Here is a 69,547-nt window from a genome sequence, read left to right on the forward strand (position 1 = left end):
GAGACACGACCACTACACTGTGCGATACTGCAACACGATGGCTGGGCACGGCTGTGGGAAGCAGGCTTGGCTGGGACTGCTGGCTGCGCCTCAAGTTCCTGTCCCTGCTGCAGTGACTCGGTCCATGATTTACTGCCCAGAAAGGGGTTCGCAGGCACCGGGAGGAGGGGTCACCAGACGGGCGCACGGGCTAGTGCTGTCCCTTTAAGCGGTGCAGACTGAGGAAGGGGGCTTGTTACCGGAGAATGGCAGGGTTCTTGTCTTCACGCAAGAAAGAATTCAGGTGCGAGACAGAGGGTAGTGGAAAGTAAAATAGCTAAGTTCATTAGGGAAGGGACGTCCATAAGAACGGACGGGCACCTCTGCAGACAGAACCTGAGAGAGTGCCCAGTCGCTCGGACTGCGGGAAGAGCGAGGTTACATGGTTGGGTGGAGAGAACACACCTGGTCAGGCAGGCAGGCGGCTCAGCGTGGAGGCAGAGGGCTGAGCGCGCAGTCCGGTTGAGGCTGGGGGGTTTCAAGGAGATGGGTCTTTGTCTTCACACATCTCCTCCTGAAACAAACGACTTTATGGGTGTAAATATGAGAAACTCCTATCTGAGTTTTCCCCCAGAAGTTATCAGGAGGAGGCCTAGCTGGCGCCACCCTGATTTTAGAGGAAGGGTGAGCAAGATCCCTGGGGGACCGGGATCTAAGCAGGGTAACGGGGGCGATGCGTAGACACGGACGGACAAGTCACAGTGACAGGAACTCAAGGGCGACACCACCATACAGCTCCACGTATTCCCCTCTCATCTCATTCCCAGCACAGGGACACTGAAGCCAACCTGGCTCCCTGATCAACCGACCCCAGCACCCCAGGTGGGGCAGTGTGGGGCACACGTTTGGTCAGCTTGAGAGCCTTTGTCTACACCAGGGTGCCTGGGTTCCAGTCCCTGGGGACAGCAGGGTGCGCCCCCACGGGGGAACACGTGACATCAAAAAGCAGGCTGTAGAGGTTTTCTCTTTAGCTGTTGCCAGTTTGTGGTGGGCTTGGAAGATGCCCCAGTGTTGGGGCTTCTGTCTCACCTGCTGTCAGGTAGGAAGTCAGAAACTGAGCCCGTGTGTCTGTGTGTGTGTGTGTGTGTGTGTGTGTGGGAGACAGGCCTGCAGCAAGAAAACCTCAGACACGCCTGAAGGGAAGCCCCCGACTCAGCCCAGTGCCAGCAAATCTGGGGAGGAATTTGCTAATTTTCTCCCAACAAACCCTTCCTCCAGGACTCTCCATTCTTTGTCCTGGAGGAGGGGGGAGGTGGGTAAACAGACCCCCTTAAAATCCTAGGGAATCCAAAGGGATGGACCCTCAGCCCTCTGCCTCTCTGCGGAGCCACCTGCCTGGCCTCATCCTCTGCACTCAACCATGTAACCTTGCTCTCCCCCAGTCTGAGTGACTGGGCGCTCTCTCTCTCGCTGTCCCTTCCCTCCTGACAGATGCCCTGTCCCCAGTAAAGCCTTATCACTCTGCTCTAGGTCTCACGCCTGAATTCTTTCTTGCGTGAAGACAAGAACCCCCAGCTTCCATGGCCTTCCCTCCGGGAACATTTCTGCCAACCACGAAGGGACTTCCACACAAGAAGGAGGGGGGAGGGGAAATGCCTGGGTCTAAGGCTGGCCTTGCAGGTTTCCCCACCTAAGCTAGAGAGACACCTTAATCCATGAACCCTTACAACCCGATGGATGGGTCTCTCTCTGCGGCTCATGGAAACTTTTCCTTCAGCCCCGCAGGAGTCTGACTGCCTCTTTGTGTTGTGATGTGCTTCCTGTCCGAAGCACTGGGCTCACACGCTGATGATCGGCCCTCTTCTGTGCTGCTGTCCCTGACTTGGCTGATGAGAGTTTTCACGTGTCTTGGAGGTTTCCTGTTTTTCTATTGCCAGTACTGAGTCTTGATTGGGAGAACTGTGTCTCAACGTTGTTTACGTTATCTGCCTATTTGTAATGTTTGAGGGATTACCTCAACTCTGATCAGATCTGGCCCACAGCCTTGGTAAAATGCTCGGGTTAAACGTACTCTTTTGGCTAAACGGTTCGACTCTTCGACAGTTTCAGTTCTAAACCGAGTCTTCTGACTTTGAGGCTTCCAGTCGGATCCCTGGACCTCTGAAAGAATGAGACTCTGATTTTGTTAAAATAACAGCTGTTTAGTCGATTCAGATTATGTCAAGTATGCTAAAAGGTTATAAATGATGTCAGGCCTGTGTTGTATTCGTGTTATCGCTTTCCAGCTAGAGTGGTCTTATAGTAAACGAGAGTAAATTCTGTGTATACAAGCCTTTATGTTGGTAACTACAGTCAGCCAATACAGATTGGTTCAAAATCCGGTTAACCCAAATGCCCTCCGGTTTGCTTGGTTCGCTCGGTTTACCCGTGTTTCTGATACGCTTTAACCGTGTTTCTTTAAAAGATGAGGGTCTTTTCAAAGTTGTGAGCATGCACTAGTGTCTCTGCTTGCTGTCCAGGAGGTGTCATCTTTATCGGGTACTTAAGAACAGGGAAATGTAATTTTGACCTCAAAAATAATGCAGATAATGGTGTGTATTCAACTTCAGTGCCTTAAATCATCTAGGCATCGTTACTAAGTTAAACTTGGGAAAATGTATTATAACACCTTAAATTCTGTAAGGGAGACTGGTGGGACTTATTAACATGTATTCTCATAGGTTGGCCATACATGACAATTCAAGACTACTTAAAAGTAACTTCGGGTGTAAGTTTCAGAAGGTCTGAGCAAGTCACAAAAAGATAAGAAAAGTTTACGATTTTAAAATCTTGTTTACAGAGTTTTCTACAAGTTGAGTGTTTTGTGTGTTTTGTGTGTGTGTGTGTTTTTTTTTTTTTTTTGACAGAGTGGACAGTGTGAGAGAGAGACAGAGAGAAAGGTCTTCCTTTTGCCGTTGGTTCACCCTCCAATGGCCACCGCGGCTGGCGTGCTGTAGCCAGCGCACCGCACTGATCCGATGGCAGGAGCCAGGTACTTCTCCTGGTCTCCCATGGGGTGCAGGGCCCAAGTACTTGGGCCATCCTCCACTGCACTCCCTGGCCACAGCAGAGAGCTGGCCTGGAAGAGGGGAAACCGGACAGAATCCGGCGCCCTGACCGGGACTAGAACCCGGTGTGCCGGCACCGCCAGGCAGAGGATTAGCCTAGTAAGCCGCGTCGCTGGCCAAAGTTGAGTGTTAATGCCAAAGTCACACGGACCTAAAATCGAAGTCCGAGCTTCTGTTAGGACAATGCGTTTTTTTAAAGTGCATATAAATATGTCAGTAAATATCTGGAAATGGTCTCAATCGTAAATCTTAAAATCTGCTGTTGTAAAAACTGCACCGTCTCCTTTTAACAGTGTCTGTTTAATTGGTTGCTCTGTGCCATTTCTAGAGTTAGGTCCTGTAAGCTCTTTTTGACTGTTAAATTGTTCCAAGTTATGTGGTGATTTCGTGTGCTAACTCTTATGTTCGAGGTTTTTATTTCTGCTTTATTCAACAAGAGACATGGAATTTGTGTTCCGTCGAAGGAATCTATTGTGTACTCTACTGTCTCTTAAGTTATGATTGATGAAAAGCATCGAGCCTTAAAAGTCTAAGTTATTTTAAATGTCACTATGATTAGATCTGGTCTAAAAGTGTTAAAATCGCCCTGACTACATGGATGGATATCACTTCACAGTGTTAAGGAATTCTGCTTTGCCCAGATACTTTAAGTTCTCTTGGCATCTTTAGCAGACTTTCTGAAAATCAAAGTTCTAAATTCTCCAGAATTTGATATTTCCAGAGGGGCTACTGCAGATGCCAAGAGATCTCTCTCATCTCGCAGAGATAATAACCAGTTGGGCTATTTGGATTAAAGGTGCTGCCAAGATGTGACATGATGCTAAACTTCAGGTAGAAGCATGTTTCTTTCTAGCTGCTCCAGCCCCTGGCTCTGAAGCCAGATCCTTTAAAGGGAGATGACGAAGTCTCCATGCAGCTGACGCTGAATAACCGGGCATTGTTAGTTCAAACGTGGATCACACGGAGGTCCAGCCCAAAGGGAGAGTGTTGCAAAAGAGACTTGGAGATGCTTGGAGATGGTTATGAGGCAGATGCTAGAGACCTGGGTTCCAGGAGCCCAAGAAAGCTCTAGTGTCCACAGGCTACACGGTGGAAACCCGGAAGCCCCAAAACTTAAACTTATGGGCTACACGGTAACACTAGTTAAACCCGGCAACCCAGGCCCATAACCCACTGGCTACACGGTAAATATCCAGAAGCCAAAGGATGGCAGTAACACACCGGTTGAACGCTGCTTAAATCTGAAGGCCCAGGGAGTCAGGCTAAGCAACCAGAGAGACCCGACTGGCTGCCTCATTTCTCCTCTCTTCTCTTCCAGAAGGGAAGCTACTACTGTTCTGCAGGACTCTCCACTGTGATGCACGGTTTGATCCCCAGACCTTATATAAGGGATGACTGACCTTTTCTGTACTAATGCCTGGCCACAGTATAGAGGACCAAACAGCATAGCCAGAAAATGAGAGGTTAAACTATGAAGTAATGTCACAGCTAGCCTGATTCTTACCTAAAAGGTCTCTTCATGGGCATGGTTATAGCTCACAGGAAAATACTAAGTGTCAGAATTTGCCCATGACCATAGTTGTCTAGCTCCCCCTGATGACATTAAAGCAATCTTCAAAAATCAGGGTTGGGTTGAGCACCCCTTGACTGACATCATAGAGGCTGCCCCTGCTTTATTAGAGACCAGAACGAGGAGCAAGCTTGCAGCAGGAGCGATGTAAGGATAGGCAACAGGCCAATCAATGGCTGTTCTGCACGGTGATCTGCCGTCAAGGAGACCCAACAAGGCCAGTCCACCCCAAACGGCACCCGTTTCCGATGTGAGGAGCCAGGGCGTTGGGCAAGCAGCCGTCGTGACAGAAACTGCCTCCTGTCAGCTCAGCCGAGAGCAAGGCCACTGGACACGGAACTGCCCTGGGGTCGAAGGACCCCTGGTTCAGAACCGCAGACCCTGTGGCTCCGAGCTTAAAGCCTTTGGCTCTGCCCAGCCTCTGCCCAGCTTCCAGCTCTAGCCACTGCTGTTGAGGGGATGGCCTAGGGTCAGTGAAACATAAGTTGCCTATTTGTACCAGCCTCCTGTTCAGCTCTCCTCCTAGTCCAGCTTCATAATGGGAGTCAACAGGGTGCCTCTCTTAAGGAGATTCTCATCTCTCTTCTCTTCTGGCACCCCACGCGTAGGTCTGGGCCTCACACACCCAGCCAGGCCTTGATGTCTATCCAAATATTCTTAACCCTGAAAGCCCTTCCTGCTGATATCAGAAATGGCCTCTCAAAATATATATCCAACTGTGGCCCCTTAAAGTTCCCCGGAAGCACCATCTGGGATGCCACGTATGTTACCGGCATTTGGGGTGCCATATGATATCAGAAATGACCCCTAAAATATATATGAAAATGTGGCTCCTTAAAGTTCCCCAGAAGGCCCATCTGGGTTTCCACATATGGTACTGAAATTTGAGGTGCCATACGATATCGCCATATGCTTGTTAATAAATCCCCAATATTAATAAGCCCGAGAGGGCTCTTGCCTAATATTTAGAGAAGAATTCTAAATACCGGCACAGATAAACGAGGCAGCATGGTACATGGTAAGCTTTACTTAGTGCGAAAGATGCATAGGAGAGTGAGAGCTTTATCTAAGAGAGAGAGGCAAATCTGGACTCATACGGAGCACCAGGAACCAGCCACGTGGAGGAGCATCTAGGCCAGGAAGCCTAGGGCGGGTGGTCTGAAGGCCACGGGCCCTGGAGGCACAGGGCTACAGCCAGCCCCCTCCTGGCTAGAGGCCAGGGAAAATAAGAGGGCCAGGACACACGGGGTCCCAGGCTTTGGTCCCAGGCTTTTAACCCACTTCCAAAGGGGAGTGGTTAATTAACCTGATTGGCCGGTGGGCACTCAGGTGTGGCCAGGTAGGGGCCTGAGGTCACACAGAGGTGTGGCAAAGGCACGGTCTTCCAGCTCACAAAGCTAATTGACTTTAACCTATACACCTGCCTACTTCACTGCCAGTTCCTAAAAACAGGGCTTTGAGTAACAGCACCTATTTGGATGGGTCCTCACCGAGGACTTAAAGGGCCTATCTCTTGAAGGGGTGCAAAGTAATCCAAAATGTAGATGGTTAAATGTAAATGATTTATTAGTCTGCTCCCCTTCCCAGCCTGAGATTCTGGTCTTATCCATCGGCTTAACTTCCTAGCAAAACGAGCTACTAGGTATCCAGAAGAAAAGGCATGACCGGTCCCTTAGAGAGTGAATTATTTAACCCTTCTCCACTCCCCTGGGGAGAGAAGACCAGCGCCAGAGAGGATATGGGCCATGCAGCAAATGCTTACTTCTGCAAACCTCAGGCAGTCCCACCTTTTCCCTAACAGGTAACCGATTCCTAGATGCAGGGAAATAGCACAGCTCCTACACCAGGCTCTCAGCAGGGAGCCAGAGCAGAGCCCCCTCCTTTGGGAAAAGCAAGCAAACAAGGCTCAGCTTTTATCCACTGAAAAGCTGCCAGGACTAGGGCTCTCACAAAGGGATTGCAAATTCAGGCCTTCAAACAGGCAGGCCCTAGACCTGCGACCTGCTGCCCGAGAAAGTGCCCCGAGCCAGGGTCAAACTAAAGGGGCAAAAGTCATGTTCATGCTTTCTTGGACGAGGCCAGACAACTCCAGGGCCAGGTCAGACAAGACTAAAATATCTGGCCTAACACCACATCTGGTCATGGAAATGCTGGTCACTGCCTCTCCTTGGCGACACAGCACCAAGCACATTCTGTGCTCGCTGCAGACTGTTGCCCCTTAACATCCTTGCGTGTCCTCTCTCTAACAGAACACAAGCCATCTGCTCCAGATGCCTCTAGGACATGGCTTCCAGCCTACTCATCGGGCGAGGTGACCCGCTCTCTGGACCAAGCAGGACCATGCTTCCCGAGGCCACTCTCAAGCACCACAGGACAGAGAGCAAGAGAAAAACACCCATATCCCCCTGGACGCCCACTTGTCAGCTTCGGAAGTAGCTAGAAGACAGAACCCCACCCATTTATCCCCATAAAAGAATTACGGGTATTCTCTCTTGAGGGGGGATATGTCAGGTAGGAAGTCAGAAATTGAGCCTGTGTGTGTGTGTGTGTGTGTGTGTGTGTATGTGAGAGAGAGAGAGAGACAGGCCTGCAGCCCAGCACCTGCTGCGGAAACCCAGGAGCCCAGACCCTGGTCACCTCCCAGGTGGTCCCAGCCCTTCCCCAGGAAAGCTCCCAGGAGAATTCTCTCTCCTCAGGACCAAGGGGTTACCTGATAACGGGGGCAAGAAAACCTTCTCAGACAGCCCACCCACGGAGCCCACCACAGAGCTCCGGGCTCCCAGCCGGCTTCCGCCATGTGGGACTCAACCCGCGGATGGAAGCTTCTGTGTGACTGTCTTTCCGGTAAGTAAACAAATCATTAAGAATAAACAGAAACCCCCTTTCTTGAGGCGTCCTTCCACTGGGATCCAGGTCCCCCCCCCCCCCAGGCATCCGCGTCCTTGGGGCGGAGGCGGCAGCAGCAGTCGGTGCGCCCCGCACGGCCTGCCCAGCGCTGGGGCCGCCCTTTTCGTCGGTCCTCGTCCTCGGGACGCTCTCCACGCTAGTTGAAGTGTGTCAGCTGCAAACGAGCTCCAGTGAAACACAAGGCCCCTCTCACAGCGGCAGTCGGTGCGGCGGCCGGTCCCCCGCGGTGCGGGTCCCGCCCCAGCCGGGAGTCACGAGTACGCGGCGGAACCGCCGGCTCTCTCCGGCCCTCGCGGGAGAACCCGGGAACTCCGTGCGGAGGCCGCGCTGCCCACAAGGCCGAGCCACGTGGCCATGTTTCCGCGGGGTGGCGCGCGGTCCCTGGGGCGGGGCGGGGCGGGTGCATGCAGATGAGGACGGCGGGGGCGTGACATGCAGATGAGTGCGGCCGCGGCGGTGGGGCGGGGGAGGAGAAGGGAGGAGGGGGGAGGGGGGCCGGTCCCGAGCGCGGGCGAGGAATCGCCCGCGTGGACGATGAGGGCGATAGGGCGGCGTGGCCTGCGGGGCGCGCGCGGGCCCGAGGAGCGGCGGGGGCGGGGCGGGGCGGGGCGGGAGTCACCGCGCGTGAAAGGTGCGCGGCGGGGGCGGGCGGCGGCGCGCGCGCAGGGGCCCGGCATCGCTTCTCGGCCTTTTGGCTAAGATCAAGTGTAGTATCTGTTCTTATCAGTTTAATATCTGATACGTCCTCTATCCGAGGACAATATATTAAATGGATTTTTGGAGCCGGGAGTTGGAATAGGAGCTTGCTCCGTCCACTCCGCGCATCGACCCGGTATTGCAGTACCTCCGGGCACGGTGTATCCCTTCGGGGAATACAACGCGGTCTCAAAGGCAGACTTCACCCAGCTCGTGGGCTTGCTTGCCCAGAAACGTCTGGGGCTTCTCCTTGCTCGTGTTTTGTGCTGTTTCCCCTGCGTGTGCAGACGAACAGCAGACCAACCACACCGGCCAGCCTAGACGTCTCGCTGTCCAGCCCCAATGGCAGTGGTCCACCTCTGGGAGCCAACCAGCCTGCACCTCCCAACAGGGGACTCTGACATACGTAGCTATTGCCTCCAAGCCCCACATGGGCGCCGGTTCTGCTCCCACCTCTTCCGTTCTAGCTCTCTGCTACGGCCCCTGCACCCGCATGCATGGGAGACCCAGGAGAACCTCCTGCCTCCTGCCTTTGCATCCCACCAGAGAACCAGAGCATGCAAGACCTCTCTCTACCTCTCTCTCTGACCCTGTCTTTCTTTCCTTTCTTTCCCCTCCCCTCCCCTCCTCTGAAATTTTCATTAAAAACAGCCAGGCCCCAGGAAGATGGGCTAGGAAAGGCCAGCAGGGGGCTCTGAGCCCTTGACCACTCCCAGAAGGAAATAGGGGTGGGAGAGGGCTCCCCTCCCCGTACACTTCCTCACTGGGTTCAGGCCTCTCCAGGCTCATGGGCCCCTAAGTTCAAAGTCTCTTTAGCTGAGGGGAGAAGGGGCAGGAAGAGACAGAAAGAGCCCCCCCCCTTCCCCTGCATTGGCTGTGGCAGGGGCAAGGGCGTTACATTCAGTCACAACGGGAGTCTCCCCCACACCTCTAAGCCACCGCACATAGGCCAGAGGGCAGTGGGAGCTGGGGGGCCGGCAGCAGCAAGACATTTTCCCCCCTGGCCCGTCACCCCCTTATTGCGTTAGAGACAACATTGTCTTTTCACAGACGCTAACACTGTGGAGACCAGGGAGCAGCAGGTGGAGGAGCCCTTCCACCCCGAAGGCAGCTTTGTCCCCCCAACACAAATAAATAAATAAATACATAAAAAGAAATATTGTGTGGGCCGGTGCCACGGCTCACTTGGCTAATCCTCCGCCTGTGGTGCTGGCACCTCGGGTTCTAGTCCAGGTTGGGGCGCCGGTTCTGTCCCTGCTGCTCCTCTTCCAGTCCAGCTCTCTGCTGTGGCCCGGGAAGGCAGTGGAGGATGGCCCAGGTCCTTGGGCCCTGCACCCGCATGGGAAACCAGGAGGAAGCACCTGGCTCCTGGCTTTGGATTGGAGCACAGCGCGCCGGCCGTGGCGGCCATTTGGGGGGTGAACCAACGGTAAAAGGAAGACTTTCTCTCTCTCTCTCACTGTCTAATTCTGCCTGTCCCCCCCAAAAAAAAATTTTTTAAATATTGTCTTAATTTGGAGCTTTTTAACAGGTTCTTTCAAATGTAAATCAAGGAAATTGGCAGATGGAAAACATCACAAGTATAGAAATGTGTGCTAGATAAGAAAGGTTAAGAAGATAAAAGGTTTTTTTGAATAAAGAAAGGACATGGTTTGTAAGAATGACTTCATCCTGATGGCTGGTTTACTCTTGACTGGAATGGAAATGATAGAACATTTCAAGTAAGTTGAAGAGGGTGTGATGAAGTCACAGAACGTTATAACAAATAAATTTTTAATCCAAATCTATTCTATTTTTTGTTAACATAGAATTATAATCTGATAATCCTCTATTAAGGAAATAAGATTTTTGCAATACATATGTTAGGAAACTTTTTTTAAAGATTTTATTTATTTATTTGACAGGTAGAGTTACAGACACTGAGAGATAGAGAGAGACAGAGGTCTTCCATCTACTGGTTCACTCCTCAAATGGCCGCAATGGCCGGAGCTGCATCGATCCGAAGCCCAAGAGCCAGGAGCTTCTTCCCAGTCTCCAACGCTGGTGCAGGGGCCCAAGGACTTGGGCCATCTCCCACTGCTTTCCCAGGCCATAGCTGAGAGCTGGATTGGAAGAGGAGCAACCGGGACTCGAACCACCGCCCATTTGGAATGCCGGCGTCACAGGGGGAGGATTAAGCTAGTGCGCCATGGCACCAGCCCCTAGCAAACAGTTTTTAATTGTCTTAGAAATCTGTTTAAAACTTGTAGCATCTCCTTTTGATCTTTTTTTTTTTATTTTTTTTATTTTTTTTTATTTTTGACAGGCAGAGTGGACAGAGAGAGAGACAGAGAGAGAAAGGTCTTCCTTTTGCCGTTGGTTCACCCTCCAATGGCCGCCGCTGCAGCCGGCGCACCATGCTGATCCGATGGCAGGAGCCAGGATCCAGGTGCTTTTCCTGGTCTCCCATGGGGTGCAGGGCCCAAGCACCTGGGCCATCCTCCACTGCACTCCCTGGCCATAGCAGAGAGCTGGCCTGGAAGAGGGGCAACCGGGACAGAATCCGGCGCCCCAACCGGGACTAGAACCCGGTGTGCCGGCGCCGCAAGGTGGAGGATTAGCCTATTGAGCCACGGCGCCGGCCTGATCGTTTTAATTGGCGACTCTGTTCAGTGTTTTAGCAAGCTCCAGTAAGCTCGTCTCTCTCCCTAGTCCTGACTCTGTTAAAACTGTTCCAAAGCATGGGATTCGACTCAATGCCCCAGCTCTTAAATTTAAGGTTTTATTTCTGAGTCTTGGAACAACCAAAGAGACACAGATTTTGTGTTATGTTAAAGTAATCTATTATGTTCTCTTGATGTCTCTGTTAAATTCTACTTGTTTAAAAACACCTGAGTTTGTGTTAAGAATTATGATTTGTTTGAATATATGCTTATCCTAAAACATTTGAGTAATCACCTTGTCACAGGGATCAAATTTGGTCTATATTATGTCATCGTGTTAAGGGATCTTATTTCAACCAGATATTTTAAGCCTTCTTGGCATCCTTGACAGGCATTCAAAAAAAAAAAAAAAAAAAGATAAGAAAGAAGAAAAAAATCAAAGGATATGTGTCTCTCATCTTGTAGAGACACCAACGAAGCAGGCTATTTGGATTATATTAGAAGTACTGTCAAGATGTGAAGTGGTGCTACCTTTTAAGTTTTGATAATATAAAATGCTACCGCTACAAATGTCTGTAAGTTAAAAAGTCTAATGACCTTGTGTTACCAGACACGATGGTTATCCTAATGAGAAAGCCCTAAAGGCCTAAAAGGGTTAAATGTTCTGTAAAATCCTGCAGGTGCTTTTGGAAATACTGTGTGAAGTAAGCGAGTGCCTCTTGTTGGTTAATGAGTTTAGAAGTTTACACGTGGCAACTTAAAGTCTTTGGCCATCCACAGTTTTATATATCAAATTTGCTGCTCATAAAACTAAAGCGTTGTTATTCTGATGGACTTTTTCCAGCCACTTCTATTGTATTCAGAACTTTGGGGTAACTCTGTAAACAGATGACGCCAATAATGTATTACAGATACCAACCGAGAGAAAGTATGGTTAACTGAGGTTACTAAGAGCAGCAAGTCATTCGAACCAACTGGTAATTTACCAAAAGGAGTTAAAGAATTTTTTTTTTTAAAGCTATTACTGAAACTGCTTTATTGTGCTATCTTGTATGTTATGTTATATGTATACACATATGGTATGTCTACACGGGAACATTTATTAAGAGCTTTATTTTCATTGGCTTATAGAGAACAGATTGCTCATAAATTTAAACTGCTAAAATTAATCAAAGATACATTTTGATTCCTGTGACCTGAATCTCTGTATCAGAAGCTTTAAATCTGTTGGTAGAAAGAAACGAAATGTTTTTATATGTTTGTGCTTGAGTTTGCTGATTCAACAAGCCACATCATGTCAGATATTTAAGAGATGTTTCCAAACACATGTATTCTTAAAACTTACAGGAGGCATCGGACCTTCTGTTAAATGTTCTCCTAAGTGGTTATCTAAAGGGTGACATCGCTTGCTAAGTCTTCATTTGCTATTGCTATTGTCAGCAAGCAGTCTGGGACTCCCTCCCTCCTCTCTCCAGTCTCTTCAAGATGGGAGACTGAGTATTCAGAAGGACGCTCCAAGAGGCACCACTTGGCTTTTGGATCTTAGAAAAGGGATGGCTAACATTTTCTGTGATAATAGCATAGGCAAAAGGAGAGCTTAAATTATAATTTCACAGCTAGGTTGACTTCGCCTTGGGCACGGTAAACAGGCAAAACCTCCCTTTCAGACCACGCAAAGGGAGAGAAAGCTTTCAAGTGAGGACACAGCTTTCCTCAGGGGCATTGTCTACCTCACAGAAGAGCCACTACCAGAACCACTACTACGCCTGTGACTGTAGACTTCTAGTGTGGGCCACAAAGGTCTGCTTTAACCAAAACCAGGAGGAAGAGAAAGCTAGGCATCAGAAGCAACGTAAAGATAGGTGGAGGCCCATTAAATGTAACTCTGCACTCTGAGCGGTGCTGGTTTTTTTTTTTTTAATTTAATTTTATAATGAAGCAAACGATGGTGCCTGTCTTAGGTTGTGGGTTCCACCTGCACATTCTTACCCGTCATCAGAATCCATCGTCATCGATGAATCCCTGTCTTAGGTTGCTATGTGCGGCAACCCATCTTACCCGTCATTGACTACCCACCGTCTTATCTTCTGAGGGACTTCCAAGGCCTAGTTAGAAAATACACGAAACACCTGCCGACAAGACGGGCTGTAAGGAGGCTTATGAGGAAGATTACAATCCCCACAAACAGTTCTTTAAGCCAGGAGAAATTTGGCAGCCAGGATGTAAGCCAATTGAATAAGCTTTTGGACCCTTTGTCTTGAGTCAAGTAAGAAGCAAGTTCTGTGCGTTTTTGGATTTCAATAGCAATACTATGAGAGTCATCAGTAAGATTAAAACAACACATATTCTTAACTTGATTGCATTTTTGTGATGTAATAAGAGAAGATAATCAATGGCTGCACTATTATCTAGAATACCCTGCCGCAATACTTGTTGTTGTTCGTTTGAGAAGGATAGGGCAGTTGAAGAATGATCGATATTTTTTTAAAGCCAGTTAAATTTAGCAGTGGGGGGTTGTATACCAACTTTAGTGACACTAATGTTGATAAGTTCTGATAACCCACTACCATCGGACCAGCCTGACATTAGGCGAGAGATGAAACATATAGCCAAATATCAACTATTTTTGATTACAAAAGGAGGTTTGGTACAAAGTTTTAAATGATGAATGTCAGTCCATACAGACTGCAGCGAGGTTAGCACAAATTGCAGAACACACGGAAAACATCCCATACAAAGTAGGAAAAGCAGTAGCGGTCCAGCCAACATTGATAACCAATGAATCCATTGAAACCCTCCAAATGAATAGTGGGTTAGTAATAAACATATGTTGCATTTTACTCTTAAGTTTATCAATAACAGACTCTATATATGGCACATTGTTCGTAATGTTAAAATAACATTCCCCTGGTACAGATTTACAGCTTATATGATCCTTTAACAGCAAATAATCGATAGCTGCTCGGTTTCAGAGTACTCCTGGATGAACTTGATCCAATTCTTCAGCTATACTGGATAGCGCAGTAGCAGTAAGATTGATTGTTTTGGTCACCAAACATGTAAGCCTTCGTAGTCCACGATTATTTCCATAAACCAATCCAGGAACTCCCACTAGCTGTATAGCCATGGTGAAAGCAGGTCTCCAATTACGATGACATCATCACCACAGTTCTCAGGGAATGAGCGTCCCTGTCCTGTCTTTGGAAATACAGATGTTAAAGCATTGGGGCCACACGGCCCAATGAGCGGTTGTGAAAATCATCAGGGGCTAACAATGTAAAAGCAAATTGGTTGCATAAAAATACCCATCCCTTAGGAGCCCGCGTCCCATACCAGTACCGGATCAGGTCCATTCGATTGATTGGTGATAGGACCCCTCCATTTCACCATTGCTCTTTTCGCAGCTGTGTGGATGCCAGTGTTGATCAGCTGCAATACGACCATCTTTATCCAATGTGAAAAAATTTAAAATGAATAAAGCATGTGAGAGCCATTTGTTAGGAGAATGGGCAAGAATCCCAAACTCCCCTTTTTTAATTTTATTAAAGCATTGCTTTAAAGTATTATGTGTACGTTTAACAATGCCTCGACCCTGAGGATTATAAGGAATGTCAGTAACATGAGATATAAAAAAGTTACACAAAGATTTTTAAAAGAGGCAGAGATATAAGCAGGTTCATTATCCATTTTAATCTGCTTTGGAGTTCCTAGGGAAGCAAAAGCTTGTAATAACACGTCTTGTGGCTTCACCTGTATGTAAGGAAGCAAATATAAATCCAGAACAAGTATCAGTAGACACACGTATATATTTTTGTTTACCAAATTCCATGAAGTGGGTGATATCCATTTGCGATAGTTGATTGGGGAATAAACCGCGAGGATTAATTCGAAGGTGAGGTACTGGTAACTGGATGGAGCAAGTAGAACAGAATGTTACAATTTGTCGAGCTTGTTCTCGAGTCATATTATGTTTTAAGCGTAACGTATGCCCATTTAAATGATGTAAAACGTGATCTCCTGTTGCTGTATCAATAGAATATATGCATAGAGCAGAATGTGCCACACGATTGCCCTCTACCAAAGGTCCAGGAAGATTGGAATGTGCTCGAATAGGACCTATAAAGAAAGGGCAGGTATGCTGCCGAATGACAGTGCAAATGCGAGAACACAAAGGAGAGGCAGCTGAGGATCCAGGAAGGAATGAACAAGTTTCCAATCGAGGCACCGACAGGAACACATATTTGCTATCGGTGTATGTGTTAACCGCTACATCCAAAGTAGACTGCAATGCAAGTGCAACAGCAGCTAATTCAACTAGCTGTAGAGATGAAAAAGAGGTGTTAATAACTGTACGGTGACCATCACAAATTACAGAAGCTTGACCAGTGTTGGCACCCTCTATAAATATCAAGCCAGCATTCTCTAAGGGTTGAAAGCTTGCATTTCGTGGAAATACACAGGAATGATGTCATAAAAATTGTATCACTTTATCTGCTGGATAGTTATTACGACCTTGTCCTGAAAAAGAAGCTAATGCAAGAGGCCAGCCTTCAGTGAAAGACAGGAGCCATATTAGCTGTTTGTTAGTATATGGTTGGTTGACATATACATGTCAGCTCTATTTCAAATATCTTTTGTACATTTTAGTCTCCCTTTAGCAATAATCTCAGCTATTGCATTATAATATGGTACAAGATTCTTTTGAAGGGTAGCCTGTAAATATATCCAAAGTAAAGGGGCCTCTTGCCACAACAGAGTGGTGGGTAAATAATCTGCAATCAAAACAATAAGAATTAAAGGTTGATTACAATCAATGCAAGAAACACAGCTCTGAGATAAGGCTTGTTGTACCTTTTGCAAGGCTAGGCATGCTGCGGGAGTAAGCACTCCTTGGGAGGTAGGGGAACTGTCTCCCTTCAGGATATCGAATAAAGGTTTAAGTGTGGGCATCCACAGGTAGTCACTCCCTTTGTTTACACTTAAACATATGGAGACTTCCCCGGCACTGACAATTGGGCTAGGGAGATTCCGGGAAGAGGCAAGAAGAACCTAAACCTTTCACAAGAAATGATACAGATAATCAGTCACACCTATAACCTGCATTTGTCACCTAAGTGTTTTATTGTACCCTTGTAATCAATAATTAAGAACCTTATTGGGAACTCTTTGTAACCTTAAGAGCCTTTTTGATATGTAAATCTTTTGTGCTCCTTCTTGTAATCAACTGGTCATGTTTAAATACTACTGGATTTATTCAATAAACAAGCCTTGATCAGGACTTGTCTTGGCTCCATTCTTTGCGTCCCTTTCTCCGCATTCCCACTCTCTGTTTCAGGAAAACCCAGTTCATCGTGCTGCAGGCCGGCACAAATGGCGCCCGAATGTGGGACCTGAGAATTAGAGAAGCAGTGAGGAACCTGGATTCATGGAGTCACGACTATAGAGGTATACAATTTGTGGTGAGTACCCGACACCAAAATTGTGGAGATTTATTTTGAGCAGGCATTATGGGACAAGCATTGGGAAAAATCCCCCAATAGTAAAGGCAGTGAAGGCATTATTGCAGACGCAAGGAATAGGGTTAAAAAAGAAAGTAATAGAGCAATTTATAGAAACCATAGAAATTGCATGTCCTTGGTTTATTGAAGAAGGCCTTGTAGATGAGATGCATCGGGAGGACATGAGAAAATTGAGGAAGCCAGAAGCTGTGATGGCGAGGATAATCAATCCTGCCGATCCTCTAGTTCTATGGAAAAGGTTACTCCCTCCGCCCCTCCCTTTAAATTATTTATAAAAAAACAATGATAAAAAATTATCCCTTTGTCAAGAAGGGGAATGTTTGCCAAATATCTTAAAAAGAATGTCACTCAAACCCTGAGAAAAGCAGCACAGCAAGGCCAGGAGGAAGCCAAAATCTTTTTTGATGCTTTTCCAGTGAAAGTACATACAGAAGATGGCCAAGAAATGCCAGTCACCATCCAGTCCCCTTTAAAATGTTAAAGGATTTAAAATCTGCTCATGATGCATATGAGCCCACTGCTCCCTATACCTATGGCCAGGAGAAAGAGAGAGGAAAAATTCCACAGGTATCTTGACCTAGAGAAAAGTCTTGATTCAATAACCCTTTCCAACCTGATAAATGTTTTTCCATCTTTGCAGCTTATGGTAGTTCCGGTATGTCTTGAAAAGCTTTTGTACGCTATTAATTATCTGTTTTAATTGAGTGGTTGCAGTAGCCCTGATTGGATCTGGCTCTGGTTTAAGATCTCAACTTGGTGGCTGTTTTAATTAGACTAGGCGCTATGGAGGTTCCCAGCACTCTTGGTGAAACGGCACACCTACCCAACCCTACAGCCAGTCCTGCTAGGCCCGGGTGTGCACAGTCTTCCCTGTAAATGGGGGACCACAGCCTTTCTCTGCACTCTATTCCAGTCAGTGTGGCCTACTGCACCCAAGCAGGCTTAGCCAGATATCTCTTGGGAAAGGGCTCCACAGGGCCGCTTTTTTAGTCTCCATTTCCAATTCACTAACCTCCTCACTAGGAGGGGGGGCAGGGGAAGTGCCTCTGGCTACTGCTGGCCTTATCTAAGGGAGCAAGAACCTTAATCCATTAACCCTTTCCAACTTGATGGGTTTTTCTCTTTACAGTTAATAAAAACTTAAGCAATGGACTCATACGCTGATAATCAGTTCTTTTCTGTGCTGCTGTAGCTAACTTATCTGATGAGAGTTTTCATGTGTCTTGAAGGTTTCGCATTTTTCTATTGCCAGTATGAGTCTTGATTGGAAAAACTACAATACGAAGCTGTTTACGTTATTTGCCTGTCTTTAATGTTTGAGTGATTACCTAACACTGATCAGATCTAGCCCACAGCCTTGGTTAAATGTACTAATTTTTGACCAAAATGGTTTGACTCACTGATAGTGTAAATTCTAAACCGAGTCTTTCAACTTTGGGGCTTCCAGTCGGATCCCTGGAACTCTCAAAGGATGAGACTCTAAATTTGTTAAAGTAACAGCTGTTTGAGTCAATTCAAATTATACAAAGTGTATTAAAATGTAGTAAATGATGTCAAATCTATGTTGTATTCATGTTTTTGCTTTTCAGCTAGAGTAGTCCTATAAAAATGAGATTAAATTCTGTGTATACAAGCCTTTATGTTGTTAACTAAAGTAAGCCAATACAGATTGGTTAAAAAAGTTGGGCTAATGCAAAAGCCCTTTGGTTCACTTGCTCAGTTTTACATGTCTTTGATATGCTTTAAACTTGTTTCTCTTAAGGATGAAGATCTTTTCAAACTTGTAACCATGCACTAGTGACTGTTGCTGCCCAAGTGGTGTTATCCTTTTGTTTGGAAAAGTAATTTTGACTTTTAATTCAGATAATGGTGTGGTATTCATTAATAACTCAGTGTCTTAAGTCATCTAGGCATCAATGCTAAGTAAAACATGAAAAATGTATTATGTGTACTTTTAACATCTTAAATTTGATAAGAGAGACTGTTTAAGTTTGTCAGCATGTATTCTCATAGGTTGTCCATACATGACAATTCAAAACTATGGAAAAGTAACTACAGGTGTAAAGGTTCAGAAGGTGTGAGCAAGTCATAAAAAGTTGTAAAAAGTTTGATTTTAAAACATTGTTTACAGAGTTTTCTATAAGTTAAATGTTAATGCAAAATTACACTAACCTTAAATTGAAGTCTGATCTTCTTTTATAACAATAGGGTTTTTTTTTTTTTTTTTTTTTTTTTTTTTTTTTTGACAGGCAGAGTGGACAGTGAGAGAGAGAGACAGAGAGAGAAAGGTCTTCCTTTGCCGTTGGTTCACCCTCCAATGGCCGCCGCTGCAGCCGGCGCACCGCGCTGATCCTGGCAGGAGCCAGGAGCCAGGTGCTTTTCCTGGTCTCCCATGGGGTGCAGGGCCCAAGCACCTGGGCCATCCTCCACTGCACTCCCTGGCCATAGCAGAGAGCTGGCCTGGAAGAGGGGCAACCGGGACAGAATCCGGCGCCCCAACCGGGACTAGAACCCGGTGTGCCGGCGCCGCAAGGTGGAGGATTAGCCTATTGAGCCACGGCGCCGGCTTTTTTTTTTAATCTGTACTAATGTTAGTAATTATCTGGAAATGGTCTCAATCGTAAATCTTAAAATCTGTTCTTGCAAAAACTATAATGTCTCTTTTTAACAGTGTCTGCTTAATCAGTTACTCTGCCATTTCTAAAGTTAGGTCGTGTAAGAGCACTGAAGTCAGATGGCCAAGCGCTAACCATAGCAGTGAGCTGTACAAATGGAACTTTCTAGTGAATCCTCCTTACAGGAACACAGCTGAAGGTTAGTCTAAACAAAGGCCTATACAGGGACACCAGCACAGTGGCTCCCAACAACAGGGTGCCTTCCCCAAGAGGTTCACACCTCCCTTAGGATGTACCCCGTGTGAAGAGATCGATAAGCTTGTTCCTCATAACGGACAGAGCCTTCAAGCCCACCGGATTATTATCAGGCCCCTTCTGTCAGTTTCTGTTTGGCTTAGACAGCACCTTTCTTAGGTCCTCTCATAATGACTCTGTCCTTTGTTCTAGACCCTGTCTAGCCCACTCCGGGCCTCATTCCTTTGAATCGTGGCCTCTGCTCTTGCATCAACGGCTCTACTCCCCCTGGCTTATCAATAATCCCTGCAAGTTTGGGACTGGCCATCTCCAGGCTTTCACCTTCCAGCCCTTGTCCTCCCACTCCTGTTCCAGTTTTACCCCAAGAACAGCTCCTTGATTGCTGATAACAAATTAGGTATCAGACCCTCTGAGGACTCTTTTGTGTTATCATGAGCAAGCCAGATAGGGAAATCAGGTCTTCTGACCTCCACTCCAGTGGGCGTCTTGTGCTTGGATTGGTGTCCACAGTTATGTTAGGTAGGAAGTCAGAAATTGAGCCCATGTGTGCCTGAGAAAGGCCTGAAGACCAGCACCCACTGTGGAAGCTCCAGAAGCCCAGCATCCTGCACTTCGAAGTCCTGCCTGGATCCTGATGACCTTCCAGGGAGTCCTGCCCCTTCTACCTGGCCTGGTAAACAGGTGGGGCGATGCCGATGCCAGCCAGGCATCTCCCTGGTAAGTTCAGGGAGAAAAAGTCAGACAGGAATTTTTCGTATTTAACCCAACAAGTGCTTTGTCCGGGAGGAGAAGGAGAAGGAGAGGGGGAGGGGAAAGGCGGGAAGGCAAGACCCATCCCCTTAGGAACCCCAGCCTGCACATGAACTACGCACTCTCTCTCGGATCCTGCCTGGAGAGGTGCCCATCCGTTCTTACGTGCGTCCCTACCCTAATAAACCTTGCTATGTTGCTTTCCCCTGCTGCCTCACGCCTGAATTCTTTCTTGCACGAAGACAAGGACCCTTTGCTTCTCTGGTAACACAACTAGACAAGAACCCTATGGATGGGGGCCGGCGCCGCGGCTCACTTGGTTAATCCTCCACCTGCGGCGCCGGCACCCCATGACGGCGCCAGGTTCTAGTCCCCTACTCCCCTAGTCCCCGTTGCTCCTCTTCCAGCCCAGCTCTCTGCTGTGGCCCGGGAGGGCAGTGGAGGATGGCCCAAGTGCCTGGGCCCCTGCACCCGCATGGGAGACCAGGAGGAAGCACCTGGCTCTGGCTTTGGATCGGCACAGCACCGGCCATGGTGGACATTGGGGGAGTGAACCAACAGAAGAAAGACCTTTCTCTCTGTGTGTCTAAAACTCTACCTGTCAAAAACAAAAACAAAAACAGAAACGATCCTACGGATGGTTCCAGGGTTGGTTTGCCAGCTTGCCATGGCTTACTACTCTACTAGTGGCACCGGCTGGCCCTGTAATTCTAACATTCCTAGCCCTGCTTCTAGGCCCGCGCATTAAAAACTGTGTTACTAGCTATGGTCCAAAAAGAATTAGCACAGTGAAGTTAGTGGCTCAGCGGGGGCTCTCTCTTGTCGGTGGTTTTAGCTTCTCCTGGACATGGAATGTCACGAGGCAGCGACAGGCCTGGACACACGGCTGTCCTGAGGAAGCCTGTTTCCCACACGCGCGCGGAGCCCTCGGCTGTCTGCGCGGGGTAACGCCACCTCGGTGCCAGGCAGCGAGCTCCCGGGCGAGCAGAGCCCCGCACGGCCTGCCCAGCGCAGGGGCCGCCCTTTTCGTCGGTCCTCGTCCTCGGGACGCTCTCCACGCTAGTTGAAGTGTGTCAGCTGCAAACGAGCTCCAGTGAAACACAAGGCCCCTCCCACAGCGGCAGTCGGTGCGGGGGCCGGTCCCCCGCGGTGCGGGTCCCGCCCCAGCCGGGAGTCTCGAGCACGCGGCGGAACCGCCGGCTCTCTCCGGCCCTCGCGGGAGAACCCGGGAACTCCGTGCGGAGGCCGCGCTGCCCACAAGGCCGAGCCACGTGGCCATGTTTCCGCGGAGCGGCGCGCGGTCCCTGGGGCGGGGCGGGGCGGGTGCATGCAGATGAGGACGGCGGGGGCGTGACATGCAGATGAGTGCGGCCGCGGCGGTGGGGCGGGGGAGGAGAAGGGAGGAGGGGGGAGGGGGGCCGGTCCCGAGCGCGGGCGAGGAATCGCCCGCGTGGACGATGAGGGCGACAGGGCGGCGTGGCCTGCGGGGCGCGCGCGGGCCCGAGGAGCGGCGGGGGCGGGGCGGGGCGGGGCGGGAGTCACCGCGCGTGAAAGGTGCGCGGCGGGGGCGGGCGGCGGCGCGCGCGCAGGGGCCCGGCATCGCTTCTCGGCCTTTTGGCTAAGATCAAGTGTAGTATCTGTTCTTATCAGTTTAATATCTGATACGTCCTCTATCCGAGGACAATATATTAAATGGATTTTTGGAGCCGGGAGTTGGAATAGGAGCTTGCTCCGTCCACTCCGCGCATCGACCCGGTATTGCAGTACCTCCGGGCACGGTGCACCCCCTCAGGGGATACAACGCGGTCTCAAAGGCAGACTTCACCCAGTTCGTGGGCTTGCTTGCCCAGAAATGCCTGGTGCTTCTCTCTGCTTGTGTTTTGTGCTGCTTCTCCTGCGTGTGCAGACGAACAGGAGGCCAACCACACCGGCTAGACTAGACGTCTCGCTGTCCAGCCACAATGGCAGTGGTTCTCCTCTGGGTGCCAAGCAGCCTGCACCTCCCAACAGCGGACTGTGACGTACATGGCCATTGCCTCCAAGCCCCGCATGGGCGCCGGTTCTGCTCCCGCCTCTTCCGTTCCAGCTCTCTGCTATGGCCTGGGAAAGCACTAGCAGATTACCCACACGCTAGGGCCACTGCACCCGCATGGGAGACCCAGGAGAACCTCCTGCCTCCTGCCTTTGCATCCCACCAGAGAACCAGAGCATGCAAGACCTCTCTCTACCTCTCTCTCTGACACTGTCTTTCAAATAACTAAACTAAAATAGATTTTATTGGGAGAAAGTGGTATTTACAGGGGCAGGTAAAGCAAAAGGGGGTCACACAAGGGTGGGAGTGAGGGAGACTGAGGAGGACAAGGCGGAGGAGGGAATAACAGGTAGAGAGAGCCCTGCCCCAACCCGAACTCCAGGAGGGTCGGGGAGCAGCCAGGCCCCAGGAAGATGGGCTAGGAAAGGCCAGCAGGGCGAAGGGGGTCTGAGCCCTTGGGCTGGGGAGCTCAGGGCTTGTAAACACTGACCACTCTCAGCAGGAAATAGGGGTGGGAGAGGGCTCCCCGTACACTTCCTCACTGGGTTCAGGCCTCTCCAGGCTCATGGGCCCCTAAGTTCAAAGTCTCTTTAGCTGAGGGGAGAAGGGGCAGGAAGAGACAGAAAGAGCCCCTCCCTTCCCCTGCATTGGCTGTGGCAGGGGCAAGGGCGTTACATTCAGTCACAACGGGAGTCTCCCCCACACCTCTAAGCCACCGCACATAGGCCAGAGGGCAGTGGGAGCTGGGGGGCCGGCAGCAGCAAGACATTTTCCCCCCTGGCCCGTCACCCCCTTATTGCGTTAGAGACAACATTGTCTTCACAGACGCTAACACTGTGGAGACCAGGGAGCAGCAGGTGGAGGAGCCCTTCCACCCCGAAGGCAGCTTTGTCCCCCCAACACAAAATAAATAAATACATACATAAAAAGAAATATTGTGTGGGCCGGTGCCATGGCTCACTTGGCTAATCCTCCGCCTGTGGTGCTGGCACCTCGGGTTCTAGTCCTGGTTGGGGCGCCGGTTCTGTCCCGGCTGCTCCTCTTCCAGTCCAGCTCTCTGCTGTGGCCCGGGAAGGCAGTGGAGGATGGCCCAGGTCCTTGGGCCCTGCACCCCCATGGGAGACCAGGAGGAAGCACCTGGCTCCTGGCTTTGGATTGGAGCACAGCGCGCCGGCCGTGGCGGCCATTTGGGGAGTGAACCAACGGGAAAAGGAAGACCTTTCTCTCTCTCTCTCACTGTCTAATTCTGCCTGTCCCCCCCTCCAAAGAAATTTTAAAATATTGTCTTAATTTGGAGCTTTTTAACAGGTTCTTTCAAATGTAAATCAAGGAAATTGGCAGATAGAAAACATCACAAGTATAGAAATGTGCGCTTGATAAGAAAGGTTAAGAAGATAAAAGGCTTTTTTGAATAAAGAAAGGACATGGTTTGTAAGAATGACTTCATCCTGATGGCTGGTTTACTCTTGACTGGAATGGAAATGATAGAACATTTCAAGTAAGTTGAAGAGGGTGTGATGAAGTCACAGAACGTTATAACAAATAAATTTTTAATCCAAATCTATTCTATTTTTTTGTTAACATAGAATTATAATCTGATAATCCTCTATTAAGGAAATAGAGGATTTTTGCAATACATATGTTAGGAAACTTTTTTTTTAAGATTTTATTTATTTATTTGACGGGTAGAGTTACAGACAGTGAGAGAGAGAGAAAGAGAGAGAGAGAGAGAGAGGGAGAAAGAGACAGAGGTCTTCCATCTACTGGTTCACTCCTCAAATGGCCGCAACGGCCGGAGCTGCATCGATCCGAAGCCCAAGAGCCAGGAGCTTCTTCCCAGTCTCCAACGCTGGTGCAGGGGCCCAAGGACTTGGGCCATCTCCCACTGCTTTCCCAGGCCATAGCTGAGAGCTGGATTGGAAGAGGAGCAACCGGGACTCGAACCACCGCCCATTTGGAATGCTGGCATCACAGGTGGAGGATTAAGCTAGTGCGCCATGGCACCAGCCCCTAGCAAACAGTTTTTAATTGTCTCAGAAATCTGTTTAAAACTTGTAGCATCTCCTTTTGATCGTTTTAATTGGTGACTCTGTTCAGTGTTTTAGCAAGCTCCAGTAAGCTCGTCTCTCTCCCTAGTCCTGACTCTGTTAAAACTGTTCCAAAGCATGGGATTCGATTCAATGCCCCAGCTCTTAAATTTAAGGTTTTATTTCTGAGTTTTGGAACAAAACAAAAAAAGTTTTTTGTGGTAACCAGGGGGAAGCGTGGACGACAACAAGTCAGCAGCGACAGGCACCCAAGGGTAACACCACCACAGAGTCCGGAACATCTCTCTTTCCCAATGCTCGGCATAAGAGGTGGAGGTGGGGCCGACATTTGGTCAGCTTGAGCAGCCTTTGTCTACACCAGGGTGCCCGGGTTCCAGGCCCTGGGGTGCAGCAGCATGTGCCATCAAGGGGGGGCACGTGACATCAAAAAGCAGGCCATAGGGTTTTTGTCTTTAGCTGTTGAGAGTTAGTGTTGGGCTTTAGAAAACGCCCAAGTGTTAGGGCTTCTCCCTCACCTCCCATCTGCGCCACCATGGCTGGAGGTCCAGGCTCCTTGCTGTAACTTGACCAAACTAGCAAACCAGGAGGTTGAACCTCTCTTGCTGTGTGCTTCAGATAATCTTATTAAATAATTTCTGTTCCCCATATTGGTGCGTCTGGGTGCAATACCCGACTCAAGCTTCCTTCCCCCTTCCCTAAGCAGGTCACCTGTGGTGGCTGAAGTCCTTGGGCCCCTGTCGTCCTTGGGAAAGACCTGGATCACCTTCTCAGCTCCCACCACACACATGGGAGGTCAGAAGAAGCTCCTGGCCCAGGCCTGGTCCTTGTGGCCATTTTGGGTGTGAACCGGGGAAACCAGGGAATGGAGGATATTTTTCGCTCGCTCTAAATTTCAGGTAACTATTAAATCTTGGGAGAAAAGAAAGGAAGTGAACTAGCCAAATTGGAAGCATCCCTCTCTGTCTCTGTCCACCCTCCATGTGGTGTGTGTGTGTGTGTGAGAGAGAGAGAGAGAGAGAGAGAGAGTGAGAGAGAGAGAGAGAGAGGGTGGGGGAAGGGAGGGAGAAAGGAAAAGGAAAGAAAGAACACTTTGAACAACAGGGGAAATTGTTTTCACTCCAAATATCTTTCTTTTTCTTTCCATATTCTGATGTACAAAAGCAAACTCGTAGTTGCAAGACCATGACTAAAGTCTTGTTCAGGAAGGTAGGAAGCAAGGAAGGATTTAAAAGAAAGGGAACCACTGGGCTTGTGACTGATCACAGTACTCAAACTGCCAGGGCTTGCTGGTGAATCAAAGAGCTGGAAGGCAGCTACAGATGAACTCGTCTGAAAGGCAGAGTGACAGAGAGAGGGGGAGAAGACAGCCGCTTGCAGCACAGCAGTATGTGGACTGCTGTGGGTGCTGTATGGACATCCCATGTGGGTGCTGGTCTGAGTCCTGGCCGCTCCACTTCCGAGCCGGCTTGACCCCCTGGTGTTTTGCGAGCCCTCTAGCGTGTGCACATGGAGGATGGCGGGCTGAGGGGGAGCGGACTGACTCACGGGAGCCCAGAAAGAGCTGGAATGCAGGGTCATTACTCTTTGATGGGACATGCTCTTTTTATACGACAGAACTTGTGGTGGAATGAGAAGGCCGTGCCAAGATGGCGCTGGCGAGCGAGCGAGCGTCAGTTACTCAGGAATGGCTTCAGAGCCCACCTGGCAAAGGAGGCTGCCTGGCAACAGGCAGTGATTGGTTAGGGCATAACCCGGCCCTTGACCTGACTGGCTGCCCCAGCTATATATAAGCTGCTGTACCAACTGAAATCAACGAGTATGCAAGTTGCTCCCCTCTAGCCCACTTTCACCTGACTCCCAGTGTCTGTGTCCTGACTCCGTGCCTCTTGCCCCCACCGCGCTCCTCCTCTCGGAACGAATCCACAGCAACATCTGGCGCCAACATGGCTGAGAGACAGCGTGACGACTTGGCGAGGTTCCCCCCTTGATTTCGGCAAGTAGGCCCCTCAGCGTTTTGTTTGCTGTTCTGTTCTGTGAGGGTGAGCACAGAACCCCCTCCTACGCCCCTTTCCTTGTCCTTGTCCTCGGTCGAAGTGACCCCAGGTTAAGCACACACCCACCGCCCAGAAGCATAACGCCGCTTCTCGGCTCCTCCTTTTACTTTTGGTTCGCCGGGGGAATTCGCAGAAGGGACCGATCATCCCGGAATTCGGAACCAGGCCATCTTCCCTCACTCGAGAGAGGTGACGCTCCGGAGACACCGTGTGGGCACACGGCCTTGACCTAACGGAACCAGGAAGTCCCCCACTAAGCGCAGGACATACGTACGATCTGATACACCACTGTCTGTTCGCCTAAGGTAGGGAACCCCCTGCAGAATGCCATCAGCCGCTGAGGTGCTAGGAATTTGTTTTGTTATGGCGGCAGTGCTGTGGGTGTCTTTCCTTCGGCTAGAGTTGGCATGGCGCGCCGCTCTTAAGTGCTCAAACATGGGAAAGATACCCCCCTCTCTGAAACCCACACAAATTACCAAACATAATGAATCTGTGAGTGATAAGAGCCTGTCACTCCAGGGCGCTGCCTCACAGGCAACAGTTGACGACTTAGGGAGAGAGAGCGTCGACAGTGAAAATGACATGACAGCAGACAACGCAGCAATGCCTAGGCAGCCACCCCCCAAGCACCCGGGGGGATGAACTTAGACGACCTTGAGGCGATAACCCATGTGAGGTCATCCCATCTGCACCCAGTGAGGATCCCCACGTTTGTGGCAGTCCCCGGGCACCCCAGGCTCTCAGGGCAGCTGCTAGACCCCATCCCACCCACATGTTTGCCATTAATGTCAGAGTGGACACAAAATTCAGGCCCTGGATTCCAACGCCCGTAAAAAGGCTTCTGCTAACCAAGGGCTAAGGATATGTTTGTGTCTTTCCAGAGAATGCGGGACAGCCCATTTGGGTACCAGCCAGAAACATGAAGCCTGCAACTGACAGTCAGCCAGGACCAGCTGAACAAGACTGAGAGACCGCCTTGTTCACGGGTGCTCCTGCTACTGATGGTCAAGCTGCTGGCCTATCATCCTGCCCTGAGGAACTGCCCATAGCCACATCCGCTACTGCTTCATACCCCACTTAGCTCTGGTCAGCCACTCGAACAGCCAACAGCCTGCGTGCAGTCATGCCATTCCTGATTACCATTGTTCCTCACTCCTACCCCCATCTGAGCAAGCACTCCTGTGGTCTCCCGTTTTGAGGGCTGGTTAGTCAACGTCAGGTAAGATCCCCTGAGGGACAACCGAAGACAGGCACAAGCCACATGAGACCACATGGAAACGGGGTCAACAATGGTATGGCCAAGGATCATGCCTCCTGTTGCTCAAAAATAAATGAAAAGGGGGACGTGTTATGGAATGAGAAGGCCGTGCCAAGATGGCGCTGGCGAGCGAGCGAGCGTCAGTTACTCAGGAATGGCTTCAGAACCCACCTGGCAAAGGAGCCCGCCTGGCAACAGGCAGTGATTGGTTAAGGCATAAACCGCCCCTTGACCCGACTGGCTGCCTCGGCTATATAAGCTGCTGTACCAACTGAAATAAACTGGCCCAGCCCCGGTGGTTGTGCCTCCTGGGAGCGAAGCGGTGGATGGAGGCGCTCGCTCTCGCTCTCGCTGTCTCGCTCTCTCTGTTTCTCTTTAGTCTCGCTCTCGCCCCCTTCCCGTAATTCTCTCAAACGCACGGAAATCTTTAAAAGTAAAGTAAAAACGCCTTATTTCCGGAGGAAGAGTGGGCGGGTGTAAGGGCGGGGTCGGTCCCCCGGGCGGGGGCAGGGGTGGGGCTTCCTGAGCCCTCGACATCCCACTGGCCTTGGAGGCTCTGTGCCCGCGTCCGTCGGGTTTGCGGGTTGAGGCCTGAGCGACCCCACAGGTCCTAACGCACACGATCCGGTGTTCCTGTCCACGGGCGATGCAGGCGCTCAGGAGTCCGGTCGCAGAGCCGCGACCCCGGCCCCCACGGGGTAGCGGCGGATAGCGCTGGCCTCCTGGGCGCCCTCTCTGCCCACGCAGCCGCTCGGCACCCCCTGACCGCAGGGGAGCGAGGGTGGGGGTCCGGGTGGCCGGCCCACACAGGAGTCGCGGCAGAGCAGGGCAGGGCTGAGACGCGCCCACCGCCCCGCAGCCCTGTCAGGAGCCCGCGCCTCTCCGCGACCTCGGGAGGGCGCCGGCGGCTCCGGGGGCGGGGCGAGCACGGCGGGGGCGGAGCACGCAGATGAGCACTGCGGGGGGGGGGGCGGGGCATGCAGATGAGGCCGGCCGCGGGCCGATACGGGGCGGGGAGAAGCCCGTCCCGAGCGCACGCGCGGATTCGCCCGCGTGGACGATGAGGGCGATAGGGCGGCGTGGCCTGCGGGGCGCGCGCGGGCCCGAGGAGCGGCGGGGGCGGGGCGGGGCGGGGCGGGAGTCACCGCGCGTGAAAGGTGCGCGGCGGGGGCGGGCGGCGGCGCGCGCGCAGGGGCCCGGCATCGCTTCTCGGCCTTTTGGCTAAGATCAAGTGTAGTATCTGTTCTTATCAGTTTAATATCTGATACGTCCTCTATCCGAGGACAATATATTAAATGGATTTTTGGAGCCGGGAGTTGGAATAGGAGCTTGCTCCGTCCACTCCGCGCATCGACCCGGTATTGCAGTACCTCCGGGCACGGTGCACCCCCTCGGGGGGGTACAAGGTCGTGCTAAGAACAGAATTGTCCTGTGTTTGGTAGTTCTGACTCAGGTTTTCATGGGAACACTTACAGGTGGCAGACAAGCTAAGGTGGGTAGACGATTCTTCCTCCTTTTTCCTTTGGCTCTGTGAGTCCATCTCGCTTCTAGGCTCGAGGTTCTGCTGTATAGTGAGGGTCCTGTAGGGAGACAGGCCCAAGGTCTCTAACGGGAAGTAGTCTTTTATTATTTGTTGACTCCGGGGGTGGTAAAGTAAAGCCCAGGTGAATTTTCATCCAAGTGCTTGCACCTCGAATAATGGAGGGGCATCATTTTCTTCTCTATGGTTTTAGCTGTTCCTTTTTCTTTTATTTATTTGAAGGCAGAGTTACAGAGAAAAGGATCTTCCCTCTGCTGGTTCACTCCCTAGATGGCCGCAACAACCTGAGCTGGGTCAATTCTGGGCCAGGAGCCAGAAGGAGCTTCTTCTGGGCCTCCCACGCGGGGCCCTAGGGGCCCAAGGACTTGGGCCGTCTTCCACTGTTTTCCCAGGCTATGGGAGAGAGCTGGATCGGAAGTGGAGCAGCTGGGACATGGCACCCGTATGGGATGTCGGCGCTGCAGGAAAGGTCATAGTGGAGGACGCTTTGGGGAGCATAGAGCACTAGGTGATTATGAATCCACGACCACCGATCGGAAATGTCCAGTTGCTGGGTGGTGCTGGATGGAGCAGGTTAAGCTGCCGACCACGATGCCGGCACCCATACAGGCCTGGGTTCTGGGGCTGCTCCACTTCCCTGCTAATGGCCTGGGAAAGCAGCAGAGGATGGCCCAGGTGCTTGGGCCCCTGCACCTATGTGGGAGACACGGATGAAGTGCCAGGCTCCTGGCCTCAGCCTGACCCAGCCCCAGCCATTGCAGCCACTTGGGGACCGACCCAGCGGATGAAAGAGTCCCCCCCCCCCCCCAGCCTGCTACTCTGCCTCTCAAATAAATACATCTTTTTAAAATAAAAGTGCGCTCGGTTCCACACCCCTGCTGCCAGGCCCTGGGATGTCCGGGGACTCAGAAAGAGGAAAGCGGGGGCACCGCGGGAGGACACCCGGAATGCCTGCACCAGGCGCTGGGCGCGCAGGGCAGCCCGGGTTTGCGTCCCAGCTCTGCTCCCCCTCCTAGCTCGCCACTGGCATGCACCCTGGAGGGAGACAGGTGATGGCTCCGAGGGCCGGGTGCCCGGCGCTCACATGGGAGATGGGGCTCGAGTTACCGCTCCCGGGGTCGACCCTGCCCGAATGAGCGGCACGGTACAGCCCGGCCGGCCAGTAGAGCGGGCCGGCGAGCCTCTGTCGGCAGCCACCCCAGACACCGCACAGCAGGCACGCGGGTGTCACCAAGGAGGCCTGGCTCTTGCAAGGTGTCCGGCGCATAACAAATCTTCCCAGGCAGACGAATCGATTAATTCACAGGCTCTTATTGGGGTTCCGCTCCCGGGCGAGGTTCGCCGGTCCCAACAGAGCAACAGAGCGGGGGGCCGGGGAAGTCGCGCGTCAGAGATTGGGAGAGCTCCTTTTATAGATTCAGGGCATGGGGGTTAAAGGTTGAGGCGGGTCTGATCCTCACTGGTTGACCTTTAGGCACCTGCGGGGACCTTGACAAGCACTCCCCCCCCCCCCCCGCAAGTACGGGTAGGAACTTTCCATTCCCGGAAGTATAGGCCCTCCCTCCATGCGGATCCCAAAGCTACCTAGCTCTGACTTTCCAATAAATAAATAAATCTTAAAAAAAAAAAAAAAATGGTCGGCCAGGATGCTATGGAAATGGTGTCCAGCGGCATCGAAAGCAGCAGACGGCCGCCGGTAGCTTTGGGATCCGCAAGGAGGGAAGGCCTATACTTCCGGGGATGGAGAGCCCCTACCCGCACTTCCCGGGAAGAAAAGTCCTTGTCAGGGTCCCCGCAGGTGCTTAAAGTGTTAGAGTCTGAAAAAGCCCACCGGCCGAGGAACGACTCCAAGAGACTTTTCTCTCATGCAACCAGCAAAGGGTTAAAGATTTATTGATTATCCAGCATGCTGGGGCTGCCTGATCACACAAAAGCAGAGCAGCCCCGACTAACCAAAGGTTAGGGTTTATAAAGGCAAAAACCGCAAAACCGGGAAGGGGGGAATACATGGTTGCTATGCACGGTTGCTATACACAGTTGCTAAAATCAAAAGAGAGTACATAAAATCAAAAGAGAGTATATGGTTACTGGGGTCAACATAACCTAAAACCTAAGTGAAATTAATATTTATCATAATCTTGACAATACCAGTTACAATATTACAATTAGCGATTAGGACTTGACATTAATGTAAGACACAGACAAATCACATCTTTATTATTAGCCCAGGTAACCCAGGTGCAACCTTTCTACTTTTAAGCTTGAGCAATCATGCTAGGGGGTTTTTGTGTGTTGCCAAGGGTGATGTAGTGCACTGTTATTGTCCGACTATTTGAGATCATAGTTTCAGACCAGAGTCTCACGGTGGGGGGGTGCTTTCTCAGAATGGAGTCTCAAGTGCTCCAAAATGGAGTCCCTAACTGTCTAGGTGCTACTTCACTCTGTCTTATTTTTACAGCTGTACCAGGAAGGTTTAAACCTGTAAGCTTAAGCTTAACTTTTTACACCCGCACATATACAATTTTAACTCTTCAAAAGGTCAACCAGTGAGGATCAGACCCGCCTCAACCTTTAACCCCCATGCCCTGAATCTATAAAGGGAGCCCTGCCAACCTCTGCCGCGCTCTGTTGGGATCGGGGAACCTCGCCCGGCAGCGGAATCCCAATAAAAGCTTGTGAATTAATTGATTCGCTGCCCTGGGAAGATTTGTTATGCACTGGACACCTTGCAGTCACCCGCCACCCGGCACAGTGTCGCCGCCCACAGCTCGCGAGGCCAGCCCGCTCGGCGCGGGGCCGAACGGGGGAAAGGCCCCGCCCGCCAAACTTCCGCCGGGTGGCCCCAACTCAAGAATCCCCCCCGGCCAGGTTGGTGGTCGGGCCGGCGCAGGGCGCAAGGGCGCCCCCTAGCGGCCCCGCAGACACGGCCGTGCGCGTGCACGTGAGCGGACGGCGCGGGCCCACCCCGCACGGGGCCGCGAGCTGCCAGGTGTGAAGCGGTGCGGGCCCCCACACCGGATCCCTGCTTCCTCGGGAGTCCGCAGGGGCCGGCACTCCCGGTCCGCTCGGTGCTCGGGATCCGTCAGTCCCGGCGGTGGGGGCGCCCGCGGTAGCCCAGCCTGCTCTGCGGGGGCGGGGCATGCAAATCAGCTGTGGCTGGTCAGCCCGGGAATGCCGGGAGAAGCGGGGCTGTGACTTTTCTCGTAGAAAAATAGGAAGAGTAGGAAGTGTGCCCAGGCGCCTAAGGAAGCCCAAGAAGACTGTCAGGGACGCGAAGGAAAAGGGGCACGCCGTGAGGGCTGGGGTGGTCGCCGCGAGCTGAAGGTGCGTGAGGGGAGGCCTGCTGGAGCGCGGGCGGCAGGGTCGGGTATCGCTTCTCGGCCTTTTGGCTAAGATCAAGTGTAGTATCTGTTCTTATCAGTTTAATATCTGATACGTCCTCTATCCGAGGACAATATATTAAATGGATTTTTGGAGCCGGGAGTTGGAATAGGAGCTTGCTCCGTCCACTCCGCGCATCGACCCGGTATTGCAGTACCTCCGGGCACGGTGCACCCTCCCTTTACTGTGGTGGCAAAAGACAGGTTGAGCTTGGGGTCCCGGTGTCTTTGGGAGCTCCCGTGTTTCTCCAGCACCGCTGGCTTTCTGCGGTTGCATGCTCTTACCGAGCCTCTTGGCAGCTGATGTGATTTCTGTAAGTCCTGCGCCATGTATCTCCCGGTCCCCAGCGGGTCTCGGGTCTCGGGCACTCACACCGTAGCAGCCCCGCCATACTATGCACTCTGTGCTACTTAACCCACGGCATCACACCCTCTACTCACGTAATCCTCTGTCCGCGCATCCCCCTCCAGTCCCTCCCCTCGTCTCAGCTTTTCCAGGTGGAATAAACAGAAGCTACCCACTCATCCGGGTGTGTTGCACCTTTCCTTCCGCATCTTACTTCCGTTGGTTCACTCCTCCAATGGCTGCTATGGCTGGTTCTGTGCTGATCCGAAGCCAGGAGCCAAGTGCTTCCTCTCCTTCTCCCATGTAGGTGCGGGGACCCAAGCACTTGGCCCATCCTCTTTGGCCCTCCCGACCAACTGTGACTAGTACCTGGCACCCCTACCGGTACTAGAACCCGGGGTGCCAGCGTCGCAGGCTGAGGATTATGCAAGTGAGCCAGGGCACTGACAGAGCCTCTTCTTGTCAAGAGGTTGGTGCGGGAGGCATTTGAGAGAATAGGAATTTATCTGGTTAGTAGGAAATTCGCCAAGCTGGGGGAAGGTGACTGTTGGAAACTGAAACCTCGTGGGACTTCTTCCCTGATCTCCAAGATGCTCTGTGCCGCTTTTTGCTATTTGGGTTGCAAGGAGACCCAGGGGTTGCATTGGCACCTAGGATCTCCACAAAAAGGAGGAAGTGGAGTAGGGATCCTGTAGACTGCAGAGACAGCTTCCTGTGACAGCGCCTCAGATTGCGTCTCGTTTATTTCATCTGGAAAAGCTGAGACAAGGGAGGGCTGGAAGGGAGGAAGCAGGGGCCAGATGTGCAGGCAGCAGGTGAGCGGAACTGTTCCGGAGTTGGACGGGGGGAGTAGTGAGTGGGGAGGCAGGAAACTAGGGTACAAGCGAGACCCCAGGAGGACCACCAAGTGGGCTGTAATAGGTGTATGGAGTGCAGGGACTCCATCCAAAGAACTCCAGCCAGCTGCTTGACCAGAGAGCCAAGACCAACTCAACCCATAGTACAACAGGCTAAATGGCACAAATTCAATCAATTAGCATACGAAACAACCAAAGCCTGAAGGGAGGGTGCACCATGCCCGGAGGTACTGCAATACCGGGTCGATGTGTGGAGTGGAGGGAGCAAGCTCCTATTCCTACTCCCGGCTCCTATAACGTATCAGATATTTTTATCTCACCCAAAAGTCTGAGAAGTGATGCCAGAACTGCCCCCTTGGCCCGGTATCATCTCTCTGACACATCTTAGCTCACTGAGGTGACCACGCATGCTCAATAGCGTGTCCTGTCCCACCTTGGCTAGGGGCCAGTCCTGGCTGCTCCTCTTCTGATCCAGCTCTCTGCTATGGCCTGAGAAAGTAGTGGAAGATGGCCTAAGCCCTTGGGCCCCTGCACCCACATGGGAGACCCAGAAGAAGCTTTGGATGAGCACGGCTCTGGCCATTTGGGGGAATGAACCAGCAGATGGAAGATCTCTCTCTCTAACTCTGCATTTCAAATAAGTGAATAAGTTTAAAAAACTAAAACCCCAGATACACATCCATCCATCCATCTCCGTCTCTGCATTCATATAAACTCACCTGCACTAGGAGTTTTCAATGAGATGAGAGCCACAGCTTGGGGGAATGCGGATGGGTGGGTCGACGCTGGACCCCAAATGGCTGGTGTGGGGAGCAACTGAGACTAGACTAAGTTACTGGAATTAAGACTTATTCTATGCATCTGCTCTCCCACAATATGGCGCTGAGGGAGCAAACAACCTCTATGCAGCTGCCTCTCACCAATTTGACTGATAAGCTGCAGGAGCTGATCCTGCTCCTGATTGGAGGAGAGCAGCGTACTCGGCGTGTGGGTAGCAGAGTTGGGATTGGTGGAAGAGGACTATAAAGGAGGAAAGAGACAACATGCACCAGGAACATCTGAGGAACATCTGAGCAGCCCCCGAGAGAGCTGGCCGGCGGTGTGCCGCTCCTCCATGGAAGCGGGGAAAGTGGCAGGGGGGGCCGCCCCTCCACGGAGGTGGAGGGGTCGGCAGCCAACCCGGGAAGGACCAGCAGCAAACCCGGGAAGGGCCAAGCAGACAAAAGAACAGCACAGGGTCCAGTGTTGTTCCTCCGCGAATGGGGGAGCGACAGCTGGGGCAGTGGTCAGCCACGGGAAAAAGGCCAGACAGGCAGTGGGGTGGGGGAGGACAAGGATGCCCCAGCCTGAGGGCGCTGCGGGCTCTCATCTGGTGGAGCAGACAAAGCCAAGGTAGGGGTTGGGGCAGGGGAACCTCAGGCCAAGCATGATCCATGCCCCACTGGCTGTTGGGGGCATCTGAGGAGTGGACAGGATGGAGGATTCCCTTTCCCTCTCTCCCCTCTCGGCTTTTCAGGTGAAATTAACCAGAACTGACTGAAACTAACCAGAACTCTCCTACAGAGAGCTGTCACCGAAGTCTTCAGGGACACATCCATGCAAAGCCTGAGGGAGACAGACTGAGAACCCAGTGCAGCACACAATCCCAGACTGGATCTCTTTGGGATCACTGACAGGATGGAAACCCAGACGGTAGATTATAGATTGGTGCTAAAGGGAAACTTGCAGGCCTTTGTAGCTTCTTAGGAAACATCCAGATGCCCGTGTGTGGGCAAGACACTGGCAGATGGTTCAGGAGAACAACAGCTGTGTTCCTATGAGTCCGTGTGTGACAGCAGGCAAGGAGCCTGCGAGGGTACAGGATTGATAAAGCACAGCCGGAGCTGAATGCCAGCATCCCATGTGGGAGCCAGTTCCAGTCCCTCAGATGGAAGACCTGCCTCTCCCTGTCTGTGCCTCTGCCTGAAATAAATAAATTAAAAAAAAAAAGTCAAAGGGGTGGTTAAGACTCACCTTGGGATATCACACCCTGGGTGGGAGTGCTGCGCTTCAATTCCCGTTAAGTATGCTTGCCCTGGGAGGCAGCAGGTGCTGGCCCAGGTCACGAGGTCTCTGCCACCCAAGTGGCAAACTGGATAGAGCTCTCAGATGCTGACTTCACCCTCTCCAGCTGCAGAGGACAAGGCACTGAGGCCAGGGGTGGGACGTGAGGGGGAAAGAGAGGGTTCTTTCTCTCAAAATAAAGGAATTTGAATTTTTAAAAAAAAAATTATCTGAAAGGTAGGGACAACCAGTGACAGGAACCCGAGTCATCTCCTGCCGCCACCCAGGGTGCACATAGAGGAAACCTGGAAATTGCAGCAGAGCTGAGACGGGAACCCAGGCAGCCCCATGCGGGGATGCAGGCGACCTAATAGCCTTTTAACCGCAGAAGCCATGGAAGCACCTGTACCAAACGCCTGCTAATTGCATTGCAAGACTACTGAAAGGAGGGAATGGAGAGGAGAGACAGAGCAGAGCAAGGTGCAACACACCCGGATGAGTGGGTAGCTTCTGTTTATTCCACCTGGAAAAGCTGAGACGAGGGGAGGGACTGGAGGGGGATGCGCGGACAGAGGATTACGTGAGTAGAGGGTGTGATGCCGTGGGTTAAGTAGCACAGAGTGCATAGTATGGCGGGGCTGCTACGGTGTGAGTGCCCGAGACCCGAGACCCGCTGGGGACCGGGAGATACATGGCGCAGGACTTACAGAAATCACATCAGCTGCCAAGAGGCTCGGTAAGAGCATGCAACCGCAGAAAGCCAGCGGTGCTGGAGAAACACGGGAGCTCCCAAAGACACCGGGACCCCAAGCTCAACCTGTCTTTTGCCACCACAGTAAAGGGAGGGTGCACCGTGCCCGGAGGTACTGCAATACCGGGTCGATGCGCGGAGTGGACGGAGCAAGCTCCTATTCCAACTCCCGGCTCCAAAAATCCATTTAATATATTGTCCTCGGATAGAGGACGTATCAGATATTAAACTGATAAGAACAGATACTACACTTGATCTTAGCCAAAAGGCCGAGAAGCGATACCCGACCCTGCCGCCCGCGCTCCAGCAGGCCTCCCCTCACGCACCTTCAGCTCGCGGCGACCACCCCAGCCCTCACGGCGTGCCCCTTTTCCTTCGCGTCCCTGACAGTCTTCTTGGGCTTCCTTAGGCGCCTGGGCACACTTCCTACTCTTCCTATTTTTCTACGAGAAAAGTCACAGCCCCGCTTCTCCCGGCATTCCCGGGCTGACCAGCCACAGCTGATTTGCATGCCCCGCCCCCGCAGAGCAGGCTGGGCTACCGCGGGCGCCCCCACCGCCGGGACTGACGGATCCCGAGCACCGAGCGGACCGGGAGTGCCGGCCCCTGCGGACTCCCGAGGAAGCAGGGATCCGGTGTGGGGGCCCGCACCGCTTCACACCTGGCAGCTCGCGGCCCCGTGCGGGGTGGGCCCGCGCCGTCCGCTCACGTGCACGCGCACGGCCGTGTCTGCGGGGCCGCTAGGGGGCGCCCTTGCGCCCTGCGCCGGCCCGACCACCAACCTGGCCGGGGGGGATTCTTGAGTTGGGGCCACCCGGCGGAAGTTTGGCGGGCGGGGCCTTTCCCCCGTTCGGCCCCGCGCCGAGCGGGCTGGCCTCGCGAGCTGTGGGCGGCGACACTGTGCCGGGTGGCGGGTGACTGCAAGGTGTCCAGTGCATAACAAATCTTCCCAGGGCAGCGAATCAATTAATTCACAAGCTTTTATTGGGATTCCGCTGCCGGGCGAGGTTCCCCGATCCCAACAGAGCGCGGCAGAGGTTGGCAGGGCTCCCTTTATAGATTCAGGGCATGGGGGTTAAAGGTTGAGGCGGGTCTGATCCTCACTGGTTGACCTTTTGAAGAGTTAAAATTGTATATGTGCGGGTGTAAAAAGTTAAGCTTAAGCTTACAGGTTTAAACCTTCCTGGTACAGCTGTAAAAATAAGACAGAGTGAAGTAGCACCTAGACAGTTAGGGACTCCATTTTGGAGCACTTGAGACTCCATTCTGAGAAAGCACCCCCCCACCGTGAGACTCTGGTCTGAAACTATGATCTCAAATAGTCGGACAATAACAGTGCACTACATCACCCTTGGCAACACACAAAAACCCCCTAGCATGATTGCTCAAGCTTAAAAGTAGAAAGGTTGCACCTGGGTTACCTGGGCTAATAATAAAGATGTGATTTGTCTGTGTCTTACATTAATGTCAAGTCCTAATCGCTAATTGTAATATTGTAACTGGTATTGTCAAGATTATGATAAATATTAATTTCACTTAGGTTTTAGGTTATGTTGACCCCAGTAACCATATACTCTCTTTTGATTTTATGTACTCTCTTTTGATTTTAGCAACTGTGTATAGCAACCGTGCATAGCAACCATGTATTCCCCCCTTCCCGGTTTTGCGGTTTTTGCCTTTATAAACCCTAACCTTTGGTTAGTCGGGGCTGCTCTGCTTTTGTGTGATCAGGCAGCCCCAGCATGCTGGATAATCAATAAATCTTTAACCCTTTGCTGGTTGCATGAGAGAAAAGTCTCTTGGAGTCGTTCCTCGGCCGGTGGGCTTTTTCAGACTCTAACACTTTAAGCACCTGCGGGGACCCTGACAAGGACTTTTCTTCCCGGGAAGTGCGGGTAGGGGCTCTCCATCCCCGGAAGTATAGGCCTTCCCTCCTTGCGGATCCCAAAGCTACCGGCGGCCGTCTGCTGCTTTCGATGCCGCTGGACACCATTTCCATAGCATCCTGGCCGACCATTTTTTTTTTTTTTTTAAGATTTATTTATTTATTGGAAAGTCAGAGCTAGGTAGCTTTGGGATCCGCATGGAGGGAGGGCCTATACTTCCGGGAATGGAAAGTTCCTACCCGTACTTGCGGGGGGGGGGGGGGAGTGCTTGTCAAGGTCCCCGCAGGTGCCTAAAGGTCAACCAGTGAGGATCAGACCCGCCTCAACCTTTAACCCCCATGCCCTGAATCTATAAAAGGAGCTCTCCCAATCTCTGACGCGCGACTTCCCCGGCCCCCCGCTCTGTTGCTCTGTTGGGACCGGCGAACCTCGCCCGGGAGCGGAACCCCAATAAGAGCCTGTGAATTAATCGATTCGTCTGCCTGGGAAGATTTGTTATGCGCCGGACACCTTGCAAGAGCCAGGCCTCCTTGGTGACACCCGCGTGCCTGCTGTGCGGTGTCTGGGGTGGCTGCCGACAGAGGCTCGCCGGCCCGCTCTACTGGCCGGCCGGGCTGTACCGTGCCGCTCATTCGGGCAGGGTCGACCCCGGGAGCGGTAACTCGAGCCCCATCTCCCATGTGAGCGCCGGGCACCCGGCCCTCGGAGCCATCACCTGTCTCCCTCCAGGGTGCATGCCAGTGGCGAGCTAGGAGGGGGAGCAGAGCTGGGACGCAAACCCGGGCTGCCCTGCGCGCCCAGCGCCTGGTGCAGGCATTCCGGGTGTCCTCCCGCGGTGCCCCCGCTTTCCTCTTTCTGAGTCCCCGGACATCCCAGGGCCTGGCAGCAGGGGTGTGGAACCGAGCGCACTTTTATTTTAAAAAGATGTATTTATTTGAGAGGCAGAGTAGCAGGCTGGGGGGGGGGGGGGACTCTTTCATCCGCTGGGTCGGTCCCCAAGTGGCTGCAATGGCTGGGGCTGGGTCAGGCTGAGGCCAGGAGCCTGGCACTTCATCCGTGTCTCCCACATAGGTGCAGGGGCCCAAGCACCTGGGCCATCCTCTGCTGCTTTCCCAGGCCATTAGCAGGGAAGTGGAGCAGCCCCAGAACCCAGGCCTGTATGGGTGCCGGCATCGTGGTCGGCAGCTTAACCTGCTCCATCCAGCACCACCCAGCAACTGGACATTTCCGATCGGTGGTCGTGGATTCATAATCACCTAGTGCTCTATGCTCCCCAAAGCGTCCTCCACTATGACCTTTCCTGCAGCGCCGACATCCCATACGGGTGCCATGTCCCAGCTGCTCCACTTCCGATCCAGCTCTCTCCCATAGCCTGGGAAAACAGTGGAAGACGGCCCAAGTCCTTGGGCCCCTAGGGCCCCGCGTGGGAGGCCCAGAAGAAGCTCCTTCTGGCTCCTGGCCCAGAATTGACCCAGCTCAGGTTGTTGCGGCCATCTAGGGAGTGAACCAGCAGAGGGAAGATCCTTTTCTCTGTAACTCTGCCTTCAAATAAATAAAAGAAAAAGGAACAGCTAAAACCATAGAGAAGAAAATGATGCCCCTCCATTATTCGAGGTGCAAGCACTTGGATGAAAATTCACCTGGGCTTTACTTTACCACCCCCGGAGTCAACAAATAATAAAAGACTACTTCCCGTTAGAGACCTTGGGCCTGTCTCCCTACAGGACCCTCACTATACAGCAGAACCTCGAGCCTAGAAGCGAGATGGACTCACAGAGCCAAAGGAAAAAGGAGGAAGAATCGTCTACCCACCTTAGCTTGTCTGCCACCTGTAAGTGTTCCCATGAAAACCTGAGTCAGAACTACCAAACACAGGACAATTCTGTTCTTAGCACGACCTTGTACCCCCCCGAGGGGGTGCACCGTGCCCGGAGGTACTGCAATACCGGGTCGATGCGCGGAGTGGACGGAGCAAGCTCCTATTCCAACTCCCGGCTCCAAAAATCCATTTAATATATTGTCCTCGGATAGAGGACGTATCAGATATTAAACTGATAAGAACAGATACTACACTTGATCTTAGCCAAAAGGCCGAGAAGCGATGCCGGGCCCCTGCGCGCGCGCCGCCGCCCGCCCCCGCCGCGCACCTTTCACGCGCGGTGACTCCCGCCCCGCCCCGCCCCGCCCCCGCCGCTCCTCGGGCCCGCGCGCGCCCCGCAGGCCACGCCGCCCTATCGCCCTCATCGTCCACGCGGGCGAATCCGCGCGTGCGCTCGGGACGGGCTTCTCCCCGCCCCGTATCGGCCCGCGGCCGGCCTCATCTGCATGCCCCGCCCCCCCCCCGCAGTGCTCATCTGCGTGCTCCGCCCCCGCCGTGCTCGCCCCGCCCCCGGAGCCGCCGGCGCCCTCCCGAGGTCGCGGAGAGGCGCGGGCTCCTGACAGGGCTGCGGGGCGGTGGGCGCGTCTCAGCCCTGCCCTGCTCTGCCGCGACTCCTGTGTGGGCCGGCCACCCGGACCCCCACCCTCGCTCCCCTGCGGTCAGGGGGTGCCGAGCGGCTGCGTGGGCAGAGAGGGCGCCCAGGAGGCCAGCGCTATCCGCCGCTACCCCGTGGGGGCCGGGGTCGCGGCTCTGCGACCGGACTCCTGAGCGCCTGCATCGCCCGTGGACAGGAACACCGGATCGTGTGCGTTAGGACCTGTGGGGTCGCTCAGGCCTCAACCCGCAAACCCGACGGACGCGGGCACAGAGCCTCCAAGGCCAGTGGGATGTCGAGGGCTCAGGAAGCCCCACCCCTGCCCCCGCCCGGGGGACCGACCCCGCCCTTACACCCGCCCACTCTTCCTCCGGAAATAAGGCGTTTTTACTTTACTTTTAAAGATTTCCGTGCGTTTGAGAGAATTACGGGAAGGGGGCGAGAGCGAGACTAAAGAGAAACAGAGAGAGCGAGACAGCGAGAGCGAGAGCGAGCGCCTCCATCCACCGCTTCGCTCCCAGGAGGCACAACCACCGGGGCTGGGCCAGTTTATTTCAGTTGGTACAGCAGCTTATATAGCCGAGGCAGCCAGTCGGGTCAAGGGGCGGTTTATGCCTTAACCAATCACTGCCTGTTGCCAGGCGGGCTCCTTTGCCAGGTGGGTTCTGAAGCCATTCCTGAGTAACTGACGCTCGCTCGCTCGCCAGCGCCATCTTGGCACGGCCTTCTCATTCCATAACACGTCCCCCTTTTCATTTATTTTTGAGCAACAGGAGGCATGATCCTTGGCCATACCATTGTTGACCCCGTTTCCATGTGGTCTCATGTGGCTTGTGCCTGTCTTCGGTTGTCCCTCAGGGGATCTTACCTGACGTTGACTAACCAGCCCTCAAAACGGGAGACCACAGGAGTGCTTGCTCAGATGGGGGTAGGAGTGAGGAACAATGGTAATCAGGAATGGCATGACTGCACGCAGGCTGTTGGCTGTTCGAGTGGCTGACCAGAGCTAAGTGGGGTATGAAGCAGTAGCGGATGTGGCTATGGGCAGTTCCTCAGGGCAGGATGATAGGCCAGCAGCTTGACCATCAGTAGCAGGAGCACCCGTGAACAAGGCGGTCTCTCAGTCTTGTTCAGCTGGTCCTGGCTGACTGTCAGTTGCAGGCTTCATGTTTCTGGCTGGTACCCAAATGGGCTGTCCCGCATTCTCTGGAAAGACACAAACATATCCTTAGCCCTTGGTTAGCAGAAGCCTTTTTACGGGCGTTGGAATCCAGGGCCTGAATTTTGTGTCCACTCTGACATTAATGGCAAACATGTGGGTGGGATGGGGTCTAGCAGCTGCCCTGAGAGCCTGGGGTGCCCGGGGACTGCCACAAACGTGGGGATCCTCACTGGGTGCAGATGGGATGACCTCACATGGGTTATCGCCTCAAGGTCGTCTAAGTTCATCCCCCCGGGTGCTTGGGGGGTGGCTGCCTAGGCATTGCTGCGTTGTCTGCTGTCATGTCATTTTCACTGTCGACGCTCTCTCTCCCTAAGTCGTCAACTGTTGCCTGTGAGGCAGCGCCCTGGAGTGACAGGCTCTTATCACTCACAGATTCATTATGTTTGGTAATTTGTGTGGGTTTCAGAGAGGGGGGTATCTTTCCCATGTTTGAGCACTTAAGAGCGGCGCGCCATGCCAACTCTAGCCGAAGGAAAGACACCCACAGCACTGCCGCCATAACAAAACAAATTCCTAGCACCTCAGCGGCTGATGGCATTCTGCAGGGGGTTCCCTACCTTAGGCGAACAGACAGTGGTGTATCAGATCGTACGTATGTCCTGCGCTTAGTGGGGGACTTCCTGGTTCCGTTAGGTCAAGGCCGTGTGCCCACACGGTGTCTCCGGAGCGTCACCTCTCTCGAGTGAGGGAAGATGGCCTGGTTCCGAATTCCGGGATGATCGGTCCCTTCTGCGAATTCCCCCGGCGAACCAAAAGTAAAAGGAGGAGCCGAGAAGCGGCGTTATGCTTCTGGGCGGTGGGTGTGTGCTTAACCTGGGGTCACTTCGACCGAGGACAAGGACAAGGAAAGGGGCGTAGGAGGGGGTTCTGTGCTCACCCTCACAGAACAGAACAGCAAACAAAACGCTGAGGGGCCTACTTGCCGAAATCAAGGGGGGAACCTCGCCAAGTCGTCACGCTGTCTCTCAGCCATGTTGGCGCCAGATGTTGCTGTGGATTCGTTCCGAGAGGAGGAGCGCGGTGGGGGCAAGAGGCACGGAGTCAGGACACAGACACTGGGAGTCAGGTGAAAGTGGGCTAGAGGGGAGCAACTTGCATACTCGTTGATTTCAGTTGGTACAGCAGCTTATATATAGCTGGGGCAGCCAGTCAGGTCAAGGGCCGGGTTATGCCCTAACCAATCACTGCCTGTTGCCAGGCAGCCTCCTTTGCCAGGTGGGCTCTGAAGCCATTCCTGAGTAACTGACGCTCGCTCGCTCGCCAGCGCCATCTTGGCACGGCCTTCTCATTCCACCACAAGTTCTGTCGTATAAAAAGAGCATGTCCCATCAAAGAGTAATGACCCTGCATTCCAGCTCTTTCTGGGCTCCCGTGAGTCAGTCCGCTCCCCCTCAGCCCGCCATCCTCCATGTGCACACGCTAGAGGGCTCGCAAAACACCAGGGGGTCAAGCCGGCTCGGAAGTGGAGCGGCCAGGACTCAGACCAGCACCCACATGGGATGTCCATACAGCACCCACAGCAGTCCACATACTGCTGTGCTGCAAGCGGCTGTCTTCTCCCCCTCTCTCTGTCACTCTGCCTTTCAGACGAGTTCATCTGTAGCTGCCTTCCAGCTCTTTGATTCACCAGCAAGCCCTGGCAGTTTGAGTACTGTGATCAGTCACAAGCCCAGTGGTTCCCTTTCTTTTAAATCCTTCCTTGCTTCCTACCTTCCTGAACAAGACTTTAGTCATGGTCTTGCAACTACGAGTTTGCTTTTGTACATCAGAATATGGAAAGAAAAAGAAAGATATTTGGAGTGAAAACAATTTCCCCTGTTGTTCAAAGTGTTCTTTCTTTCCTTTTCCTTTCTCCCTCCCTTCCCCCCCCCCCCCCCACACACACACCACGGAGGGTGGACAGAGACAGAGAGGGATGCTTCCAATTTGGCTAGTTCACTTCCTTTCTTTTCTCCCAAGATTTAATAGTTACCTGAAATTTAGAGCGAGCGAAAAATATCCTCCATTCCCTGGTTTCCCCGGTTCACACCCAAAATGGCCACTAGGACCAGGCCTGGGCCAGGAGCTTCTTCCGACCTCCCATGTGCGTGGTGGGAGCTGAGAAGGTGATCCAGGTCTTTCCCAAGGACGACAGGGGCCCAAGGACTTCAGCCACCACAGGTGACCTGCTTAGGGAAGGGGGAAGGAAGCTTGAGTCGGGTATTGCACCCAGACGCACCAATATGGGGAACAGAAATTATTTAATAAGATTATCTGAAGCACACAGCAAGAGAGGTTCAACCTCCTGGTTTGCTAGTTTGGTCAAGTTACAGCAAGGAGCCTGGACCTCCAGCCATGGTGGCGCAGATGGGAGGTGAGGGAGAAGCCCTAACACTTGGGCGTTTTCTAAAGCCCAACACTAACTCTCAACAGCTAAAGACAAAAACCCTATGGCCTGCTTTTTGATGTCACGTGCCCCCCCTTGATGGCACATGCTGCTGCACCCCAGGGCCTGGAACCCGGGCACCCTGGTGTAGACAAAGGCTGCTCAAGCTGACCAAATGTCGGCCCCACCTCCACCTCTTATGCCGAGCATTGGGAAAGAGAGATGTTCCGGACTCTGTGGTGGTGTTGCCCTTGGGCGCCTGTCGCTGCTGACTTGTTGTCGTCCACGCTTCCCCCTGGTTACCACAAAAAACTTTTTTTGTTTTGTTCCAAAACTCAGAAATAAAACCTTAAATTTAAGAGCTGGGGCATTGAATCGAATCCCATGCTTTGGAACAGTGTTAACAGAGTCAGGACTAGGGACAGAGACGAGCTTACTGGAGCTTGCTAAAACACTGAACAGAGTCACCAATTAAAACGATCAAAAGGAGATGCTACAAGTTTTAAACAGATTTCTGAGACAATTAAAAACTGTTTGCTAGGGGCTGGTGCCATGGCGCACTAGCTTAATCCTCCACCTGTGATGCCAGCATTCCAAATGGGCGGTGGTTCGAGTCCCGGTTGCTCCGCTTCCAATCCAGCTCTCAGCTATGGCCTGGGAAAGCAGTGGGAGATGGCCCAAGTCCTTGGGCCCCTGCACCAGCGTTGGAGACTGGGAAGAAGCTCCCGGCTCTTGGGCTTCGGATCGATGCAGCTCCGGCCATTGCGGCCATTTGAGGAGTGAACCAGTAGATGGAATACCTCTGTCTCTTTCTCCCTCTCTCTCTCTCTCTCTCTTTCTCTCTCTCTCACTGTCTGTAACTCTACCTGTCAAATAAATAAATAAAATCTTTAAAAAAAAGTTTCCTAACATATGTATTGCAAAAATCCTCTATTTCCTTAATAGAGGATTATCAGATTATAATTCTATGTTAACAAAAAAAATAGAATAGATTTGGATTAAAAATTTATTTTTTATAACGTTCTGTGACTTCATCACACCCTCTTCAACTTACTTGAAATGTTCTATCATTTCCATTCCAGTCAAGAGTAAACCAGCCATCAGGATGAAGTCATTCTTACAAACCATGTCCTTTCTTTATTCAAAAAAAACCTTTTATCTTCTTAACCTTTCTTATCAAGCACACATTTCTATACTTGTGATGTTTTCCATCTGCCAATTTCCTTGATTTACATTTGAAAGAACCTGTTAAAAAGCTCCAAATTAAGACAATATTTTTAAATTTCTTTGGAGGGGGGGACAGGCAGAATTAGACAGTGAGAGAGAGAGAGAGAAAGGTCTTCCTTTTCCAGTTGGTTCACTCCCCAAATGGCCGCCACGGCCGGCGCGCTGTGCTCCGATCCAAAGCCAGGAGCCAGGTGCTTCCTCCTGGTCTCCCATGCGGGTGCAGGGCCCAAGGACCTGGGCCATCCTCCACTGCCTTCCCGGGCCACAGCAGAGAGCTGGACTGGAAGAGGAGCAGCCGGGACAGAACCGGCGCCCCAACCTGGACTAGAACCCGAGGTGCCAGCACCACAGGCGGAGGATTAGCCAAGTGAGCCGTGGCACCGGCCCACACAATATTTCTTTTTATGTATGTATTTATTTATTTTGTGTTGGGGGGACAAAGCTGCCTTCGGGGTGGAAGGGCTCCTCCACCTGCTGCTCCCTGGTCTCCACAGTGTTAGCGTCTGTGAAGACAATGTTGTCTCTAACGCAATAAGGGGGTGACGGGCCAGGGGGGAAAATGTCTTGCTGCTGCCGGCCCCCCAGCTCCCACTGCCCTCTGGCCTATGTGCGGTGGCTTAGAGGTGTGGGGGAGACTCCCGTTGTGACTGAATGTAACGCCCTTGCCCCTGCCACAGCCAATGCAGGGGAAGGGGGGGGCTCTTTCTGTCTCTTCCTGCCCCTTCTCCCCTCAGCTAAAGAGACTTTGAACTTAGGGGCCCATGAGCCTGGAGAGGCCTGAACCCAGTGAGGAAGTGTACGGGGAGCCCTCTCCCACCCCTATTTCCTGCTGAGAGTGGTCAGTGTTTACAAGCCCTGAGCTCCCCAGCCCAAGGGCTCAGACCCCCTGCGCCCCGCTGGCTTTTCCTAGCCCATCTTCCTGGGGCCTGGCTGCTCCCCGACCCTCCTGGAGTTCGGGTTGGGGCAGGGATCTCTCTACCTGTTATTCCCTCGTCTGCCTTGTCCTCCTCAGTCTCCCTCACTCCCACCCTTGTGTGACCCCCTTTTGCTTTACCTGCCCCTGTAAATACCACTTTCTCCCAATAAAATCTATTTTAGTTTAGTTATTTGAAAGACAGTGTCAGAGAGAGAGGTAGAGAGAGGTCTTGCATGCTCTGGTTCTCTGGTGGGATGCAAAGGCAGGAGGCAGGAGGTTCTCCTGGGTCTCCCACGCGGGTGCAGGGGCCCTAGCGTGTGGGTAATCTGCTAGTGCTTTCCCAGGCCTTAGCAGAGAGCTGGAACGGAAGAGGCGGGAGCAGAACCGGCGCCCATGCGGGGCTTGGAGGCAATGGCCATGTACGTCACAGTCCGCTGTTGGGAGGTGCAGGTTGCTTGGCACCCAGAGGAGAACCACTGCCATTGGGGCTGGACACCGAGACGTCTAGTCTAGCCGGTGTGGTTGGCCTCCTGTTCGTCTGCACACGCAAGAAAGCAGCACAAAACACGAGCAGAGAGAAGCACCAGGCATTTCTGGGCAAGCAAGCCCACGAGCTTGGTGAAGTCTGCCTTTGAAACCGCGTTGTATCACCCGAGGGGGTGCACCGTGCCCGGAGGTACTGCAATACCGGGTCGATGCGCGGAGTGGACGGAGCAAGCTCCTATTCCAACTCCCGGCTCCAAAAATCCATTTAATATATTGTCCTCGGATAGAGGACGTATCAGATATTAAACTGATAAGAACAGATACTACACTTGATCTTAGCCAAAAGGCCGAGAAGCGATGCCGGGCCCCTGCGCGCGCGCCGCCGCCCGCCCCCGCCGCGCACCTTTCACGCGCGGTGACTCCCGCCCCGCCCCGCCCCGCCCCCGCCGCTCCTCCGGCCCGCGCGCGCCCCGCAGGCCACGCCGCCCTATCGCCCTCATCGTCCACGCGGGCGATTCCTCGCCCGCGCTCGGGACCGGTTCCCCTCCACCCCGCCCCGCCCCGCCGCTTCAGTCGCGGCCGCACTCATCTGCATGTCACGCCCCCGCCGTCCTCATCTGCATGCACCCGCCCCGCCCCGCCCCAGGGACCGCGCGCCGCTCCGCGGAAACATGGCCACGTGGCTCGGCCTTGTGGGCTGCGAGGCCTCCGCACGGAGTTCCCGGGTTCTCCCGCGAGGGCCGGAGAGAGCCGGCGGTTCCGCCGCGTACTCGTGACTCCCGGCTGGGGCGGGACCCGCACCGCGGGGGACCGGCCCCCGCACCGACTGCCGCTGTGGGAGGGGCCTTGCCTTTCACTGGAGCTCGTTTGCAGCTGACACACTTCAACTAGCGTGGAGAGCGTCCCGAGGACGAGGACCGACGAAAAGGGCGGCCCCTGCGCTGGGCAGGCCGCGCGGGGCGCACCGACTGCTGCTGCCGCCTCCGCCCCGAGGACGCGGGGGGCTGGCGGGGGAGGGGGACCTGGATCCCAGTGGAAGGACGCCTCAAGAAAGGGGGTTTCTGTTTATTCTTAATGATTTGTTTACTTACCGGAAAGACAGTCACACAGAAGCGTCCATCCGCGGGTTGAGTCCCACATGGCCGAAGCCGGCTGGGAGCCCGGAGCTCTGTGGTGGGCTCCGTGGGTGGGCTGTCTGAGAAGGTTTTCTTGCCCCCGTTATCAGGTAACCCCTTGGTCCTGAGGAGAGAGAATTCTCCTGGGAGCTTTCCTGGGGAAGGGCTGGGACCACCTGGGAGGTGACCAGGGTCTGGGCTCCTGGGTTTCCGCAGCAGGTGCTGGGCTGCAGGCCTGTCTCTCTCTCTCACACACACACACACACACACACACGCACACGGGCTCAATTTCTGACTTCCTACCTGACATATCCCCCCTCAAGAGAGAATACCCGTAATTCTTTTATGGGGATAAATGGGCGGGGTTCTGTCTTCTAGCTACTTCCGAAGCTGACAAGTGGGCGTCCAGGGGGATATGGGTGTTTTTCTCTTGCTCTCTGTCCTGTGGTGCTTGAGAGTGGCCTCGGGAAGCATGGTCCTGCTTGGTCCAGAGAGCGGGTCACCTCGCCCGATGAGTAGGCTGTCCTAGAGGCACCTGGAGCAGATGGCTTGTGTTCTGTTAGAGAGAGGACACGCAAGGATGTTAAGGGGCAACAGTCTGCAGCGAGCACAGAATGTGCTTGGTGCTGTGTCGCCAAGGAGAGGCAGTGACCAGCATTTCCATGACCAGATGTGGTGTTAGGCCAGATATTTTAGTCTTGTCTGACCTGGCCCTGGAGTTGTCTGGCCTCGTCCAAGAAAGCATGAACATGACTTTTGCCCCTTTAGTTTGACCCTGGCTCGGGGCACTTTCTCGGGCAGCAGGTCGCAGGTCTAGGGCCTGCCTGTTTGAAGGCCTGAATTTGCAATCCCTTTGTGAGAGCCCTAGTCCTGGCAGCTTTTCAGTGGATGAAAGCTGAGCCTTGTTTGCTTGCTTTTCCCAAAGGAGGGGGCTCTGCTCTGGCTTCCTGCTGAGAGCCTGGTGTAGGAGCTGTGCTATTTCCCTGCATCTAGGAATCTGTTACCTGTTAGGGAAAAGGTGGGACTGCCTGAGGTTTGCAGAAGTAAGCATTTGCTGCATGGCCCATATCCTCTCTGGCGCTGGCCTTCTCTCCCCAGGGGTGCGGAGAAGGGTTAAATAATTCACTCTCTAAGGGACCGGCCATGCCTTTTCCTCTGGATACCTAGTAGCTCGTTTTGCTAGGAAGTTAAGCCAATGGATAAGACCAGAATCTCAGGCTGGGAAGGGGAGCAGACTAATAAATCATTTACATTTAACCATCTACATTTTGGATTACTTTGCACCCCTTCAAGAGATAGGCCCTTTAAGTCCTCGGTGAGGACCCATCCAAATAGGTGCTGTTACTCAAAGCCCTGTTTTTAGGAACTGGCAGTGAAGTAGGCAGGTGTATAGGTTAAAGTCGATTAGCTTTGTGAGCTGGAAGACCGTGCCTTCGCCACACCCCTGTGTGACCTCACGCCCTGATACCTTCCCCTCGCCCCTGTGTGACCTCAGGCCCCTACCTGGCCACACCTGAGTGCCCACCAGCCAGTCAGGTTAATTAACCACTCCCCTTTGGAAGTGGGTTAAAAGCCTGGGACCCCGTGTGTCCTGGCCCTCTTATTTTCCCTGGCCTCTAGCCAGGAGGGGGCTGGCTGTAGCCCTGCGCCTCCAGGGCCCGTGGCCTTCAGACCACCCGCCCTAGGCTTCCTGGCCTAGATGCTCCTCCACGTGGCTGGTTCCTGGTGCTCCGTATGAGTCCAGATTTGCCTCTCTCTCTTAGATAAAGCTCTCACTCTCCTATGCATCTTTCGCACTAAGTAAAGCTTACCATGTACCATGCTGCCTCATTTATCTGTGCCGGTGTTTAGAATTCTTCTCTAAATATTAGGCAAGAGCCCTCTCGGGCTTATTAATATTGGGGATTTATTAATAAGCATATGGCGATATCGTATGGCACCTCAAATTTCAGTACCATATGTGGAAACCCAGATGGGCCTTCTGGGGAACTTTAAGGAGACACATTTTCATATATATTTTAGGGGTCATTTCTGATATCATATGGCACCCCAAATGCCGGTAACATACATGGCATCCCAGATGGCGCTTCCGGGGAACTTTAAGGGGCCACAGTTGGATATATATTTTGAGAGGCCGTTTCTGATATCAGCAGGAAGGGCTTTCAGGGTTAAGAATATTTGGATAGACATCAAGGCCTGGCTGGGTGTGTGAGGCCCAGACCTACGCGTGGGGTGCCAGAAGAGAAGAGAGATGAGAATCTCCTTAAGAGAGGCACCCTGTTGACTCCCATTATGAAGCTGGACTAGGAGGAGAGCTGAACAGGAGGCTGGTACAAATAGGCAACTTATGTTTCACTGACCCTAGGCCATCCCCTCAACAGCAGTGGCTAGAGCTGGAAGCTGGGCAGAGGCTGGGCAGAGCCAAAGGCTTTAAGCTCGGAGCCACAGGGTCTGCGGTTCTGAACCAGGGGTCCTTCGACCCCAGGGCAGTTCCGTGTCCAGTGGCCTTGCTCTCGGCTGAGCTGACAGAAGGCGGTTTCTGTCACGACGGCTGCTTGCCCAACGCCCTGGCTCCTCACATCGGAAACGGGTGCCGTTTGGGGTGGACTGGCCTTGTTGGGTCTCCTTGACGGCAGATCACCGTGCAGAACAGCCATTGATTGGCCTGTTGCCTATCCTTACATCGCTCCTGCTGCGAGCTTGCTCCTCGTTCTCCTGGTCTCTAATAAAGCAGACCACAGAGGCAGCCTCTATGATGTCAGTCAAGGGGTGCTCAACCCAACCCTGATTTTTGAAGATTGCTTTAATGTCATCAGGGGGAGCTAGACAACTATGGTCATGGGCAAATTCTGACACTTAGTATTTTCCTGTGAGCTATAACCATGCCCATGAAGAGACCTTTTAGGTAAGAATCAGGCTAGCTGTGACATTACTTCATAGTTTAACCTCTCATTTTCTGGCTATGCTGTTTGGTCCTCTATACTGTGGCCAGGCATTAGTACAGAAAAGGTCAGTCATCCCTTATATAAGGTCTGGGGATCAAACCGTGCATCACAGTGGAGAGTCCTGCAGAACAGTAGTAGCTTCCCTTCTGGAAGAGAAGAGAGGAGAAATGAGGCAGCCAGTCGGGTCTCTCTGGTTGCTTAGCCTGACTCCCTGGGCCTTCAGATTTAAGCAGCGTTCAACCGGTGTGTTACTGCCATCCTTTGGCTTCTGGATATTTACCGTGTAGCCAGTGGGTTATGGGCCTGGGTTGCCGGGTTTAACTAGTGTTACCGTGTAGCCCCTAAGTTTAAGTTTTGGGGCTTCCGGGTTTCCACCGTGTAGCCTGTGGACACTAGAGCTTTCTTGGGCTCCTGGAACCCAGGTCTCTAGCATCTGCCTCATAACCGTCTCCAAGCATCTCCAAGTCTCTTTTGCAACACTCTCCCTTTGGGCTGGACCTCTGTGTGATCCACGTTTGAACTAGCAATGCCCGGTTATTCAGCGTCAGCTGCATGGAGACTTCCTCATCTCCCTTTAAAGGATCTGGCTTCAGAGCCAGGGGCTGGAGCAGCTAGAAAGAAACATGCTTATACCTGAAGTTTAGCATCATGTCACATCTTGACAGCACCTTTAATCCAAATAGCCCAACTGGTTATTATCTCTGCGAGATGAGAGAGGTCTCTTGGCATCTGCAGTAGCCCCTCTGGAAATATCAAATTCTGGAGAATTTAGAACTTTGATTTTCAGAAAGTCTGCTAAAGATGCCAAGAGAACTTAAAGTATCTGGGCAAAGCAGAATTCCTTAACACTGTGAAGTGATATCCATCCATGTAGTCAGGGCGATTTTAACACTTTTAGACCAGATCTAATCATAGTGACATTTAAAATAACTTAGACTTTTAAGGCTCGATGCTTTTCATCAATCGTAACTTAAGAGACAGTAGAGTACACGATAGATTCCTTCGACGGAACACAAATTCCATGTCTCTTGTTGAATAAAGCAGAAATAAAAACCTCGAACATAAGAGTTAGCACATGAAATCACCACATAACTTGGAACAATTTAACAGTCAAGAAGAGCTTACAGGACCTAACTCTAGAAATGGCACAGAGCAACCAATTAAACAGACACTGTTAAAAGGAGACGGTGCAGTTTTTACAACAGCAGATTTTAAGATTTACGATTGAGACCATTTCCGGATATTTACTGACATATTTATATGCACTTTAAAAAAAAACGCATTGTCCTAACAGAAGCTCGGACTTCGATTTTAGGTCCGTGTGACTTTGGCATTAACACTCAACTTTGGCCGGCGACGCGGTTCACTAGGCTAATCCTCCGCCTGGCGGTGCCAGCACACCGGGTTCTAGTCCCGGTCAGGGCGCCGGATTCTGTCCCGGTTGCCCCTCTTCCAGGCCAGCTCTCTGCTGTGGCCTGGGAGTGCAGTGGAGGATGACCCAAGTACTTGGGCCCTGCACCCCATGGGAGACCAGGAGAAGTACCTGGCTCCTGCCATTGGAACAGTGCGGTGCGCCGGCTACAGCACGCCAGCCGCGGTGGCCATTGGAGGGTGAACCAACGGCAAAAGGAAGACCTTTCTCTCTGTCTCTCTCTCACACTGTCCACTCTGTCAAAACACACACACACACACACACACACAAAACACTCAACTTGTAGAAAACTCTGTAAACAAGATTTTAAAATCGTAAACTTTTCTTATCTTTTTGTGACTTGCTCAGACCTTCTGAAACTTACACCCGAAGTTACTTTTAAGTAGTCTTGAATTGTCATGTATGGCCAACCTATGAGAATACATGTTGCTAAGCCCCACCAGTCTCCCTTACAGAATTTAAGGTGTTATAATACATTTTCCCAAGTTTAACTTAGTAACGATGCCTAGATGATTTAAGGCACTGAAGTTGAATACACACCATTATCTGCATTATTTTTGAGGTCAAAATTACATTTCCCTGTTCTTAAGTACCCGATAAAGATGACACCTCCTGGACAGCAAGCAGAGACACTAGTGCATGCTCACAACTTTGAAAAGACCCTCATCTTTTAAAGAAACACGGTTAAAGCGTACCAAAAACACGGGTAAACCGAGCGAACCAAAGCAAACCGGAGGGCATTTGGGTTAACCGGATTTTGAACCAATCTGTATTGGCTGACTGTAGTTACCAACATAAAGGCTTGTATACACAGAATTTACTCTCGTTTACTATAAGACCACTCTAGCTGGAAAGCGATAACACGAATACAACACAGGCCTGACATCATTTATAACCTTTTAGCATACTTGACATAATCTGAATCGACTAAACAGCTGTTATTTTAACAAAATCAGAGTCTCATTCTTTCAGAGGTCCAGGGATCCGACTGGAAGCCTCAAAGTCAGAAGACTCGGTTTAGAACTGAAACTGTCGAAGAGTCGAACCGTTTAGCCAAAAGAGTACGTCTAACCCGAGCATTTTTACCAAGGCTGTGGGCCAGATCTGATCAGAGTTGAGGTAATCCCTCAAACATTACAAATAGGCAGATAACGTAAACAACGTTGAGACACAGTTCTCCCAATCAAGACTCAGTACTGGCAATAGAAAAACAGGAAACCTTCAAGACACGTGAAAACTCTCATCAGCCAAGTCAGGGACAGCAGCACAGAAGAGGGCCGATCATCAGCGTGTGAGCCCAGGGCTTCGGACAGGAAGCACACCACAACACAGAGAGGCAGTCAGACTCCTGCGGGGCTGAAGGAAAAGTTTCCATGAGCCGCAGAGAGACCCATCCATCGGGTTGTAAGGGTTCATGGATTAAGGTGTCTCTCTAGCTTAGGTGGGGAAACCTGCAAGGCCAGCCTTAGACCCAGGCATTTCCCCTCCCCCCTCCTTCTTGTGTGGAAGTCCCTTCGTGGTTGGCAGAAATGTTCCCGGAGGGAAGGCCATGGAAGCTGGCGGTTCTTGTCTTCACGCAAGAAAGAATTCAGGCGTGAGATGTAGAGCGGAGTAATAAGGCTTTACTGGGGACAGGGCATCCGTCAGGAGGGAAGGGACAGCGAGAGAGAGAGAGCCCAGTCGCTCAGACTGGGGGAGAGCAAGGTTACATGGTTGAGTGCAGAGGATGAGGCCAGGCAGGTGGCTCAGCAGAGAGGCAGAGGGCTGAGGGTCCATCCCTTTGGATTCCCTAGGATTTTAAGGGGGTCTGTTTACCCACCTCCCCCCTCCTCCAGGACAAAGAATGGAGAGTCCTGGAGGAAGGGTTTGTTGGGAGAAAATTAGCAAATTCCTCCCCAGATTTGCTGGCACTGGGCTGAGTCGGGGGCTTCCCTTCAGGTGTGTCTGAGGTTTTCTTGCCCCTGTTATCAGGTAACCCCTTGGTCCTGAGGAGAGAGAATTCTCCTGGGAGCTTTCCTGGGGAAGGGCTGGGACCACCTGGGAGGTGACCAGGGTCTGGGCTCCTGGGGCTTCCACAGCAGGTGCTGGGCTGCAGGCCTGTCTCCCAGACACACACACACAGACACACGGGCTCAGTTTCTGACTTCCTACCTGACAGCAGGTGAGACAGAAGCCCCAACACTGGGGCATCTTCCAAGCCCAACACAAACTGGCAACAGCTAAAGAGAAAACCTCTACAGCCTGCTTTTTGATGTCACGTGTTCCCCTGTGGGGGCGTACCCTGCTGTCCCCAGGGACTGGAACCCAGGCACCCTGGTGTAGACAAAGGCTCTCAAGCTGACCAAACGTGTGCCCCACACCGCCCCACCTGGGGTGCTGGGGTCGCTTGATCAGGGAGCCAGGTTGGCTTCAGTGTCCCTGTGCTGGGAATGAGATGAGAGGGGAATACGTGGAGCTGTATGGTGGTGTCGCCCTTGAGTTCCTGTCACTGTGACTTGTCCGTCCGTGTCTACGCATCGCCCCCGTTACCCTGCTTAGATCCCGGTCCCCCAGGGATCTTGCTCACCCTTCCTCTAAAATCAGGGTGGCGCCAGCTAGGCCTCCTCCTGATAACTTCTGGGGGAAAACTCAGATAGGAGTTTCTCATATTTACACCCATAAAGTCGTTTGTTTCAGGAGGAGATGTGTGAAGACAAAGACCCATCTCCTTGAAACCCCCCGGCCTCAACCGGACTGCGCGCTCAGCCCTCTGCCTCCACGCTGAGCCGCCCGCCTGCCTGGCCAGGTGTGTTCTCTCCACCCAACCATGTAACTTTGCTCTTCCCCCAGTCCGAGCGACTGGGCACTCTCTCTCAGGTTCTGTCTGCAGAGGTGCCCGTCTGTTCTTATGGACGTCCCTTCCCTAATGAACTTAGCTATTTTACTTTCCACTACCCTCTGTCTCGCACCTGAATTCTTTCTTGCGTGAAGACAAGAACCCTGCCATTCTCCGGTAACAAGCCCCCTTCCTCAGTCTGCACCGCTTAAAGGGGCAGCACTAGCCCATGCGCCCGTCTGGTGACCCCTCCTCCCGGTGCCTGCGAACCCCTTTCTGGGCAGTAAATCACGGACCGAGTCACTGCAGCAGGGACGGGAACTTGAGGCGCAGCCAGCAGTCCCAGCCAAGCCTGCTTCCCACAGCCGTGCCCAGCCATTGTGTTGCAGTATCGCACAGTGTAGTGGTCGTGTCTCTCCCTGAGAAAGGTTGTGCATCTCTGCACGTCCTTAACCCACCGCTTTATTCCCTGTGAACAAGCTCTTCCTGTCCTCTGTACCAGACAGCGGGGTCCCTGCCCTTGGTGCTGAGTCATGTAACTAAGGCGGGGCCTGCACTGTGGGGCAGAGGGTTAATCGCCACCTGGGACACTGGAGTCCCATCTGGGCTCCGGCTCAAGCCAGGCTGCTTCCACTTCAGATCCAGCTCCCTGCTAATGCGCCTGAGAAAGAAGCGGAACACAGCCCAGGTGATCTGGCCCCTGCGCCCCCGTGGGATGCTAGAAGAACCTCCTAGCTATGGCCTGGCACAGCCCCCATCATTGTGGCCATCTGGGGAGTTAACAAGTTTATGGAAGATCTCTCTCTCTCTCTCTCTCTCTGTGTCACTCTGAGTTTCTTTTTTTCTTTCTTTTTTTTTTTTTTTTTTTTGACAGGCAGAGTGGACAGTGAGAGCGAGAGACAGAGAGAAAGGTCTTCCTTTGCCGTTGGTTCACCCTCCAATGGCAGGAGCCAGGCACTTATCCTGGTCTCCCATGGGGTGCAGGGCCCAAGTACTTGGGTCATCCTCCACTGCACTCCCTGGCCACAGCAGAGAGCTGGCCTGGAAGAGGGGCAACCGGGACAGAATCCGGCGCCCTGACCGGGACTAGAACCCGGTGTGCCGGTGCTGTAAGGCGGAGGATTAGTCTAGGGAGCCACGGCACCGGCTCACTCTGAGTTTCAAATAAATGAATAGGTGCCAGCGCTGTGGTGTAGCAGGTTAAAGCCCTGGCCTGAAGTGCCAGCATCCCATATGGGTGCCGTCCTATTCCAGGCTGCTCTTCTTCTGATCCGGCTCTCTGCTATGGCCTGGGAAAGCAGTAGAAGATGGCCCAAGTGCTTGGGCCCCTGCACCCACGTGGGAGACCTGGAAGAAGATCCTGGCTTTGGATTGGTGCAGCTCTGGCCTTAGCCATCATCTGGGGAGTGAACCAGATGATCTCTCTCTATAACTCTGTCTTTCAAATAAATAAAATAAATCTTTTAAAAAAATAAATAACTTTTTTAGAGGACAGTATTTGATTGTCAAGAAAAGATTGTTGGTAGATGAGGACAAGTGCAGACCTTGGGGTCTCAAGAAATACTGTCCTTTCCTGCTCAGTGACCACGATCTGAGGCTTTTTTTTTTAATTACAATGATTTATTTGTTTATTTAAAAGGCAAGATAGAAGGAAGTGAAGATCTTTCATCGGCTGGTTCACTCCCCAATTGTGGGGAGCAACTCAGACTAGACTAAGTTACTCGAATTAAGACTTATTCTATGCATCTGCTCTCCCACAATATGGCGCTGGGAGAGGAGGAAACAGCTTTTGTGCAGCTGCCTCCAGTTCAATTGATAAGCTGCAGGAGCTGCTCCTGCTCCTGATTGGAGGAGAGCAGCGTACTCGGCGTGTGGGTAGCAGAGTTGGGATTGGTGGAAGAGGACTATAAAGGAGGAGAGAGACAACATGCACCAGGAACATCTATCTGAAGGAACATCTGAGCAGCCCCCGAGAGAGCCGGCCGGCGGTGTGCCACTCCCCCTCGGAAGTGGGGAAAGTGGCAGGGGGAGCCGCCCCTCCACGGAGGTGGAGGGACGGCAGCCAACCCGGGAAGAACCAGCAGCAAACCCGGGAAGGGCCGAGCAGACAAAAGAACAGCGCAGGGTCCTGTGTCGTTCCTCCGCGAAGAGGGGGAGCGACACCCAATGGCTGCAATAATGGGCTCAGCTGATCTGGAGCCAGGAGCCAGGAGCGTGTTCTGGGTCTCCCACGTGGGTGCAGGGGCCCAAAGACTTGGCCATCTTCTACTGCTTTCCCAGGCCATAGCAGAGAGCCGGATCGGAAATTAGCAGCCGGGACTCAAACTGGCACCCACTGGACGCCAGCTCTGCAGGTGGAGGCTTTAACCCTCCAAGGCACGGTGCTGGCTACAGGTCGGAGGCTTTTAAGCAGTGCAAAGGGGAGGTTGGGCTGTTGAGCCAGGTCCCATCTGCTTGCTGGTCTGATACCAGGTATCTCAGAAGCAGCCCAGCTCCCTGGGAGACTTGTTCCCTGCCTTGGCTTCGTCATGAGGTGGAGATGGCAGGATATTCTGTGCAACGTGACTGCACAATGAAATGCAAGCAGCGAAGTATGACCTCAGAGATGTTCGTGTGTCATCCATCAGGACACAGCCCAGTCAGTCTGGAGCCTGTGCTTATCCTGCCCTTTTGTTTGCTACCATACACTTAGAGCCCCAGTCCTGCTGACCAGAGAGGACAATCGTAGCTGGCTTTCCAGTTTCTGGAATGCACCTGCAAGCACTGTTTGTTTTTTCTAGCACGCTGATTCCTCACAGAATCATTGGTTCTCTCTCTCTCTCTTTTTCCTTTTGCAGTGGATGCAAGACTTCATTAAAGGTCTCCCAACCAGCAGTTTGCTTTTGTACTTCAGAATAGGAAAAGGAAAAGGAAAAGGAAGCTTTTTGGTGAGATAACACTTTTCCCCTTGTTCTTCCAAATGCTCTTTCTTTTCGTTTTTCTTCCTTCCTCCCTTCCTTTGTTCCCTTCTGGCCGGCAGACAGAAGTGGGAGTGGGCACACACAGAGCGGGTAGGCTGGAGAGAGCGAGAGCAGGCGCTTTTGCTTCCATCTGCTGGTTCAGGAACCGCACCCATGTGGGAGGCTGGCTCTGCAGGTGATGGCTTCAACCGCAGCTGAGTCACTCCCCAGATGCCTGCAATGGCCAGTAGCCGTGCTGGGCTGGAGTGGAGCTGGGAGGGTCATCTTGGTCTCCCACAAAGACGGCCGGGCCCCAACTACTTTGAGGCATCACCTGCTGCCTCCCGGGGTCTTGCACCAGCAGGAAGCTCGAATCAGGAGCCAGAGCTGGGGTATTGTACCCAGGCACTCTGACATGGGATACAGGCATTTGCTTATCTCATAAACATTTATCTGAAAGAAGAGAGGTGCTCCATCTGCTGGTTCAGTCTGGCTAGGTTGAAGCCAGGAGTCAGGCGCTTCATCCATGGCTGGCAGAGTCCCAAGGACTTGGGCCATCTGTGGACCCAACTTGTCACAGCACTTTACAAGGGAGCTGGGGCGGTGTGGACTGAATCCGATATGGCATGCAGCAGTGGCAGCTTAACACTGCTGTGCGCGACATTGGCCCTGATGCAGGCGTCTTAAGTGCAGGCCTCACCTCTGGGCTTAAATAGGCACATCCTGTCCCTAAAATAGTTGACTTAAAAAAACCAACCGAACCGAACCGAACGCAACTTCTCGGACTTGTCCCCCTCTCTACTCTTGATCTAGAACTCCTCCTAGTGCTGCTCAATAGCCAAACATCACAGCTGGAATTCACGCTCTGTTTACCTTCACTGGGAGATGCAGCCTAAAGTGCAATGAAATCCCCTTCTCAACATGGATTTCTAGAGTTCTTTGTGGACTAAGATTGTGCTCCAGTCACGGCCGGAAACAAGATTGTGAAGCTCTATTTTTCCCGTATGTGTAGAAGCAAGACCTTTTATTCCCATGGGTCGCGAAGTAGCGAGAAAAAACGAAGAGTTCCTTAAGCACTGATTGTTCTGTTTTTAGTCAACTCATTATTTCCCCCGAGGGGGTGCACCGTGCCCGGAGGTACTGCAATACCGGGTCGATGCGCGGAGTGGATGGAGCAAGCTCCTATTCCAACTCCCGGCTCCAAAAATCCATTTAATATATTGTCCTCGGATAGAGGACGTATCAGATATTAAACTGATAAGAACAGATACTACACTTGATCTTAGCCAAAAGGCCGAGAAGCGATGCCGGGCCCCTGCGCGCGCGCCGCCGCCCGCCCCCGCCGCGCACCTTTCACGCGCGGTGACTCCCGCCCCGCCCCGCCCCGCCCCCGCCGCTCCTCGGGCCCGCGCGCGCCCCGCAGGCCACGCCGCCCTATCGCCCTCATCGTCCACGCGGGCGATTCCTCGCCCGCGCTCGGGACCGGCCCCTCTCCCCCCTCCTCCTTTCTCCTCCCCCGCCCCACCGCCGCGGCCGCACTCATCTGCATGTCACGCCCCCGCCGTCCTCATCTGCATGCACCCGCCCCGCCCCGCCCCAGGGACCGCGCGCCGCTCCGCGGAAACATGGCCACGTGGCTCGGCCTTGTGGGCTGCGAGGCCTCCGCACGGAGTTCCCGGGTTCTCCCGCGAGGGCCCGAGAGAGCCGGCGGTTCCGCCGCGTACTCGTGACTCCCGGCTGGGGCGGGACCCGCACCGCGGGGGACCGGCCGCCGCACCGACTGCCGCTGTGGGAGGGGCCTTGCCTTTCACTGGAGCTCGTTTGCAGCTGACACACTTCAACTAGCGTGGAGAGCGTCCCGAGGACGAGGACCGACGAAAAGGGCGGCCCCTGCGCTGGGCAGGCCGTGCGGGGCTCTGCTCGCCCGGGAGCTCGCTGCCTGGCACCGAGGTGGCGTTACCCCGCGCAGACAGCCGAGGGCTCCGCGCGCGTGTGGGAAACAGGCTTCCTCAGGACAGCTGTGTGTCCAGGCCTGTCGCTGCCTCGCGACATTCCATGTCCAGGAGAAGCTAAAACCACCGACAAGAGAGAGCCTCCGCTGAGCCACTAACTTCACTGTGCTAATTCTCTTTGGACCATAGCTAGTAACACAGTTTTTAATGCGCGGGCCTTGAAGCAGGGCTAGGAATGTTAGAATTACAGGGCCAGCCGGTGCCACTAGTAGAGTAGTAAGCCATGGCAAGCTGGCAAACCAACCCTGGAACCATCCGTAGGATCGTTTCTGTTTTTGTTTTTGACAGGTAGAGTTTTAGACACACAGAGAGAAAGGTCTTCCTTCTGTTGGTTCACTCCCCCAATGTCCACCATGGCCGGTGCTGTGCCGATCCAAAGCCAGAGCCAGGTGCTTCCTCCTGGTCTCCCATGCGGGTGCAGGGGCCCAGGCACTTGGGCCATCCTCCACTGCCCTCCCGGGCCACAGCAGAGAGCTGGCCTGGAAGAGGAGCAACGGGGACTAGGGGAGTAGGGGACTAGAACCTGGCGCCGTCATGGGGTGCCGGCGCCGCAGGCGGAGGATTAACCAAGTGAGCCGCGGCGCCGGCCCGCATCCACAGGGTTCTTGTCTAGTTGTGTGACCAGAGAAGCAAAGGGTCCTTGTCTTCGTGCAAGAAAGAATTCAGGCGTGAGGCAGCAGGGGAAAGCAACATAGCAAGGTTTATTAGGGTAGGGACACGCGTAAGAACGATGGGCACCTCTCCAGGCAGGATCCGAGAGAGAGTGCGTAGTTCATGTGCAGGCTGGGGTTCCTAAGGGGATGGGTCTTGCCTTCCCGCCTTTCCCCTCCCCCTCTCCTTCTCCTTCTCCTTCTCCTTCTCCTTCTCCTTCTCCTTCTCCCGAACAAAGGACTTGTTGGGTTAAATACGAAAAATTCCTGTCTGACTTTTTCTCCCTGAACTTACCAGGGAGATGCCTGGCTGGCATCGGCATCGCCCCGCCTTAGAGGAAGCCTGTTTACCAGGCCAGGCAGAAGGGGCAGGACTCCCTGGAAGGTCATCAGGATCCGGGCAGGACTTCGAAGTGCAGGATGCTGGGCTTCTGGAGCTTCCACAGTGGGTGCTGGTCTTCAGGCCTTTCTCAGGCACACATGGGCTCAATTTCTGACTTCCTACCTAACATAACTGTGGACACCAATCCAAGGACAAGACGCCCACTGGAGTGGAGGTCAGAAGACCTGATTTCCCTATCTGGCTTGCTCATGATAACACAAAAGAGTCCTCAGAGGGTCTGATACCTAATTTGTTATCAGTAATCAAGGAGCTGTTCTTGGGCTAAAACTGGAACAGGAGCGGGAGGACAAGGGCTGGAAGGTGAAAGCCTGGAGATGGCCAGTCCCAAACTTGCAGAGGATTATTGATAAGCCAAGGGGAGTAGAGCCGTTGATGCAAGAGCAGAGGCCACGATTCAAAGGAATGAGGCCCGGAGTGGGCTAGACAGGGTCTAGAACAAAGGACAGAGTCATTATGAGAGGACCTAAGAAAGGTGCTGTCTAAGCCAAACAGAAACTGACAGAAGGGGCCTGATAATAATCCGGTGGGCTTGAAGGCTCTGTCCGTTATGAGGAACAAGCTTATCGATCTCTTCACACGGGGTACATCCTAAGGGAGGTGTGAACCTCTTGGGGAAGGCACCCTGTTGTTGGGAGCCACTGTGCTGGTGTCCCTGTATAGGCCTTTGTTTAGACTAACCTTCAACTGTGTTCCTGTAAGGAGGATTCACTAGAAAGTTCCATTTGTACAGCTCACTGCTATGGTTAGCGCTTGGCCATCTGGCTTCAGTGCTCTCTTTCCTGTACCTTGATAAGCACATCTGGTAGCTGTAAGACCTCGCTGTAACCCCCTTTGTCAAACTGATACTGATTCCTGTGAAATTATTCCTTTAAACTATGTTGTAAGATGACCCCTGCTTACCCTCGACTGTTACGGTCCTTGCCTTGTACTATATAAGCTACCTCCTTCTCCAATAAAGTGAGGGCTTGATCAGAGTACTGTCTTGGTCTCCCTTCTCGTGTCTGGTTGGTCTCTCCCTTCAGGTCTGCCCTCCTCGTGTCCTAGTAGATTACCCCGCGGGCCGGGGCAAGTGGCGCCCAACGTGGGGCATGAGGAACGGGAATTGAGCTGAACGTCGCTGGAAAAGCTGGCTGTTTCATTTAGGTCGCCGCCTCTTCTCCTAAGAGCCACCACAGATGTTTCATCTGTGATACAGGCCCGGAGAAGGCGAGTGAAGACCTGCATGGTGGTCACCGCGTCCTGACCCGTCCGCAATAAAGGCTACGAGGGTAAGCAGAGCGACGAGAAACTATGGGGCAAACGCTAAGTAAGCAGGAACTCTCTTTGTGAAGGGGTTAAAAGCATCACTCAAGGCAGGAGGAGCAAGGGTTAAAAAAGGCGAGCCATAGAACAGTTCATTAGTGCTATAGGAACAGTCAGTCCTTGGTTTGCAGAAGGAGTCGGGAAGGAGCAACACTGGGATTTGCTCCGAAAAGATTTAATGTGCATTTAAAGAAACAAAGCAAGCCACGACAAAGGCTGTGAACACTTTATTGCAGATGTAGAGAATAGGGTTAAAGAAACAAACCGTAGAGCAGTTTATCAGTGCTGTTGAAAACATTAGTCCTTGGTTTGCTGAAGAGGGTGTTGTGGATAAGAAACGCTGGGAGTAAAAAATACAGATCAGTGTACACTGGACAGCCCTCACCTTGCATTTAAATACTTCATTTGAAGTAAATGTTACCTGTTGTGAAGTTAATGTTACTATGTGAAATGAGGAATTGTGGTGACAAAGTGTCCGGACTACCCATTCTGTTTTTGTTTTAGGTACTAACTCTACCCCTATTATTGATAGGAATGCTTGGACAGATTATGCTTGGTTTGCTTTACAAAAAAAAAAAAAAAATGTAAATCAAAATATGCCGCAAATAGTTAAGATTCCACAAACCTGCAAAAATGTAACAATTACAGATAATAAGAGGCTAATTCCCCCTTGGATATGTTTCAATTTATCCTTAAAACACATTGAATATTATTGTGTTGGATCGCTGGATGTATACTTGTATGAGAAATTTGTATTGTATTCTTATGATGTGTTAATTATGCCTATACCTTGGTGCAACTCTAGGGCCAAATGTAAGGACAGATTTTTGGGATGGAGAGGCTTGTATCTACGTTTGGCTCTGATAAACAAGTAACTTGTGTGCCGGATAACCTTCTCCTGCTCCTTGGGAGCCTGGCCAGTGTCGCTCCCCCTCTTCGTGGAGGAACGACACAGGACCCTGCGCTGTTCTTTCGTCTGCTCGGCCCTCCCCGGGTTTGCTGCTGGTTCTTCCCGGGTTGGCTACTATCCCTTCCACCTCCGTGGAAGGGCAGTTCCCCCTGGCCACATTCCCCACTTCCGCAGGGGAGCGGCACACCGCCGGCCGGCTCTCTTGGGGGCTGCACAGGTGTTCCTTCAAATAGGTGTTCCCCTTAGATGTTCCTGGTGCATGCTGTCTCTCTCCTCCTTTATAGTCCTCCTCCGCCAATCCCAACTCGGCTGCCCACACGCCGAGTACGCTGCTCTCCTCCAGTCAGTAGCAAGTCCTACAGTTTATTGGTTGAACTGGAGGCAGCTGTGCGGAAGCTGTTTACTTCTCTCCCAGCGCCATATTGTGGGAGAGCAGATGCATAGAATAAGTCTTAATTCCAGTAACTCAGTCTAGTCCGGTTTGCTCCCCACAGGCCAGTTCCCGGGGAGGAGGATAAAGGTATGTTTTCTGATAAACAGGTGGGCATGCTCTGTGTCTCGGCTCTCTCTCTGGCCAAGATCTGAGACGGGACGCACTGCTTGCCTAAAATCTTGGCAATGAGCCACCCTTGTCCTTGGGGGCTTTAAGGGGGAGCCGGAGCAAGCCTCTGCTGCTGCTGTTTCATCCCGGGGGAACACGCAGTCAAGCTGAACGTTAAACGTGCCCGTGATGATGACTAATGATGTTTAATTCTCGGTATGGATCCTTTTCTGGTGCTGTGTGAAGACTGCCTAGGAATGCCCACAGTACTGTGCATTCTACAAAACATAAGTACAATGCAGATATGGATCAATTGGCTATTGTGGCTGAGGTGTTCAGTGACAGTCTCTTTGATGAGAGATTAACAAAATGGATTAATTTGAAAACAGGACATTCAGGACCTGCCACTCTGCTTGGTATGTCATTACAAAAAGCAACAAGGAGGGCTATGCCTGATAAATGAGGGTGCTATCAATGTGGGCAGCAGGGACATGTGCAACAAAAAGGTCCAAAAGTTAAAGATCAAAATAAGACTCCTCCTGCGATTTGCCCCCGGTGCAAAAGAGGAAGGCATTGGGCCAATACATGTCACTCCAAAACTGATAGAAAGGCAATTCATTAAAAGAATAAAGTTCAAAAAACTAAAAGCGGGGCTGGCCCCAGGCCCCATCCCAACAAAACCAACACATTTTGGGGGCCATGACATTTGTTCCTCGACAAAACACCCTACATCCGTCAGTTCCCTCCACAGAGCCACAGAGGGTAGTGCGCGACTGGACCTATAGAGTACTGACCCCTGAGATGGGCCCACAAGCCCTCCCTACTGGGATTTTTGGTCCTTTGCCAACTGGGCTTTTTGGTCTCCTACTGGGCAGAAGTAGTACAACTATGAAAGGGTTACAGGTTTTTCCTGGAGTTACAGACGCTGACTTTACTGGTGAGATAAAAATGATGGCTCAAACCAATAATGTAACTTACCTCCAGGACAACGCATCGCTCAACCGATTCTGCTCCCCTTCTCTTCAATTGGAAAGTCTTTTTTAAATAAAAGAGGAAATAAAGGTTTTGGATCTTCTGATGCTTATTGGATACAACCCATAACTAAGGACCGACCCAAATTTTTCTTAAAATTAAATAAAAAGTTATTCAGTGGTCTTTTAGGTACTGGAGCTGATGGCTCTGTTATTTCAGCAGCAAGCTGGCCCACGAATTGGAGAAAGGAAATGACCATGACTCAGTCGTGAGGTATTGGTCGGAGTCAGAGATCAGCACAAAGTTCCAAGTTGCTGCAATGGGAGGATGAAGCAGGTAATGCTGGAGCCTGTCGCCCCTATATTTTGGCTGCATTACTTGTTAATCTATGGAGACGTGATATTCTAATTCAAATGGGGGCTTTAATGCGTAGTCCAAATAAGACTGTTACCACTAACATACTTCAACAAGGTCATCTGCCAGGTAAGGGTTTAGGCAAACAACAACAAAGCATCACATCTCCAGTTACTTACTTTAACTGTCAATCATGACCAGAGAGGCTTGGGTTTCCCTTGATGGCTACTGGTCAGCCTGTGCCCCGTGCAAAAAATAAAATAAAATAAAAATGAGATAATCCCGTGTGGGTGGATCAGTGGCCTTTACTGCAGGAAAAGATAAATGCTGCACAGATATTGGTGGAAGAACAATTAACAGCGGGACAACTAGTTCCTTCTAATTCTCCTTGGAATAGTCCTATTTTTGTTATCAGAAAGAAATCTGGGAGATAGCGATTGCTTCAAGGCCTTAGGGCTGTTAGTGCTACTGTGGAAATGATGGGGGCTTTACAACCAGGTTTACCATTGCCTACTGCAATTCCAAAGGACTCTTATATTGCAATAATAGATTTAAAAGATTATTTTTATACTATACCTTTACACCCAGAAGATTGTCCCCGATTTGCTTTCCGTGTTCCACCAGTAAATTTTAAAGAACCTATGCAAAGATGCCAATGGAGGATCTTACCTCAAAAAATGGCTAATAGCCCTACTTTGTGCCAACAATTCATTGATGCTGCTCTGCAACAAATTTGCAAAAAATATAGCAATTTATATATTGTACACCATGTGGGTGATATTTTAATAGCTGGACCCGAGGAATTCTTGGTGATGCAATGTCTGACAGGAATGAAAGAGCAACTATCTGCTTTTGGTCTTATCATAGCCAGCCCCTGAGAAAATGCAACTTCAATATCCTTATCAATATCTAGGCTTCCAATCGTACCCATGAACAATACTTCCACCTCACAATTGGATTCTTTACAGACTTTCAATGATTTTCAAAAACTTCTAGGGGGTATTAATTGGCCTTGTCCACATCTGCACCTCACAACAGGAGACCTTAAACCTTTATTCGATATCCTGAAGGGAGACAGTTCCCCTACCTCCCAAGGAGTGCTTACTCCCGCAGCATGCCTAGCCTTGCAAAAGGTACAACAAGCCTTATCTCAGAGCTGTGTTTCTTGCATTGATTGTAATCAACCTTTAATTCTTATTGTTTTGATTACAGATTATTTACCCACCACTCTGTTGTGGCAAGAGGCCCCTTTACTTTGGATATATTTACAGGCTACCCTTCAAAAGAATGTTGTACCATATTATAATGCAATAGCTGAGATTATCGCTAAAGGGAGACTAAAATGTACAAAAGATATTTGAAATAGAGCTGACATGTATATGTCAACCAACCATATACTAACAAACAGCTAATATGGCTCCTGTCTTTCACTGAAGGCTGGCCTCTTGCATTAGCTTCTTTTTCAGGACAAGGTCGTAATAACTATCCAGCAGATAAAGTGATACAATTTTTATGACATCATTCCTGTGTATTTCCACGAAATGCAAGCTTTCAACCCTTAGAGAATGCTGGCTTGATATTTATAGAGGGTGCCAACACTGGTCAAGCTTCTGTAATTTGTGATGGTCACCGTACAGTTATTAACACCTCTTTTTCATCTCTACAGCTAGTTGAATTAGCTGCTGTTGCACTTGCATTGCAGTCTACTTTGGATGTAGCGGTTAACATATACACCGATAGCAAATATGTGTTCCTATCGGTGCCTCGATTGGAAACTTGTTCATTCCTTCCTGGATCCTCAGCTGCCTCTCCTTTGTGTTCTCGCATTTGCACTGTCATTCGGCAGTATACCTGCCCTTTCTTTATAGGTCCTATTCGAGCACATTCCAATCTTCCTGGACCTTTGGTAGATGGCAATCGTGTGGCACATTCTGCTCTATGCATATATTCTATTGATACAGCAACAGGAGATCACGTTTTACATCATTTAAATGCTCATACGTTACGCTTAAAACATAATATGACTCAAGAACAAGCTCGACAAATTGTAACATTCTGTTCTACTTGCTCCATCCAGTTACCAGTACCTCACCTTCGAATTAATCCTCGCGGTTTATTCCCCAATCAACTATCGCAAATGGATATCACCCACTTCATGGAATTTGGTAAACAAAAATATATACGTGTGTCTATTGATGCTTGTTCTGGATTTATGTTTGCTTCCTTACATACAGGTGAAGCCACAAGATGTGTTATTACAAGCTTTTGCTTCCCTAGGAACTCCAAAGCAGATTAAAACGGATAATGAACCTGCTTATATCTCTGCCTCTTTTAAAAATCTTTGTGTAACTTTTTTATATCTCATGTTACTGACATTCCTTATAATCCTCAGGGTCGAGGCATTGTTAAACGTACACATAATACTTTAAAGCAATGCTTTAATAAAATTAAAAAAGGGGAGTTTGGGGTTCTTGCCCATTCTCCTAACAAATGGCTCTCACATGCTTTATTCATTTTAAATTTTTTCACATTGGATAAAGATGGTCGTTTTGCAGCTGATCAACACTGGCATCCACACAGCTGCGAAAAGAGCAATGGTGAAATGGAGGGATCCTATCACCAATCAATCGAATGGACCTGATCCGGTACTGGTATGGGACGCGGGCTCCTAAGGGATGGGTATTTTTATGCAACCAATTTGCTTTTACATTGTTAGCCCCTGATGATTTTCACAACTGCCCATTGGGCCGTGTGGCCCCAATGCTTTAACATCTGTATTTCCAAAGACAGGACAGCGACGCTCATTCCCTGAGAACTGTGATGATGATGTCATCGTAATTGGAGACCTGCTTTCACCATGGCTATACAGCTAGTGGGAGTTCCTGGATTGGCTTATGGAAATAATCGTGGACTACGAAGGCTTACATGTTTGGTGACCAAAACAATCAATCTTACTGCTACTGCGCTATCCAGTATAGCTGAAGAATTGGATCAAGTTCATCCAGGAGTACACTGAAACCGAGCAGCTATCGATTATTTGCTGTTAAACAATCATATAAGCTGTAAATCTGTACCAGGGGAATGTTATTTTAACATTACGAACAATGTGCCATATATAGAGTCTGTTATTGATAAACTTAAGAGTAAAATGCAACATATGTTTATTACTAACCCACTATTCATTTGGAGGGTTTCAATGGATTCATTGGTTATCAATGTTGGCTGGACCGCTACTGCTTTTCCTACTTTGTATGGGATGTTTTCCGTGTGTTCTGCAATTTGTGCTAACCTCGCTGCAGTCTGTATGGACTGACGTTCATCCTTTAAAACTTTGTACCAAACCTCCTTTTGTAATCAAAAATAGTTGATATTTGGCTATATGTTTCATCTCTCGCCTAATGTCAGGCTGGTCCGATGGTAGTGGGTTATCAGAACTTATCAGCATTAGTGTCACTAAAGTTGGTATACAACCCCCCACTGCTAAATTTAACTGGCTTTAAAAAAATATCGATCATTCTTCAACTGCCCTATCCTTATCAAACGAACAACAACAAGTATTGCGGCAGGGTATTCTAGATAATAGTGCAGCCGTTGATTATCTTCTCTTATTACATCACAAAAATGCAATCAAGTTAAGAATATGTTGTTTTAATCTTACTGATAACTCTCATAGTATTGCTATTGAAATCCAAAAATGCACAGAACTTGCTTCTTACTTGACTCAAGACAAAGGGTCCAAAAGCTTATTCAATTGGCTTACATCCTGGCTGCCAAATTTCTCCTGGCTTAAAGAACTGTTTGTGGGGATTGTAATCTTCCTCATAAGCCTCCTTACAGCCCGTCTTGTTGGCAGGTGTTTCGTGTATTTTCTAACTAGGCCTTGGAAGTCCCTCAGAAGATAAGACGGTGGGTAGTCAATGACGGGTAAGATGGGTTGCCGCACATAGCAACCTAAGACAGGGATTCATCGATGACGATGGATTCTGATGACGGGTAAGAATGTGCGGGTGGAACCCACAACCTAAGACAGGCACCATCGTTTGCTTCATTATAAAATAAAATAAAATTAAAAAAAAAAAAACAAACAGCACCGTTCAGAGTGCAGAGTTACATTTAATGGGCCTCCACCTATCTTTACGTTGCTTCTGATGCCTAGCTTTCTCTTCCTCCTGGTTTTGGTTAAAGCAGACCTTTGTGGCCCACACTAGAAGTCTACAGTCACAGGCGTA

General features: G+C 51.7%; 3 long non-coding RNA genes, 8 other non-coding genes and 1 pseudogene across 13 annotated transcripts; 6 read left to right on the forward strand and 6 right to left on the reverse strand.

The window, feature by feature from the left end:
- Window positions 1-8,230: 8,230 nt before the first annotated feature.
- On the forward strand, window positions 8,231-20,238 carry LOC149121123 (uncharacterized). 3 transcript variants are annotated; one of them, XR_016224112.1, is made up of 3 exons: window positions 9,623-16,360; window positions 19,127-19,234; window positions 19,483-20,238. It is a non-coding gene; the product is annotated as an uncharacterized LOC149121123 (long non-coding RNA). The 3 variants fall into 3 exon arrangements; XR_016224113.1 differs by having other exon boundaries at window positions 19,131-19,234; XR_016224111.1 differs by lacking the exons at window positions 19,127-19,234; window positions 19,483-20,238 and adding an exon at window positions 18,183-18,636 and having other exon boundaries at window positions 8,231-16,360.
- LOC127484557 (U2 spliceosomal RNA) lies at window positions 8,239-8,429 on the forward strand. Its single transcript, XR_007911619.2, has one exon. It is a non-coding gene; the product is annotated as a U2 spliceosomal RNA (small nuclear RNA).
- Window positions 20,239-21,638: 1,400 nt separating the features above from the next.
- On the forward strand, window positions 21,639-21,829 carry LOC138846358 (U2 spliceosomal RNA). Its single transcript, XR_011383840.1, has one exon. It is a non-coding gene; the product is annotated as a U2 spliceosomal RNA (small nuclear RNA).
- Window positions 21,830-25,226: 3,397 nt separating this feature from the next.
- Window positions 25,227-28,044, forward strand: LOC138846071 (uncharacterized). The gene is made up of 2 exons (XR_011383453.2): window positions 25,227-26,479; window positions 27,056-28,044. It is a non-coding gene; the product is annotated as an uncharacterized LOC138846071 (long non-coding RNA).
- A 589-nt stretch (window positions 28,045-28,633) lies between these two features.
- LOC127484558 (U2 spliceosomal RNA) lies at window positions 28,634-28,824 on the forward strand. Its single transcript, XR_007911620.1, has one exon. It is a non-coding gene; the product is annotated as a U2 spliceosomal RNA (small nuclear RNA).
- Window positions 28,825-32,341: 3,517 nt separating this feature from the next.
- Window positions 32,342-32,532, forward strand: LOC127484563 (U2 spliceosomal RNA). The gene has a single exon (XR_007911626.3). It is a non-coding gene; the product is annotated as a U2 spliceosomal RNA (small nuclear RNA).
- A 1,228-nt stretch (window positions 32,533-33,760) lies between these two features.
- LOC127484569 (U2 spliceosomal RNA) lies at window positions 33,761-33,895 on the reverse strand (annotated as a pseudogene).
- Window positions 33,896-36,439: 2,544 nt separating this feature from the next.
- On the reverse strand, window positions 36,440-36,630 carry LOC127484562 (U2 spliceosomal RNA). The gene has a single exon (XR_007911625.3). It is a non-coding gene; the product is annotated as a U2 spliceosomal RNA (small nuclear RNA).
- Window positions 36,631-40,147: 3,517 nt separating this feature from the next.
- LOC138846359 (U2 spliceosomal RNA) lies at window positions 40,148-40,338 on the reverse strand. The gene has a single exon (XR_011383841.1). It is a non-coding gene; the product is annotated as a U2 spliceosomal RNA (small nuclear RNA).
- An 881-nt stretch (window positions 40,339-41,219) lies between these two features.
- Window positions 41,220-42,663, reverse strand: LOC127484488 (uncharacterized). Its single transcript, XR_007911530.3, has 2 exons — window positions 42,492-42,663; window positions 41,220-41,915 (listed from the first exon to the last, which is right to left on the reverse strand). It is a non-coding gene; the product is annotated as an uncharacterized LOC127484488 (long non-coding RNA).
- Window positions 42,664-47,096: 4,433 nt separating this feature from the next.
- LOC127484559 (U2 spliceosomal RNA) lies at window positions 47,097-47,287 on the reverse strand. The gene has a single exon (XR_007911621.1). It is a non-coding gene; the product is annotated as a U2 spliceosomal RNA (small nuclear RNA).
- A 12,002-nt stretch (window positions 47,288-59,289) lies between these two features.
- Window positions 59,290-59,480, reverse strand: LOC127484561 (U2 spliceosomal RNA). Its single transcript, XR_007911624.3, has one exon. It is a non-coding gene; the product is annotated as a U2 spliceosomal RNA (small nuclear RNA).
- Window positions 59,481-69,547: the final 10,067 nt, after the last annotated feature.

This window comes from Oryctolagus cuniculus, chromosome 17 (assembly GCF_051225735.1).
Source record: "Oryctolagus cuniculus isolate XC-2025 breed Fujian yellow rabbit chromosome 17, ASM5122573v1, whole genome shotgun sequence".
In the NCBI taxonomy this organism is placed as follows: Eukaryota; Metazoa; Chordata; class Mammalia; order Lagomorpha; family Leporidae; genus Oryctolagus; species Oryctolagus cuniculus.